General features: G+C 40.8%; 1 long non-coding RNA gene across 1 annotated transcript; it reads right to left on the bottom strand.

Annotated features, from left to right (window-relative positions):
• Positions 1–33,977: 33,977 nt before the first annotated feature.
• Positions 33,978–40,513, bottom strand: LOC117827034. Its single transcript, XR_004634134.1, has 2 exons — positions 40,132–40,513; positions 33,978–34,252 (listed from the first exon to the last, which is right to left on the bottom strand). It is a non-coding gene; the product is annotated as an uncharacterized LOC117827034 (long non-coding RNA).
• Between the last annotated feature and the right edge of the window lie 31,576 nt (positions 40,514–72,089).

A 72,089-nucleotide genomic window follows, 5' to 3' on the forward strand; every position in this document is an offset into this window, starting at 1 on the left:
CTGATTAATGTGCAAGTGTTGTTTCTTTAAGACGGGAAATGATGTCATGCCTCACTGCTGATATAAGTAGTTCCTGCAGCTGTGTGCACCAAATTAGAAGAGTAGAGGAGGAACAGCAAGAGGAAACATAACAAACACAACCAGAAAGTATCAGTGTATCAGTCTCAGTCATTTCACTACCAACCCGATTCTTCTTATTCTTATACTTTCTCAGACTTTGTAGAGGGTTCAGGTGTCTAACTATAAAATGCGATAATCATTTTAACTCATACCTAACATGGGACTTCCACCAGACCCATGTCTGGTCTGTCTCCGATCCGCTGCGGTCCGGCTCGGTGCTCTATCCATCAACACTCACCGGTTGTATTTTCAGAATGCAGCACAGAGCAGGACTGCCGGGCAGCTGGATTGATGTAATAATAATAATAATAATAATAATAATAATAATAATAATAATAATAATAATAATAATAACAGATATTTATATAGCGCCTTTCAAGAAACCCAAGGTTGCTTAGAAACCCAAGGTCGCGTAACCGAGGTTTTCCTGTGGTAATCACTGAATCAAGAATTCTCCTCCTCCTCTGCTCATCCATGTTGTCTTTATGGTCTCCTCTGACCTGTTGACTCCACGCCTGGCTCCATTCAAAATGACATTTTGTTGTCATAGTTTAGTTGAAAACGATCTAACGATAACACAGAGTGTTTTATTCTGAAAATTAACCGGATGCTTTCAATTTATTTTGGTGCCTGACTTCCTCTTTCACTTCATCTGCTCTGTTGAGATTGATGCGTCGTGCTCCGGCATCCGGCAAGAATAGAAGTCTTACATATTTGATTCGTTGCGTTCCGACCAGCCAGATCAGAGACGCAGCTGGAACGCAACGGAGTGGATCCAGTGGAAATTAACACAGTGACTAGAATAGAAACCTATCAGATCCGGTGCTGTGACGGATCAATGACGGACCTGACATGGATCTGGTGGAATTCGGCCGTAAGCAGGACATCTAGTTGAAAATTGCAGCTGATGCAGAAGTGCAAAAAAAAAAATTAAAAGCCCAAATTAAAAGGTAGATTGATAGCCTTGTACAAAAAAACCCCAACTGTCTCAAAGGTGACACCATGGACAACAGGGTCCTGCACATCATAACAAATCAATCTGCAAAACAGTCCAGCACATTTCACCTCTGCCTGTTGACACTGTTGCAAAAACTTTAGTTTCAGTTAGCATTAGCAGCCAAAAAACATGAAGGATACTTTTAGATTGGATCCCCTCCTACCAATATGGAGATTTACACAGTCTATGCTCATGCTGCTGCACCATGCTCTTGAGAGAACCAGCTGCATTAATCTGTCTCAAATTATTTGACACACATTTTTGGACGCAGCTTCTTACACTTGTGTGTCAGGATTTAATCGATCATTTGGGCCTCAGAAATCTTTTGTCTGACACTTTACTCAGGAGAAAATAAATGGTACATTTGGCACATCCCTGACACCTACTAAACAGTACCCAAACCTGAAATTAGAGGAAGCAACATGTTACTGTTGAGATGCAAGTGTTGAAAAAACAGTGTAATTATAGCATTTGGTGCCTAAAATGAGTCACACAGATGTGTTAAAAATATCCCTTTTTAAAAACGGGATCTGTTTCCTGTTTGGTTTGTTGAATAATAGCGCTGGTCAAATGGGAAAACGATTTTTTTTAGTCATTTCATACTTAAACTCACCCATATGCTGCGCCATCTGTGCTCCACATAGCTGTTCTGTTTTCTATTGGACCAGCACACATACTGGCATCCTTACAGACTGAAACTCAAATAATGGACTCTGTGTTTGCACAGGAAATCAACCAATTTCAAGTTCACATATGTCTTATTCCACGCCACCCTCACACCTAAATGGCGACAGTTGCTCTTGGCTGCACATGCTAAAGCTAAGCATGCTAGCGGGAGGGCAGCGAGCAAGCCAGAGCACAACCGCCTTCTGCTGCAGGGCCAATTTCCTCCAAGAAGGGTCCTGGAGGAAAGTGTCTGTGCTTATGTTGGCTCTGAACAGCACTCTAGTTCAACAGACTTGACCTTCTCCAGACCAGTCAACCAACAAACTGTGCGGACACCCAGGGAGAAGGCAAATAAGAGGAAAAAATGATTAGAGTGGAAGCAGTGATACTCAACGCTGCTCTGAGGAGGTTTGAGTGACTCATCGGTTTAAACACTTTGGTTTTGGATTGAATCTGGATTTAGGACATGAGGTAACAATATATAGAGCAAGCATGACAGTTATGTAACTGTGTTATAGTATGATATTGCATCAGTCCAGATGATTCATTGTGCACTTATGGGCTAAAATCTGGTACAAAAATGGACACCTGACATGATTAAAAACACTACTGAGAGACCATTTGTTGAACACAGTTAAGCTTCATGTTAATACTTACCAACATGGTTTCTCCTAGAATTTAATAAATCTACTTTATTATTGAAGAGTTAGTGTTTTTAGTTTCAATATGCTTTAATACTGAATCAAATTTAGTCAATATGTTGTCTATTATTGCTACAACTACCTAAGATTGTTTAATTCAAAGTGGTTCCTTAGGTGTGTGTGTAGAGGTTCGTTCTCTAATTTTCTTAACACTGAGGAGTTGCAACAGTTTCCAACAAAATGTCTTTCTGTAAATTAAGTTCTTCAATAGTTACAACCTGTTTGAATGTGGTGTGATGATGTGCTGTGTAACTTTTTTTCTGAATGCTGAATTTGGGGTTGACAGATATTAGTTTGTCAGGCAGATACAGATACAGATAATTGGTAGCACATGAGACTGATGTGTCACACTGAATAAAATACTTCTCTAAAAATGTAGAATTTGGGAAATTACAAACTCCAACACAAGACTTTGTTCAAATGCCTCTAGCACAGCATTTAGCATTTCATTTAACACTGAAACTTTGAACAAATCTTTCAGGAAGCTCCCAGGTCGAAACTCGACAGGTACTATGAACACAGGTTTGAAGTATCTGTGGTTGTTGACGGTGCTGCTTTCGTTTCAGTGTATAGCAGTGGCTCACAGGGTTCAGTGTTGATTGGCTATTACTCGTGTGACGTTTAGCCAATCAGATTGAGTTGTAGAGTGTTGTAGGTGAGAGTATGGTGAGTGAAAATAGACCCAGGCAGCACTTTTAAATTGATATATACTTTTATTGACATCTGGGAAATAAAAAGTCTATACAGATAATAAGCCAAAATGTGAATATTTGCCACCTAAAAATGGCTCATTGGTTGACCATATGACAAACACACTACAACCTTTTGAATCTATGCACAAGACTGTAGAGGCTTAGTAATTTTTTTTTTTTTTAAAGATTTTTCTCTGCCTTTTTTTTGCATTCTGGGACAGTAACCTTAGTTTTGTTAAAAGACGTCTCCATTTAATCCCCACCACATAAAACTCACATTTTATTTGTTTCTCACTATCTAGTTTCTCTACTTAACTTAACATTGGTATTACATTTTATAGTGATTTCTGGGAACATCCTCAAGAAAGTAAACGGTCAAATTCAAGTTCCTTTAGAAATCATAGACATCATTTAAAAACTTTGAAATACTATCCTGACAAACTAGAGTTTGAGACGATAACTATAAACCTTTGTTGTTCCTTTGTTATTACATTTTCTTTCACCTCAAACTGCTTTAAAGACATTTTTTAACAGTCAGAGCAACAAAGACAAAAATCTTGAAGTCTGTAGTACGAGAAAAAACATCTTCATCTATGGTGGTCCAAGCTGTTGAAACCTGATGTCTGGAGCACACAGCGGTACAATCTAAACTTCCTGCCTGTACCTGCATTCACACACAAACAAAGTCCGACCTGGCAGCTTTAGCCCGTCTCTGTGGTTTGGCAGAAGTCCTATCTGTCGGTGACTAATGCTCCTGTTATAGAAACTGAGCCTGTTTGTGTCTGTACAAACATCCACCGCTGCGTCGCTGTGGGCTGCACCCTGCGGAGAGGAAGTGGATGAGTGAATGATAGCTGTCACACTTCAGCTGACATTCAAGATGCTCAACATTTTTAAAGATTTCTTTAATCTCATTTCCTTTTTTGACTCACTTAAACTTCATGTGCATGATTTACTGCAGCATTATCTGATGAGGAAATACAACTGTGTTCTACAAACAGGCATAAAACCGGACATAAATCAGGCCCGTCCGGCTTTTTCCTACGTCAGTAACCACAGTTATTGTTGGTCAAGTTGTTGGTATGATAGCAATGTCAAATAATAATGTATTTCCTGGACTTAACAAGGTAGAGGCTGTGCCCTAACTTAACCTAGCACATTGTTTTACTTTTACCAGAGTTAGAAGAACACAGCTAAAACAATGATGGACTAAACTTAACATAACTTATCATAGACTCCTTAAGACGTCTTGGACATGAAAGAAGACCTTCAAAAACAGCAACTGCAGTATGTGATGGTGAAAATAACATACACAGAAGCTTGACACAGATGCATAATAGCATTCTAGCACATCAGCTAAAATAGCACCTCAAACTGTAGATTAAGGGCACCAGGAATCAGCTGTTCAAGGCTATTTTAAGCTGCTAATGGGTGCCTCTAAATATCTTACAAAGTGCCATTTTTAAACAACTGCTTAAAGGGCACCTGGAAACAACCACGAAATAGTGTTGTATAAGAGTAACTAAAGGGAATCTAGGGTATGTAAAATGTTTATTTTTATTTTTTCTGAAAACATCTGCGTATTGGCACCTGTAAACAACTGCTATAGGGTACCTGGAAACAACCACCAAAGGTTAATTTAAAAAATCAACCAAAGGGTAACTTGAAAAGCAGCTTAAGGGTATTTTGCTACAGTGGTGAAAGGGCAACTTGACATAGATACTTAAGGGCACCAAAAACTGCTACTAAATGGTTTTTCGTTAAAGAAACTAAAGGGTACCTTGAAAAGGCTATTACGTGGGAATTTGAAATGCCACTCAAAGAGAACCTGGAAACAATTTCCTAAGGATTTTTCAAATATGCATCTCCAGAAACCTGTTAAATAGCTGTTAAGGATAACTGCCAAACATGTAATTAAAGGTACCCTAAAACAGGCGCTAGATGGTACTTTACAACAGCCAGTACAAGGTACCCGGAAGCAGACTTTAAACATGGGCTACCTTGCTGTCTGATATAAACTGACAGCTCTTCTAATACAGTTGAGATTGGGTGATGTTTTAAGTTTTATTAACCTATGAAATGTGCAAAATAAAACCATAAAGTGGACATTAAATTAGTATGTTCACTCATTCAGGAACCAAAATGACAGAATTTCTCTAAGGCCAGTCAATTAGCCTTGAATTAAACCAAAATAAAGCGGCATGTCGTCGGTAAAGTGTGTCACATTAGGTTGAATTTGTAATATAACTCTCGTCTGCACTTCACCCAGTCTCGTGACATTGCATGAACTATTGACGTCAGCTGTGTGTGCTGTACATGAAATCCAGCCTACATTTTATTTAACCACAGATAAATGAAGTATGCTAATGCTGTCAAGCAGTGTCACTGTACTGTCACGGTCTGGTCCCGAATCGTCCTCATTCATCATCGCTGGAACGAGGAGCTTCACCGGAATTATTCACAGTGTCTGTCTGATGACATCTTTATGTGGTGCAGAGAATCTGCTGGGATGCTCGGCCGTGTTCACTTTCCTTATGGAGATGTCAGGGGGAAACACATGCAAGTATAAACACACACACACATGCACTGTACACAGAGGGGTTTCAGTGTACTGCTGACAGCTGCTCTGTGTGTTTGTGTGTGAGAGAGAGAGGGAAAGTGAAGCCCTCATGTCATGTTTTAAGCAAAATCTGTCATACGTACTGCACAGTAATTGTGCTGCTGTCGACACTCATTCCTGCAGGCATGTTTGTTTTTGCCAACATCACACAATTTGTGCATTTGTGTTCTGGTTCAGGAGTCAGATGTGTCACAGTTTGTTAGTCACAATATTCAGAATGTGTGTCCGAGTTGTGGTCACTTCACAGCTGTTTGGAATCTCAGACGTGTATTGTGAAATCTATCTGAGTCTCTAGAGGATTTTTCTTGCACCTCTTTTCTGAAAAAAACATTTTTGCAAAATGTTAAATCACACAAGAAATGAACATCAATCTGAATGACTTGAATTGTGGTTAGTGAGGAGTGAAACAGGGAGAGTACTACCAGTAACTACACACTGATTTTACACAGTTATTATTGATTAACATATTTTCCCGTTAAGGAGTCCCATGTGACTCTTCTGATGATTAACATCATTTTGTAACTTCTCTGCATACTGTACCAATCTTTTGATGGCTACATTCTGTGTAAATATGCTGAATATCAGATTACTTAAAAGCTTGGAAGATGTCTTTTTGCACTCGAGGTACGTGTTTGTCCAACCTATAGTTACAAGCTGAAAAATGTGTAAGTTGATGTTGAACATCAACAAAAAAAAGTTTTTTATGTCTGAAGAGGTGAATCAGGTAAGGCCCCAAAGATTATCTTGCCAGATCTTCTTGTGGTGTGAGGTATGTTAGGAGTGATCTCACTTCCCCCAATCTGCTTGGAAGATGATTAAATTTGACTTTTGCATTGATTTGAAATCATAAATATTACACGTTTATTGTTCACAAAATCCTGTTCTGTGGGGGGAACCCTGAGAACAGCCGAGAGCACATCAGATATTTCTATTCTAGTCAATGTTTTAACTTCCACTGGATCCACCCCGTTGGGTTCCAGCTCCGTCTCTGATCCGGTATGCCAGAGCCCTCTGGATCAGATACGCAAGACTTCTATTATTATTGGATGCCGGAGCATGACGCATCAATCTCAACAGAGCAGATGGAGCGGGACAGGAAGTCAGGCACCAAAACAAAATGAAAACATCCGGTTAATTTTCAGAATAAATCACTCTGTGTTATCACCAGATCGTATTTCACTACAACAACAAACCGTCATGATGAGCGGAGCCAGGCCTGGAGTCAACAGGTCAGAGGTTTTCAGAGGACCAGAAAGACAACATGGATGAGCAGAGGAGTTGGAGAATCCTTGATTCAGTAATTACCATGGGAAATCCTCGGTCACATGACTCCAGCTGTCCAGCGGTCCTGCTCCGTGCTGCATTCTGAAAACGCAACCGGTGGGTGTTGACGGGTGAAAGAGCACGGGGCCGGACCGGACATGGATCTGGTGGAAGTCCGATGTAACACAACCAAACTAAGAAGGAGTGGAGTTGAATAGAAATTTTTACTGCAATAGATGTACTGGATTACTAAGAAGCTAGCAAGTTTTAGCTTGAGAACTACCATCAGTAACACACTACGCCGAGAGGGACTCAAATCCTGCAGCGCCAGGCGTGTCCCCCTGCTTAAGCCAGTACATGTCCAGGCCCATCTGAAGTTTGCCAGAGAGCATATGGATGATCCAGAAGAGGATTGGGAGAATATCATGTGGTCAGATGAAACCAAAATAGAACTTTTTGGTAAAAACTCAACTCGTCGTGTTTGGAGGAAGAAGAATGCTGAGTTGCATCCCAAGAACACCATACCTACTGTGAAGCATGGGGGTGGAAACCTCATGCTTTGGGGCTGTTTTTCTGCAAAGGGGACAGGACGACTGATCCGTGTTAAAGGAAGAATGAACGGGCCATGTATCGTGAGATTTTAAGCCAAAACCTCCTTCCATCAGTGAGAGCATTGAAGATGGAACGTGGCTGGGTCTTCCAGCATGACAATGATCCCAAACACACCGCTCGGTCAACGAAGGAGTGGCTCCGTAGAAAGCATTTCAAGGTCCTGGAGTGGCCTAGCCAATCTCCAGACCTCAACCCCATAGAAAATTTGTGGAGGGAGTTGAATGTCAGTGTTGCCCAGCGACAGCCCAAAAACATCACTGCTCTAGAGGAGATCTGCATGGAGGAATGGGTCAAAATACCAGCTACAGTGTGTGCAAACCTGGAGAAGACTTACAGGAAACGTTTGACCTCTGTCATTGCCAACAAAGGTTATGTTACAAAGTATTGAGTTGAACTTTTGTTATTGATCAAATACTTATTTTCCAGCATCATTTACAAATACATTCTTTAAAAATCCTACAATGTGATTTCCTGGATTTTTTTTTCTCATTTTGTCTCTCATAGTTGAAGTGTACCTCTGATGAAAATTACAGACCTCTCTCATCTTTCTAAGTGTGAGAACTTGCAAAATCAGTGGCTGACTAAATACTTTTTTGCCCCACTGTATGTGTGTTTGTAAGTTTTTAAAGCAGCAGATTGTTCCCTGTGTTGTCATAGCTTTTAAACTTCATATCTGCGTATGGTTTTTATAGTAGAAGACAGTAACTTACTGATTGTGTCCCATGTCAGTGTTATGTATCTCCTTGGGACCCTGAATGCTGCTTGGCACACACTTGGTGCAACAAACGTGATGTAGTGGCGCTGATCAATACACAAACAAACCAAAAATGATGCGTCCTTCCACACAATTCTTTATTTAATGTTTTTGTGACTGATCCAATGTGTAAACTTTAATGATTTGTGTGAACACCAAGGTGTTTGTCAACTTCTGATGGTGTTGTTCAGTGTTTGTATTTATTCATTATGTGTATTCATGAGAGAACATCCAATCCCATCTGGCAGATCTATGTGAGAGCACTGTGACCTTTAGGGATCTGGAGTGTTTTCAAATGGCAGCGATGGTGAGGGGGTTCAGAGCCACAGGAGGAGGAGGAGGAGGGTAAAGGGGGACTGAGAGTGGAGTGGAGTGGGGTGGGATATGGGGATAGAGGGTGGGAGGAGGGGGCAGGATGTCAGGGAGGTCCACTTGGCCATGAAATTAAAAAGTAAATGCAACGCGATACAAGGAAAATAAACAGAGAAAAAGGCCTCCCTGCTTCGGTTTAAACAGCCGGGGTGATTATTGAATTGTGTTGATTGTTTCCTGGCTCCCCGTCTTTAAACAGAAGACTACCAGGAAACTCAGCCCGCTCACAACTTTGAATGCACAGTCAAAAAACACTTGGTTTAAAATAATATATTTGATTTGTGATGCTTGTAGAGGGTGAAAGTTCTTCAAATCAAACATGACCATCAAACTTTAACTTCTCTTGAGTTTATCAAACTAGTTTTGTCTCTTTCCCAGAAGATAGACATGAAATGTAAGACCAGGCTCCTTTAATTTCTTTCCTATTTATGAGCTTTTAAACAGAGACGAGGAGGAAGTCTTCCATCCCAAAGTAACTTAATTTCAACATATTTTAGTGACAACTTTCAGCCATCAAGTTGAAGGAAGCATGATTAATACAGCAGGTAGCCATGATAAACACTTTTGTAATTGACCAGAACAGGGTAATGATGTTCACCATATTGGGTATTTCCTGTTCAACTCATTTGTTGACCTCTGACCCCAGCTGTCGTTCCCATGCTCCCTGTGTGGTGTGAAGAGCCCGCTGCTTAAAGGTGCCTCAGCCATCATACGAGTCACAGTTATGTGCCTCACTATATATTTGTAAAATATAGCAGGAAACCAGCTTTTTAAATAAACAAAATGATGTTTGTGTTTTAAATTAAAGTGATTATAAAGCTGTGTGTTAGGACGTAATTTCACCTTATGGATGTTGATCATCTTTTTCCCTGTTTTCGTATGTACCATATTTGGAGTCCAGGTGCCTCAGCACATTTTTGTTTACATGGTATGAAAAAAATCTACTATTGCTAATGCTAAAACTACAACTACAACTACTACTGCTACTAATACAGGTGCTGCTACTACTGCTACTTCTACTACTACTTCAACTGCTACTACTACTGCTACTAATACAGGTGCTGCTACTACTGCTACTTCTACTACTACTACTGCTACTACTACTGCTACTACTACAACTGCTACTTCTACTACTACTACTACTGCTGCTGCAACTACTACTACTACTGCTACAACAACTGCTACTACTACTGCTGCTACTACTACTACTGCTACTACTGCTACAACTACTACTGCTGCTGCAACTACTACTACTACTACTGCTACTGCTACAACTACTACTGCTGCTGCAACTACTACTACTCCTGCTACTACTACTTCTGCTACTACTACAACTACTACTGCTAAAGCTACTGCTACTACTGCTACTACTACTACTACTTTTACTACTAAAAATACTACTGCTACTTCTACTGCTGCTGCTACTAATACAGGTGCTGCTACTACTGCTACTTCCACTACTACTACTGCTACTACTACTGCTACTACTACAACTGCTACTTCTACTACTACTACTACTACTACTACTACTGCTACAACTACTACTACTGCAACTACTACTGCTACTACTACTGCTACAACTACTACTACTACTGCTGCTGCAACTACTACTACTACTACTGCCACTGCTACTACTACAACTACTACAACTACTACTGCTACATCTACTGCTACTACTGCTACTACTGCTGCTTCTACTACTACTGCTACTACTACTACTACTACTACCACTATTATTACTGCTACTACTACTACTACTACTTTTACTACTAATACAACTACTACAACTACTTCTAATGCTGCTGCTACTACTGCCACTGTTACTACTACTACTGCTGCTACTACTGCTACAACTTCTACTACAACTACCACTGTTACTTCTACTACTGCTACTACCTTCACTACTACTACTACTACTACTACTACTGCTACATTTCAGGTTAATTAAAGAATATCAGTTTGTATAGCTTATAATGGAGGCACTATAAAACTGCTGTGACTACTTTTCTGTTTGTCCACAGGGGGCGCCAAACTCCACAAAAAGTGATAACTCATACTTCTCTGCTGATCTTGTAGAAGTGGAAGTTCTGTTTTCAGACAAATAAATCTCATTACACTTTATTTTGACAGTCGGTTAGGTTGAACCCCAGGGCCTTGTTTTTTAAAAGCAATCTGATTGGGTCAAAACTGTTGGATTAGTTGAAATCTTGAGACTTGGTTGATCAAAAGAGAGACGCAAAATCTCTAAAAAAGTTATGACCGACAGCAAATATGCCACCAGTCTTTAACATTACATCACCTGTACCAGTGACACCATTTGTTTCAACCATTTCCCAGTTAAAAAATATGTTATGTCATTTCTATTATGCTATTTTTTAATCTACAACTATCTGGCAACCTTCAGAAATTATCTTGGGACCAACCAGGGTGGAGAATCACTGGTCTGGTGTCCAGTTGGCAAAAAATCCCTGTAGGTGCTAATCAATCTTTGCATTTACAGACTAAAATGCTTTTACAAAGCGATAAGTCTGAATATCACAGTGCACGTTAACACTGCTCTAAACTGGAGAGCAGGATATTCTCCTACCATGCATGTATGAGCTCCCCCCTGAGGGTTAAACTCTTAATTAATACAGTTACAAGCTTGTTACATTACGCAGTGAGCCAAACTGTAAGTAAGAAACAGGTGGTTGTTGTATAATTACAGCCATCTTTACTACTGTCCAAGCAAAATGTTATAAAAACGGAAGATCTGTAGTGGAAAGGGTCCTAATTGAAAATGCTTCTCCTGCCCTTGTAGCTGTGTGAATATGAAACCATGCAGAGCCAAGATTGAAGCAGCTTTGACTCCTTTATTGGAAAACATTTGGAACATGAAAAATGAACTAACCGAAGCTGTTCGCTCTGCCCATACTGGCAACGTCAACATGAATTTATTCATTGCTGGCAAATATGAAGCAGTAGAGTTTAGCAGTATTAAACCCCCCACCCTCAACATGCCTGCGTGGCTCTGCTGTGGATTTCTCACTCTAAGAGGGAGTTGTTTATGTGCTGACCTGCTTACCGACTCTCCATAGTTCCTTGAGAGTTGGAGATTTGACAGCTCTTGTCTGTACCAGGGCAGTGATTGATTGTCATGTTTTACAGTCTGGCCCTTTGGGGGATGTGAAGCTCAACTGCAACCAGGGATTCAAAGAATCCAAGTTGGCATCCTGGTAGAGCTTGTATATACAGCATGAAAGTCTGGAAGCTGAAAAGTTACAATGTGGAAACTTTTGAGACCATTTTTGGTACTTTCTGACATTTACCTCAGGAAACAATGGGATCCAGGGAGTATGACTTAATGTAAGAACTGTTGATGATGACCAGGTTTTTAGAGGTTTGAAAGCCGTCACGGTGCTGCTGTCATCTTTTGTAAGCTGAGATATCTGAGATATTTTATAGACATATTCATCGTCCCCAGAGGTTGAACCCAAAGGTTGAGTGGTTCAAAAGCAATCCCCTTGGATTAAAACTATCAGATTGGGTGAAATCTTGAGGTGGGGTTTCTCAAAAGAAAACTAGATTATGAAATTATTTTGGATTGGGTAATCCAGTCTTGTTTTTTATCCACCTCTAGTTTGTGTTGTCGAAAACTTTTGTGAAGGATTATCTTGATCCCAGCAGAGGGGTGGATTCGGACTAGATTCCAGGAACAAAACATAATAAATCTTTAAAGTAGGTCAAACAACACATCATGCATTCTCCTTTTTTTCACTTGAATTTGAATTAAAGAAATGTATTAAAACATTCTATTTGTGTGGATTTTAGCGCTCCCTGTGGACACATTGAGTACCTTGACATCGCATTTCGAGCACTTGTAATCTGGATTTAGTAATCTTTTAAAGCCTGTATCTGGATTAGATTGATTCCAGCTTTCTTTGTACTATCCAGTAAAAATGAAACCCATCAATTTTGTTCTGATTGTTCAAATTTTGGATTTCCAAATCTGAATAATCCTGACCTGGAACTTTTTGAATAACTGGGTGAATCCAGCTGGGTTTGTGATCGCTCACTTTTCCAAGCATCATGTTTGGAGTGAATTTTCTCAACAATGGGTGGATTGTTATGAAATTTGGTAGGACTTTAGTGTTCTCCTCAGAATGAACCAAACAGAATGAAGCTATTTAGAAGTGGTCACAGCAGCATGATAAAAGTGCATTTAAACCTGTATTATTTCTATCAACCAGCAGTAGGCGACTCCACTGGTAGATAAATCTAGTCTGTCAGTTTATGACTTTAATTCTAACTCTGTTTTCAACCTCATAAATGTTTTTTTTTTTAAATGAGTCAATAACCCTGACCCCTAGTTATAGTCTAAATGCACCATAATTTACAGTGATCATAGCACAGTGAAGCAGACAATAAAGCATGATGTGTTTTAAACCCTGTTATTTATATAGCAGTGAATATAGCCCCTTCCATCCCAATATGTACATGAAATGTTGTAAGGATTACTACATTAAAGAAACACGAAACCCTTCATGCAAGGCCTGGTACACCTAAGTATACTGAAACCAGAAAGCAGAAGACTTCAACACTTGAACTCTGCACATGACTTCAGAATGTGCAGACAAGGGGCCCGTTTAAACAGATTTAATATAAATTGGACAAATCGTTTTTTAACAATCTCTTGAAAACCGTGAGCAATCATCGTCTGATGACAAGAAATATGCCTCAGAGAATAGATGCCAATTTTACATAATTCTGCTTTAGCCAGCATTTACAAAAAGGACTTCCAGCCAGGACTTCCTTTTCTGTGCTGCATTTACATCTGTAACGTAAACGCTGTAATTTCTTGGTCCATTACATCCTGCTGGATATCGCCTGTTCATCTGTATCAAGTACCAGCAGGTCTCAGTTCATATACTCAAAACAGTGCAGAAGTCAGTAGACGTTTCACTCTGGCTTACTTCAGTGGTGTGAACCCAGAAAAAGAAACATTTTTCTCTTGTGGTTTACTAACAACTCACAGGTCTTAAGTTAGCTAAAATAAAAATATGATAAAGTTAACCCTCAAAGATAGACAGCTGCCGGCCAGCTACTTATTCTTAGATGTTTGATAACTTTTGAACCGCTAAACCTATCAACAAGCTTTAAAAACTCAGTTACAGCGGACACTCTCAGCTTTCCATTGATACCAGATTTGTCTCATTCAGAATATTCAAAATAAATTCAGGAGAGTCTGGCGCCCCAAAAATGGTCTAGGTCTTTAAGTGCAAACTTTGTCAGGCCTGTCCACAAGAAGATAATAAAACAACTTTAAAATGTTGGATGGACAGAGGTAGGATTGATAATTTCTGATGCATTCCAGGTAGTCGGGAAATCTAACCACTGATTGGCTTTTACAGCACAGGGTCAAAAGTTCAATTTTTATGTAGAAAATGCATGAAAATATCTGTTGTAAGAGACAAATGAATGATGGGAGCCGGGGTGTCAAATCTGTCAAATCACAGTGGTGTGTTTTCTGCCTGCTTTTGCTCTCCGCATGGACAGTTTTTCCTTTAAACCTGCTGAAATGTGATTGTATGTACATGTGATAATCAGAAACCATAACACCTCCAATGCTGGAAATCCAGACACAAGATTTTATATATTTATGTATAATCTGCGAATAGATATCACCCCAGAAATAATTCACAACTAATGCACACCTAAAGAAAGTCTTAAAGCAACAAAAGTTATACATCTTATAATGTGGTCAGAATAAAGTGGGCATTATGATTTGAGTAATTATTAACTAGCGAAACAGTACATTTAATGAGTGAAACTAATCGCACAATGCATTTACTGTACGTCACATAACATGCCTCTTTTTTTTACTCGTGTGCGTGAGAAGTCTCCGCAGGGCTTTCTCTGCAGACTCTTTACTCAAACATACTGTACAGTCCGCTGCTGATGGCTGGCATATGTGGCCAGAGTTCCCCGCTTGCACCATGACACAAGAATTCACACTCCGCTTCCACCGAGCTTTGCCATCGACAGCTGCACTTTTAACAAGAGCTCAGAGATTCAATTACTGGCCCGCTTCTGCTCTGAAACTTCATCAGCTGAGCCACTCAGGAAATTGACTCTCGCAGTGTAAAGGTGGTAACTGGATTGGTGGACTCTGAGGGAAAATGTACACACATTGTTCCTGCGTGCATTTCATTATGATGTGAATTGTTGGCAGATTGCATAATGGTAAAAGTTTGAGCATAAGCTCCATAGGGTTTAGTTTCTACAAAAGGAAGTTTCTGATCGAGGTGGTGTGTTGGAGTTTTCATCAGGCAGAGAGGGGAGGTTTTCAGTCACTGGGGCAATGAGTAAGACTTTTTGGCAGTTTTTACAGTAAAAAAGTGAGCACAAGAGAGTTTAAATCATATTCTTACAGTTTCTGGCTCCTTCTTCTCTTTTTTCCCCCTCCTCTCTCTTTCCCTGCTTGGTTGTAAGTCAGGCTAGAGTGGACCAGCTCCCACTCCTGTCACTCCTTTACCCCTAACATAATAATTGTCTGACAGCTTGAATATTCTACCGCCACAGCTTTGGCAACTGACTGAGACGCTGAATCACAGTGAACATCCTGCAATAACATTTTCATGGAAATTAAGTTGTTAGGCTCTCTCTTTATCCTGAATAGATGGCCGTAAAAATATTTTTTTAAGCTGGCATTTCACTGGAATACACAATTGTTCCAATGACTCGGGAATGTTTCCTGCGCTGGCCTTATTTTTATTTGCCTATAATTTTTGAGATGGAGGAATGGCCTGCTTTGTTGAGTTCAGCCCAGTCTTTTGATTCAAGTCCAAGTCAAGTCTTAAGCCCCAGAGGTAGAGTTCAAGCTGAGTTAATGAGCCCTCATAATTAAATATCCAAGGTGTGAAGCTATCCAAGGACTTCCTGATACCGTGTCTTTATTGTTCTGGGCTTTAATCCACAGAAATGTAAGACTTGCTCACTTTTAGGTCTCATTCACGATTTGAAGGAAATAAAAGAAATAGGACCCAAATTGCAAACAAAAACCTACCAAATTCCAACTGAGACTCCACTGAACACACTGAAGAGACGCAGGTAAGACTTGCAAAGAACTGACCCAGGAAAGGGCAATCAGAGAAACTCAATGCACAGGGTAATCAACACAGGTGGGACACAAGACACAGGTGAAACTAATGAGTGCAATCAAACAGTAGGGAAACAATAGGACGGGAAGTTAAAGTAACAAAAGGAGACCCTGGAAACTGATCTAAAAGTACAAGTGAATATACACACAAGGAATACAAGCACACAAAAGATGTAACCCAAGGGAAAAGACTACAAATAACACAGGAGAACAATAAATACAGCTCTGATTGTCATGAGCTGCTTTGGTCGAGTTTTATTGAACATTGGCTGTTGTTACCTTTAGACTAGTCTGTAAATTGGAATATAATTTTCCCTTTAAACCACGAGGAAATGAGTCCCTTCAGAACATCCCTTTTCGCTTTTAGCAACACATCCTTGTTAAATACAGAACCTTGGTCAGCAGCCTCATGCTTCCAAACAAGGTGATCTAGGTTCATCCCAAGTGTCATTTTTGTTCATGCAAGGTTCTACAGTCATGTCAGCAATAAAAGTCCTGCCAGACTTTCAAAATAGAAGAAATGAAAAATATCAATTTTCTTTTTAGACTTTCACAAGACTTTACACTTTGGAACAGCCTGCCAGAGGATATCAGACTTGCAGAGTCAGTCCTTTGTTTTATTTCATTACTGAAGACACATTTTTAAAGGAAAGCTTTTATTCTGTGGTTTTATCTCATTTTAACTTTAATTCTATGGGTCTGTCTTATAATTTTGTATGCTTATACATTTTTTATCGCTTCATTTTGGCTTGCATTTCTACTTTTTTTAATTTCCCATTGTGAAGCACTTTGTTACTTGCATTAAAAAGTGCTATTTAAATAATGTATTATTATTATGATTATTATTTTATTTCTGTTAAAAGTAGTAGTAGTATGCTTTGTATTATTGTTGTTGATGTTGTTGTTGTTGCTGTTGTTATTGTTATTATTATAACTGGGCTATTAAGTTGGAGACAATAGACCATACTTAAATTGTCTTCAGGAAATTGTATTGGATAAGCTATAGGTGTAACCTCAGTAACATCAACCATTGGTTTACGAAAAGGTGTTATGAAGCCCAAATATGATGGAGAAGAGGTGGAGTTGAGACCACAACCTTGCTGCCTCTGGAATAAAGAAATGAGCTACAGATGCTAGAATAATTATTTGTACCAGGCTGTAAACATGTTAACTTCTGCTGTAAAACTGGACATCTTAATACAGGCTCCGATGGAGTCTTCTTTGCTTTCTAGCAAGGGAACTACAGTTGTTGCAGCTGCATTTGCTTCATTTAGCAACACTGGATGTTGCAACATGTTCAGGAACAGAGAGAGTTCTGGATGTGCAACATCAGTTTAGACATGTTAAACTGTATGAAAGAGCTGCTGTTTAAATAAGTACTAAAATACTTGTGAATCTAACACACAGTTATATAACTACTCTTAAAGGAAGTCAACATCTTCACTTTGGGTCTCGCATTGTTGAAACTTCTATATAACAAATTTTTATGCATGGAACTTCAGTTATTTGTGCCGTCACATGCAACCCTGGAGTCAGTCTGGCATTTGTATGCAACACAAGTCAGGAAATGCAGCATGCTGTGATTGGTCAGGATCCAAGCGTGGTCTGTGTCTCTCAGCACTGTCATGGCAAGACTGCACGTCTCTATCATCCCCTAATCCGACACATTTACAATCTCAAAGACTTATGCGAGGATCAGACTGCTACCCTGCAAAAGAAATCTGGTACCAGCTTTATATCTATCATTAAAAAGTAAAAGATCAGGGTTCAGGTTTCAGAGCAACATCAATCATACCTACACATGGTGTTGAAGAGCAGCGACCGCCCTGTACAAACACTCTGTAAAGTCATGTATCTCCTCTCAGGTTCCAGCTCTCGCTCTCTTATTGCTTTCTGGCTTTGTGTGGCAGCTCTCATTATAAATCACTCCGGATGAGGTTGTCATCTATAGTGCCTAAAATGTAAATATTAAAACGAGCTGGTAATTCATAGGTATAACATTTAGCCTGGGAAAGTGGAACAAGTTGGGAGCCCCACATGCAAGCGTCTGCATTTCAGCTACCTTTGACATTTTGTTGGCAGTCAGTGGCTGTGTGTGAGTGAATGAAACTCTGTAGGCACATGCCTCAGTTTTCCATGCGAGGGAAGTGCATCAAGTGATTGCCTTCCTTTTCCACTTTCACCTCACACACAGTTTGGCTGTGTCACTCAGTAGGAGAAGTGAAGAAATAGATGTTTTATTCATTCTTAATAGCTCTTACAAAATGTGTTTTGTACGGTCAGTTAAAGCGGTTAAAAAAATGGCACATCTGCAGATCAAATGTTCTTTCAGACCACAGAACATGGGAGAAAAATATGGTTATGTACCAATAATGAATGGTTTAAAGGTCGAACCACAAGTCACTCTCAGACCTTAAGAGTTTGAACCACTTCAGCCCTCAAAAGGAGCCATTTCAAAAATGTGTCACTACTTTTTTCAAGTCGTAAAAAACCCAACAGAGAACATGGGCTGTTCTCCCTGCAGACATGTCTGTAATATTCATCAGTGGCCACTGCTGGGAAGACGCTACCACAGTGCTGACAGTGGCTCCCAGATTTTCGCTGCAAGCACACATTTCATGGTGTCAACACACAGGGTCAGGAAAACCTTCCCGGAACCATCCAGAAAAACAGAAGTGCCTTCACCCGCTCTCCAGACCAAAGTAAATAATCAGAGAAGCTGGCCGAGGCACATTCCTTTCTCTGTAAACGCTCCTAATTTTCCCCTGGATGCTCGGCTGCTGCTGAGCATGTTCTGCCAGTTGGGAGCCATCGAGCAGTGTGATTGAGTGTTGGATGGGCTAATTGTGATTACTGAGGCTCTGACCTTCCTCTGGGATCAGGACGCTTCCCAGTCATCAATCTCCGTCTATCAGCACCCCCTCATCAGACTGTCTGCTTCCACTTCCTGATTTCTTGTTTGGTTGCACTGCAACATGAAAACATCAAGGTGACCTCAAAGAGTTTTTTTAGTTTGGAGTTTGTCTCCAAGGAAATTATTTGTCAAGTTGTTTTAACTGAATTGTTTGTAACTTCTTTCTTTGATTGTAGTTGAAGTAGAAAATCTCTGAGATTACAAAACACACAGCAGTCCTTCAAGATAAACCTGAAGACATATAGAGCAGAGAGACCATATGGTACAATTGGTAGAACCCCTCTTCCATAAAAATTTGGATGCTGAGTTGAGTGTTAATCAAACAGATATTGATGGTTTGAAAACCTATTTCAACCCAAATTTGAAATGAGCATAGTTATACGTTTTCAGGTTTAACATTGCGTATATTGCATATATATATATTGTCTTTTCTCTATTGTCAATTAAATATAGAGTTTAAATGATTTTCAAACCATTGTTTTTTGGGCTTTTTTGCCTTTATGACCGAACAGCTGAAGAGAGAGAGGAAACATGGAGAGTAGAGAGTGGGGTAAGACATGCGGTACATGGTGGCAGCCGTGAATCGAACCGGCGACCTCTGCAACGAGGGCTATAGCCTCTGTATGTTGGGCGCTTAGACTGCTAGGCCACCAGCGCCCCATCAAAACTATATTTTATGAACATTTTAGACAAGAAATCCAACTTTAATGGTTTGTGTTAAAAGCATGTAAGATGTAAAATTTTTTTTTATTTGGAACAAATTTGATCATCCTTATTCAATTATATAATAAACGGGAAAAAAGCATATTACACACGTTTATTCAACTGCACTCGATTTCTTGTTTCTCCCTGCCTTTTTCATACATACTCTGTACAGTGGAAACATTCCCCGTTGACAGCTCAGAATGTAAAACAAATTGCAGGTTGGGCTGTAGGAAATAGTTTTATTGTTTAAGAGGCTCGTCTGTGCAAACCTCAGGGCCATGCAATTTAGTGTATGACCTTGTAATGTACTTTAGACAGTCTACATAGCATTACAGAAATGTTTTGCAATGACCGTGCAGATGACATGTATTCTAAAAAGAACGTGTTTTTGGTGTGTTTATTGGAACTTTCATGCATTTATTTGCACACAAGGATCAATATTGTATTCATACTATGTTTTTATTAGACAGGAAATCTTTAAGTTTTGCACAATAGTTTTAAATTCTATCTGCATTTCCAATTTCAACCATTAACTCAAGTAAAAGGCCTCAGAGGACCACAGACATCTTATTTTGGGCACATTTTCAGACTAGCATACAGTGTTAAATGCCTTTAAATGATGCCTTTCAATGTCTTGATTTGAGACAAAGTGCTAGCAAATTTTGAGGAATAAAGTAAACAATGATTTTAAGCAAATAAGGGGTTTCCAGCTTGTTTATATTTGACTTTGTTCCTCTGTTGCTTCATATTGATCATCTGTTGTGTCCTTGAAGCCTTCAGAGATTGAAGGTCTTATTTGAGATCAATGTGCGTCAATGAGTCAAGATGAGAGTGTCCTCGTGGTGTTTTTGTGTCTTTTAGAATTTTCAAAACTTAGCTAACATTAGCCTCAGTCAGTGAAAGGACAAATCTCACCACTGTCACAAACAGAGTGAAAACAGGCCTCGTGTTTATACTCCTTACTGTTCTCAAAGTGCACTAAATGAATGCTCCAAACGCAGCTCTACTGAATGAATGAACATTGTGTGATTCCACGGGGTGTGCACAGCCTTCTGTCTGCATGTGTGAGGTCTAGAAGCCATGCATTATGGGTCTGCTATGTCTGCCCATTTGTCTTCTAACCTTGACAGCACCATATAGAAATGTTCCTGTACATTTATTGTTCTTGTGCTATGGTGAATCAAGGGTTTACAGAAATTTGAGACCTCCTTTAATAGACTTCGGTGTCAAAACAAGTCTCCTTTTCAGAACTTTAACCAATAAACCTGTCTGTATTCCCCTCGGGCTCTGGAGAGACTTTTTGCTCAACTAGTGGCAACAAATCAGTTTGAAAGCCTTAGTTTCTCTGAATGAAAACATCAGAATTTATCTCTTCCTTGTTTGATAGTTGAGACTGAAGAAGGTAAACAAACTCAGACATGTAGCCAGTTGTTTAAAGCTAACATATTCAACTCTTTATCTGAGTTTTCAGGTTTTATTGTTGACCTTTTGAAAAAATACAATGTGGAGGGCACAATTTGAAATTTGGCATATAGTGTAAGGCACTGTAAGGCATCTGAAAGATAGATTTCTTGGAACACAATCATCTACCAGTATGAGTAGCCTCACTGAGTGGCAAAGCCCCAAAAATTAATCTGAGAACATCCTTATTTTAGCTTGAAGAGAAGATCAATGAGGTACACCGAGTGAATAACACAAATGTAAAGGCCATGGCTGTGATTCATAAAGCTCAATGACTACTTTTGCATCATGTGTCTCTAACACATAACTAACAAGACACTTTTCAATGAGGTAGAAGGCAAAAGGGTATAAATAGTTATCTTAACCCAGTGAGCACTAAATGGGATTTAAAAGTTAATATCAAGTACAGATATGTAAAACAAATAGTCCCTCAGATTCAACAGTTGGTCACGCTTCCAATGATATTCTTATCAGCCCACTTGGGGGTTGAATTGACATTAATTGAACATTTTCTGTCAGGGAGAAGTTAAAACATTAGCATGTTTGCGTTAACATTTTCAACAGATGAATAAACAGTAGCCAATACAATGTTGCAGTTTGTGGTTGCTTCGTGTCTGTTTTCTTCAATTTGATAGACATCTCTTTCACTCGGCTCCTTGTGTCTTCTTTTTTTACATCCCTCTTTTTACATTTATGTAGTTTTTATCATTTCTTCCTTTCTCTTTTGTTGAATTTTTAGCCATGAACCACCAATCTAAAGTCTCCAAATAAATTGTGAGTAACATTATAACATCCTCCATGTTGATACCAATACTATCAGATTTTGCCACATTGCCAAAAGGCAGAGGTCACATTTCCATGAATTGATTTGATACAACACGTGATCAGAATCAAATCTTTATCAGAGCCGGAAAATTAGTTAGAGAGCAGGGTAATACATTTTCTTAACTGCCTCCTAATTTCCCCTCTGAGCCATCATACAGGAATATTACGGTTGCACTGACCCTTGACCTCACTAAAAAGTTTTTTCTCATGTTGATATAAGCATCCAACATGGTTTCAGTCACTCAGGATGATGGGATAAGCTGAATGTAGTTCTATTTTAAGTCTGAGGGAAATCAAGCCATCAAGAATTATACTTATCAAAGTCATGTGTTGTATTTGTAAAAATAGTATGCCCTAAATATACAGATTATCTGATGAATTAGAGACAAGTAGGCATTTATGCAACACCGTATTAGCAATTAGCCAGACCTTCAGCCAGCTCACAGCCAAGAGGTTGTCTGTGTTTGAAAAAAAGAAAATCCAATATATCAGCTCCTTCCTTTCTCTCCCAATAAATGTCAGAGCGGCGACGGGAGCCACGAGACGGATGGAGGCGAGACCAGTCCAGGCCTGTTAATTCAGAACGCAGCCTGTTTAATTTACAGAGTGCAATATCTGTGTTCTTTACACATCCAAAGTAAACAGGCTGTGGATTTTTTATTGGGGCATTACCTCAGGTTCTTTCGCACTGCAGGCTTTTTTAAGCATGGCTGCTGTGGCCTAAAGGGGGAAAAATATAAGCGGTCTTTTCCATTAAAACGACAACAGATTTCCTATTATTGGCTGGAAATGAATTGAGCACTATGGGCCGCGGGAATGAATGGAGCTTTGATTGGTTTAACTGAATACATGAGGTCCCGGTCAAGCCAACGATGAGCCCCTTGGAGCGGGACCAAGAATGAAGTTATGGGCTGCCAGTGTGAGAGGCTGCCAGTGTGAGAATGAGAAGTATGTGTGTGTGTGAGAGAGAGAGAGAGAGAGAGAGAGAGAGAGAGAGAGAGAGAGAGAGAGAGAGAGAGAGAGAGAGAGAGAGAGAGAGAGAGAGAGATAAAGCACAGAGAGTAAATAAATGCTTCTAGAGAATGTCTTTAAGGCCGTAAAGCATCCTTAAATCTGATTACAAAGAGTCCATTATTATCAGCTCTGTTGTTGTAAATGAAGGTTACCAGTTTAACCTGTTAAATGACAGTTTTTATTTGAACAGCATGACATCGAATCAAAGTTATTTTAAGACACCTCATAAAAAGAGCATAACTACACCTAACTCATTGTTGTATGATTCATTGAGATCTGCATTAATCACCAAGAAAAACACGTAGCTCTCTTACGATCAATCGAGTGTTTACGTCTAAGAGCAAGGTTTGGCTCCTCCTTCTCTTTCAGGTAAACAGGCTCAGCATAGATGCTCATTGTGATGGGAATTCAGGCTCCTTTAAATGATCCAGATCCAGAACCGGCTATTGTGGTTCCCAAACAGCTTTTCTTGGTATCATGTTGGCATACAGAAGCCAAATCGTTTGAGATCAACACGCTTTCCATGTCAGCTCAGAGATGTCTACTGCCACTGTGCTGTATTTGTCAGGTAATGTGAAAATAGCGATAGTAAAGTAAAACGCAGAGCCCCTCGACTTTGGAACGACCTCCCCGAGGAGATAAGGCTAGAAGAGTCAGTGACATCTTTTAAATCTCTTCTTAAAACCCACATTTTGCAGACTTGCTTTTATGTGACTTAATCCTTTTAACCACTTTTCATTTATATGTATTATTATTTTTGTTTTTAATCTAAGTAATTCATTGTTTTAATTTTATTTGATTGTTTAGTTTTAATTTATTTTTAATTAATTTTTTTATTTTGTGTAATTTATCCTTTTCCATTTTCTGCTTTCTTGGTTGTGATGTCGTCTTCTTCTTAAAACCTTTTTATTTTACTGTCTATTTTAATTTATTCATTTAATTTAAAAATGTCTTCAACAATGATTTATTGGTCTACTGTCTCACCACTTTATTCTGTTAAATTTGCGTTTATTCTTGTTAATCTTTTGCACTGTATTTTTCTTTTGTGTTGTTAGAATTTCTACACTCCTCTCTGTCTGTTAAAGGTTTCTTTTGTCTTCAAAATCATGCCATGCTTTACTTGTCAAAGCACCTTGTATACATTTGTTTTTAAAGGTGGTATACAAATTATCATTAATATTATTTAATGTATGTTAAAGGTTTTGCTAATCATTTTCAAACCAACGTCCACATTAAAAGTTAATAAAGACAGTAATGCCAATAAGTAATGATTTGTGGATTAACGGATGTGTAACCAATCTGCAGATACAAATCAAAACATGTCTTGTTGTTAAAATTGTTAAAAGCCCCTCTCTGTGACACCCCTTTATGACCGACAATACCACACAAGATCTTCAGAGACAAGACCGAGTGTTTCTATGACTTCATTTTAAATTCCTGAAACCACAGGAAGGGAGAGGTGTCAAAAGAAACGCTTTACAGCAAGCTAAAGAAACTTTTGTTTTACGTGTTTTACAGCAAAGATTCACAATGAGTGATACATTTGACAGTGAAAGGACAATAGGTGAGTTTTTTAATGAGGACACTACTTACAAAATACATTATAGTCAATATCAGCAAACAGACAAGACGTCCACCCCAAAGGGAGCACCACATTTGACACTAACCAAGAGTTTCTCCGGAACTTTAAAGGAGGTGAAATCATCTGACAAGTCACTTCTTCAGTCTTTTGTATTTTTTGGCTATTTTTGTAGATTTGCCTCTCACTTGCTATTACAAAGAATGCAGGTTGAAGACCTTCCCATCATCTTTGAAACCAACATGCTTTACCCATTTTTCATAAACAGACTCTAAATATAACCTTGGTGTTCAAACAGAGATGAAAAAACGTGGTTATATGGGTACACATGCTATGGTACTAAAATACAAGGAATGTAAAGATTACATATGTTTTTATAAGTTGAATGAGCGGTCAACAGTCTGCACAGCAAATTGTACACCAATTAAGGAAGAGTGCTAATGTTGGCCTGGTTAAATAAAAGGCATTGTTTGATTCCTCTACTTCCTCTGTGCTCAAGCCAAAACAAACGTCTGGTGAACGTTGGCCCATTGTGTCCTGTGGCTGAACCATACTCTGTGATTAAAGGCTGGTGTGGAAGCAGAAACCCCACGTGTGTGTTTTCAGCTTGTTTTGCTTTGAAATCCAGTCGTCTTCACTTCTTCACTGGTTCGACACAATGGTTTTGTGGAGTCCAGACATTACAGTAATTTTCACTTGAACTGATCTTGTTTTAATTTGTCTTCCTGTTCCTGGCAAATCCCAAAACCAATGCTTACTTGTTTGGAGTCTTGTTGGGCTTTGTTAAATCTGGACTTGGGATTGTTGTGGCTGAGGTCAGGGTACAGTCGTAGGAGCAGCGCTGTCTGTAACCTCTCCTCAACAAGCATATTTTATGCTGTGTAGAAACATAAACAGTGAGCTGCGTTTAAGAAATGCATCTTCCAAGTATTTAATGTGTACCACAGGAATGCTAAATAGTTTCCAGTCATGTTTTCATGGAGATCTGGGTTGATAATGTCTCTGTAGGTGTAGAGACAGGATAATCAAACCACCAGGCAGCTCTCATTCCTTGTCTTGGGCTGCAGAGCTATGCTGTAAGACAGACATTTAAGTCTTGCCACAGGCTATGAGAAAGGGCAGACCTAACCTCAGTGTCCATTGCAGGTCCACCCAGAATAAAGACATGTAATTAGCTGATGCTCCTGACAGCATGAGGTCAAATCAAGGGCCACCTGGGATGTCTCACAGGCTGGGAACAGCAGTCGCTGTAGCTCATCTTAATTTAGTCTCAGAGAACAGAGCAGACCATGAGGTAACTTTTACCGCAGACGTTTAGTTGCTTCATTTGGCTTCAGCTTTCAGTTCAGTTCAGACATTTGTATCCACAGTCACAGGTCGGTTTGCTTGCTAGCTCACTTCAGCAGTACGACCAGCTTTTTCTGTTGTTGTCACAACCTCTGACAAATAAAGGTCAGGGCTGGGTGACACGGACAACCACCCACACCCAAACACACCCTCACAGATGCAGCAGAAAATGTTGTATAAAAGTGCCAAACATGCGTCCGCCCAGAAATTAAACACTGTTCTTTTCCTCTGCAGAGTGGAGAACTTAAAGCAGAACTTAGTGCATGCAGCAAAACTGATGTCATTGATGGAGTGGAGACCACCGCTCCAGCCACTGCAGGCCCAGATGGTGTGTGACCTGACAAATAGAGGTCACAGGGAGTCAGGAGGGCAGCTGCAGGGTAGCTGGGCAGTGTGGGTGGTATCAGTAGCCAATGCATGCCGTTGTTCTAAGGAGATGCATCATTGTTACAATAATGAATGTCCAAAAGTGTGGTTTAGAAAATTTGCAAAACAAAGGTCATTTATTTGTCCATCGAATTTCGATTTGAGACATATTTTTCAGCATCATCAATTTGTCTATTTGTTGCGAAGGGAAAAAAATGTTGTAAGATTTTTTATGCCCACACTTGGTCACCGAGGTTAAGTTTCTTTAATAAATAAAAATTCCATCAACAGGGCCCAGAGGTGCTCGCTACACTCCTTATCGACTGCCTCTTTAGCAGTAGAGGTTCTTTGGTGCTCGTGAGATCTTGGTGATTTATTTACATTTAGAGTTTAGAGCTTTTCAAAGATTTTCCTTACTGTGAACATTAAATTGAGACAACACAAGTTTCAATTTAATTTGATTTTGGCTACACTTCCATCAGTGCTCTTTACCTTTAACCATTATGTTCGCAATGATATAACTTTTAATTGTTTTGACTTTTTCATTATTTGTTTATTTGTCGTCTTTCTATAAAGCTCCTGTGAGGAGTTTTTAGCTGGTGATGAAACAGACTGAAATCTCTTCTTAAGACCCGTTTTTACAGACTTGCTTTTATGTGACTTAATCCTTTCAACTGCTTTTTTTTTTAATGTATTATTTTTGGTTCTAATCTAAGTAATTTATTGTTTTAATTGTATTTAATTTATTGTTTTTATTTATTTTTTATTTCAATGTTCTTAATTTATCCTTTTCCATTTTCCGCTTTATTAGCTGTTATGTTGTCTTCTTTCTTCCTTCTTCCTACAAAGACACATGAGACCATCAGGGACAGGATTGACAATTTCTATGCTGTAATGTTTAATGCCTGTAACCACTGTCAGGGTGTAGGTGTCAGAAAAAATGACTGACACCAGGTTGAAGAAACAGCCATCTTTTTATTTTCCTCTCTGCAAAAAATTGTGATAAATGACACACTGCTTTGTCTACAGCAAGGTTTTTATAGTTTTGCATTTTTTATTATTTTTTAATTTGTTTTGACTTTTCGTTTTTAACTTCAGATTAGTTTTAATTAGTTTTTGAAGCAGGTTTGCTAGTTTTGTTTTGTTTTAATTTTTTGAAAATGCTTCGTATTAGTTGAGTTTTTAATAGTTTCAGTATAATTTTTAGTCTTTTTTGTAACATGGGTTAGTTTTCAGGAGCAAGATTCAAAAAGGTCAGAAAAGGCAATGTTTAAGCTTCCACCCGCTTGTGATGTTCCTGCGTATGTATTGACCAGCAGCTATCGGGTTGCCGGTGGAAGCGATGCATCAGTGTTTTCTGCCCTACTGGATAGGGCTCCATCACGCTGCCTGGCCGGGGCTTAACTTCTGTTTCAGGGGAAGGGGGCTGGGCGCTCTCCCTTGCCTTGACAAGGTAAGCTAGGTTAGCCTTCTTGTGTGAGCTTTTCAAATGAACTTTAAGATTAGTGGGATTTTTCCCCTTGAGAAATGCTCCGCACTTTCTCCTATCAGAGACACAGTCATAATCAAAGTAATCCCAAATGGGGCTCTGCTGCTTTCTCCAGACTTTCGCTGCCATTAACGCTCTACTTGCAGGCAAAGTGTGGACGCGTGCTTGCTTGTGCGCCTGCACCAACTGGAGTGAAACTGGCAGAAAACAAGCAAACAAAAAAATATTATATCCACTCAAAATACTGAGTTATGTATGAGATAGATTGGAAAAGACGAAAACTAAAGACATTTTCCCGATAATTAGGGCCCGAGCACCGACAAGGTCGGCGAAGGCCCTCTTGTAACCCTAAGGTTATATATACAATACCCGATCTCTTCCAAATTTGACATGTTTCATCATGGACCCAGCCTGAACTCATCTACATACACATGTTTGTCATATGAATAGCGCCACCTAATGGACACAATTAGTATTTACTCTCAGAACATGTTTTTAACATGCTTGTGATCCCAACTCTTTCTATAATGATCTGTGATGAACAATCCTTCAGAACATAATTAAAGTCACAGCAGCACCTACTGGTGACAGGCAGTACTGCAATGTACGCTATGCTGATAACTGCACGAGTATGCTCACAGTTTCATCCTAGGCAGCACAGCAACACCTGCAGCGCATCAGGTGGTGGCTTACATCAGGTGGTAGTGCACATCAGGCAGTCGCGCATATCAGGCGGTAGCTTACATCAGGTGGTAGCGCACATCAGGCGGTCGCGCATATCAGGCGGTGCTTGTAAGAGGGCCTGCACATATCCGCTTGCAGTTTTAATTTCAGTTTATTTTAGTTAGTCTTGTAAACTCACAATACAGTTGCAGTTAGTTTTAGGTTTGTTTTGTAAAGCCTTGTTTTTTGTTGTTTTTTTTCAGTTCATGAAAATGTTTTTCACCTCTTGTTTTCCTTATTTTGTTAGTTTTCGTTAAAGGTAATAACTGTCAGAAATAGGATTTTTATATTCTGTTTTGACCTGCCGGGGACTACGGATGAAAATTTGCCTTATGGTTATGGCATATTTACATTGATGCAACGCTGAAATGTTCAATAATATGCAGTTCCTTTAATTAAATAAATAAATAAATAACCTTGGTTCACAGTGGCCAAAATTGATACGAACAGACAGTCTCTCTGGTCAAGCAGATTCCATTCCCATTATCCACCTCAATTGTACTCTGAAATTGCCTCAGTTAAGATATCCACTTCAACCAATCTACATGCTAAAGTGTTCTGGGAACTCATAAAAGTATACAAAATTAAAATAATCAACTTCAAGCTGTTAATGAAACAATGGATTCATGAGGCAGCCTGTATGTTTGTGCGCTGAGTGCTGATTTCAAATCTTTCCAAACTCATCCAGATGAGTAACTCTGGGCGTTCCCCACACTGATGCTGTTCTCCTCATTGACCTTTCACCATTTTTCACACTTAATCCAAATAATCTGTGTTGTATTATCTGGCGGCCACTGTGCATTAGCTTAAGCTTTGAGTTTTGAGGTATTAATGCAGCCTTTTATCATCCTCTTCACGTGGGATTGACTTGGATGCTTTTAGGGACAGCTTTCAACTTCAGACGGCAGCACTTCTTTTCCATTTTCACTCCGTCTAAAGCATGTCCTGTTCTCCTCCGTTCACTTAACGCCCATTTAGGTTGACTCGTGCAAACAGACGCCATCCGCCATATGAAATGTTTTGTCTTGGTTCCATTAGCTGGCACATACAGCTGCTTCAAGACGCAACATGTCACAGGCTGAAGACACTGGAGCATGCTCAGTACGTCTATTTGATGTGACAACCAAACGATAACAGCGGAATCTGAATACAAACTGCAGCTTTAAGAGGAGTCCAGGTGCCTCAAACTTTGTAATTTAACTCACATGCAGGTAGTGCCACTTTGCAGTATTAGAAGTGTATTCCTGCAATATGATGTCATCATGATGGACTGCAGCTGTTACAGAGGAAGGGCATCATGGTTTAACTTAGTGCTACAACACCACACTGTTTAACAACCTCAAAACTCCACATCGTCTGTGTTAAGTCTGTATTAAGTCTGTCAAACAATTCATTTATTGAATCAGCATAAACTCAGGATTTCAACAGTTAATGCGATTAATTGCAATTTTGAAAAAGTTGTTTATCAAATTAAAAGACAACATTGTTACATGCTAAGAAAAATGGTGGCATGCATGTGCAAAATCTCTAATGAGTGTCAACATGGTGTGCAGTTATTGTGAGATCATTTTGATTACTCACTGACGTCCAGTGATTCCTGGTTAATGTGACAGCTTGTGAAATTTTTAGTAGTTCCAGTTTGGTTGCGTTCTTTGTTTCATACAGGTCCTGTAGGTGTGAAACTATTGTGTTTCTTAGTCTTGTATTTCCTGTTTTATTATGTAGTCCTTTATCCCTGCGTTCCAGTTTAGTTTTACTTCCTGCCCTTGTGTGTTTCCCTCCTTTTTTGATTACCCTCATTAGTTTCATCTGTGTCCTGTGTTCATACCTGTGTTATTACTCTGTGTATTCAGTTCATCTGTTTCCCCTGTCCTGTGTTGAATCATCGTACGTCTCTCTTGTGTTCTCTGTGTGTTTATTTTTCAATTTGTGTTCTTAGTGTTTCCAGATGGATTTAATTTTTGGACATTTTAAGTAAGTTTTGTTTGTACCTTTTGTTTATTAAAGACTTTATTTTTAATCTGCACTTGGGTCCTCCTTCCACCATCTTTCTCCCAAATCAAAATCACTCTCGAAGATTACTAACCATAAAATAAAAACTGAGAGGCGAAACCTGAACTACAATAAGGCAGGCTAAAGACAAGCTAACAACTCACTGGTTGCACAGACAACATAGCTGACGTTCTAGCAGCAGTGAACTAAGCAGGACAGAGCACATGGGTGTGCTGATCCTGTGGAAACTGAGAGGAGGGAGAAGACAAAAACAAAACACAACATGATTAATATATTCATTAGAAATAAAAACTAAATGAAATGAACAGAGTCTAACATTCACAGAGGAGGGATCGTGACACAACCTGAAGACCTCCCTTAGATCCCAGCCACAAGTCTGTGGCGATTCACACACTTATATGTAGTGCTGTGCTGGCTTTCGTGATGTGGTCGCCCGCTGACATCAGTCTGATTAGCTGCACCTGTATGCTTAGCTTGCTGTAGGTGGTAGATCCAACTCAAAGTACTTTGGTGATATTTTAATTCTGTTTGATACAAAGTGCAGATTACTTTGGACTTGTCCACTGAGCCGTCAACTGAGCCGTCTGAGTTTATCAAAGTGAAATGCGGCGTTCAGAGTGCAGTTGTTCCATTATTTTTGATCACGGCAGCAGCAGGAAGTTGAACTATGGTGTGCACATAATTGAGAAATGGAAGTAAAGATCAAAGTAGGCTTACATTTTAAAATGCACCATTTGCAACCAAACACTCAATAATGATTATATTTTTAGTTTGTTTATTTCTAAGAATTTAATTCAAACACCAAACTCAAGTTTAAAGTTGGGTAGAAACAGAGTGAAATCAATTCAGGTATTTTTCTTATTTTATTTGCATTTAAATATAACGTATGATAAAAGCTCATGTTGATTGGCCACATTAAAAAAAATGTAAAAACCCTTGGAACACTCTAGATCTCAGCTTTTAGACCTTGTTATTATCTTGCTACATTTGGTAACCACATTAGCAATAATTGAATACATTACTGTCACATTTAGCTCCATTTACCCACACCGCAGGAGTTATGTACCAGTGAGTATAATTTCTGGGCACTCTAAGAATGATGAAGCCCACAAATGTTCCTTCAGCTCCATCCATCTCCCTGAAATGCTTCGTTAATCCAAAACCTTCTGGCCAACAGGAGTGTTTGCTGGAATGTTTTCCCAGCTGTTGATGCTTTCCCTCATTTTTTTCATAACTGCACAAGTATAGGATTAATCTCATAAAGAAACAATTAACAATCTTCTCTTTGTCAGCAGTAAAACAGCTGGGGCGGCCCAGCCTGGTCGAGCAGTGGCCTCTGCTGTGGTATTTGTTAGTCATTTGCTGAGGATGGATTAACTGGGAAACGACATTTGACTCAAAGTGTAAACCACGACCTCCTTATTAGGTCAGAGTGGTTTCCGCTGCTGAGACATGATGAGGTGGAGTGTGCAGTGGAGGTTCGGGTAGAAGTGGAGTAGAAGGGTCAAGTGGGCCCAATAGCAGGTGGTCACCAGTGTTGTGAGGGAGCAATGATGGATTGCATCTGTTCTGCTGAGAGCTTATTGTATGAGTGATATTTACTGTACTGTAAATGCTTTAAATGTGGAACTGGTTGCAACCAGAGACAAGTTTCAAACCTTGGTGCTGGCTGATGCAGGAAGGACGCTGGAACTGATGCATTTAAAAGTCTTGTCGAGGACTCATCAGTGTACAAACTCAATGCAAATAACGCCATATCTTAACAAAAAGCTCCTTATTCAGAAAAAGTCTGGACACTGCTCGTTCTTTCTCAGCAGTTGATCCTCTGACTCAAAGTCTTGCACAATAACATTTGAAAAAAAATGATTTGCCAAAGAGGGAAAAGCATCCTGTTGCTTTCACCTTTTCTTTCCTTGTTTCTTTCTTTTCCCTCCCTCTGTACAGTCTTTCTCCTGTGATGAATGTCCCTGCCTGAATAACAGCAGCTCATGATAATGTGTTGCTCACACCAATATCAGGGACCCGAGATCCAGCTGAAACTGGATCCATCTGCAAGTTTTAAAACCCTTCCTCAACTGCTTCCCAAGCACTTTCCAAGTTCAAATGATACTGTGGTAAATATCTCACCCTAAATCCTGTAACAGCTACTCAGAACGTCCAACAAACTCCCTGCTGCCTCAGTACCAGTAGTTAGCAACGCAGTGTTTTCACTTTCCAGGATAGCAAACTGCCATGTGATGGCTCAGCAGTCTGGAGTCTTAACAAATAACTGGCTCCTTTGGTTGGTGGGATCAGTTAAACCCAGCTGTCCTCAGGGGATCAGAAGATAATTCACCCACTCAACACTTGCCCAATGTCTTGATGTGCATGCTACCATGGAAATGATATACACTCAATAAGCTCCTATAAAGAACTGTGCCCTTTGACCTACTGTAAGCACTGCCAGCAAACACTTTGGGCATTAACATGAAATTGACTTGCACAAAGTATCAAAAGTAGAGCTGACTGTATTTCAAGATTCCAAGATTCTATGATAGAGAGATTTTGTGATGGCATGCTTTCACAGTAATTATTCTCTGGTTGATGCTGCAAGTGGTAACAAAGGTTGCTTTGGTATCAAAATGAAATAATTGTCGATCCTTTGGACTGGATAAGGAACCATTTCTGTTTTACAGGTTAACCTGCAAGATCAAATCAACTTAACTTGGATGTGGCTGGATCCTTGTTCAAGGGTTGTTGATAAGAAGTTAACCACAGGGGGAATGAGTTTCATCTGTTGAATAAAAGTCTGACCTTCAAGAAATGTGGGTTTTTATTCCCAACATTTCCACTACAGGAACTGAACCAAAAAATGAGATCCAAATGTTAGACTCAACACTGCTGTGGTGTAGCTGCTATAGCGTAGTGCATTCAGCTTTTTGATATCATAATGTCATTGTGAGAGATATGTTCTTTATAGTGATAGTGCACTATTATGTAATTGTTTTTGTTGTGTAGTGCTTTTAGCTTTTAATAATGTATTGTTAATTTCACTGTCATGGTATCCAGATTTTAATATAGTGTTTATGTATTGTTGTGTTGCTGTTGATATGGTGTAATGTTTGTTTTTATTAGTAATAATAATTTTATTTGTAGAGCACTTTTCAAAAACCAAGTTACTAAGTATTTCACATGGGCAGCAAAATAAAACAGGCAGTTCATAAAATCAAGATAAAGAAGTTAAACCTATTTAAAAGACATCAAATTCACCCATAAAAGAGATCTACAGGAATAAAACTATTTTAAATATATTTCTTAAAATTTTTAAAATCAAATTAAAACAAATTAAAATAAAATTCTGATAAAATCAGGAAAGGCTCTTTACGATAAAAGAGCGTTTTCAGAAGAGATTTAAAAGAGATCACTGACTCAGCAGACCTGATCTTCTCTGGCAGATTGTTCTAAAGTTTAGGGCCTCTCACTGCGAACACCCCTGTCTCCTTTTGTTTTCATTGTCTCCTGCCCAGGGACTACAGATGAAAATTAGCAAACAGCTAATGCTGGTACAGCTAAATGGCTGGAAACTGTCCCTTTCAAAATAAACAGATACATAAATAAACATGTGAACAAAGTTGAAAGTCTGTTTAATGTAGGTTCCGTATATAGGTAGTCAAAAAATACAGGCAGAGGTATCCAAAAACTCAGTCTGAAAACACAACACTACAGGTCAGAAAAATGAGGAATGCCGGAACGCTGTTACAGGGAAAAAGACAAAACTGGCTTAGGAGGGAAGAGAAGCTGGGCTTAAATACACTAAGGGAGTGAGGATAACAAGACACAGGTGAGGCACTGTAGGGTAATCAGAGGAGCTGGAAACACTGGGGAACAGGAAGTCATCAGACCTGAAACAAACAATAGACCCGGGTAAGTAACACATTAAAACATAAAACATGAGGTAAGTAACTAAAATTAACTTATCACCCAGGAGATGTGACACAGGAATCAGACCTTTGGGAAAATTCTGTTTATTTCCAATGGGTGCACCTTAAAATTTGATGTCTGTGTCATTAATTCAACGTCCAAAAAGTTCTTGCATGGGGGCTGTATTTTCAGTTTGAGCTGGGTAACCAAACATTTCTGATTTTCCCAGAATTCACAGCATTTCTTGGGCAGCAAATGGTTTGATCATTTGACCTCAAAGCTATGCTTGACCATCAACTGTCCATTTATGGTGTTGTAGCAACCAAGGTATCTTCCCAGAGGCCTGTAGGACATTGTGATGGAAGACACAGAAACTCCATTGTTGAAAGAAATGGTGTGGGTGTTACCTTTGTAAATCTGTGTAAAAAAAAAAAAAAGGCCACTTATTTAATATGCCAGCAGATAAATTCACCTTGTCCCGATGGGTCTTTAGACCTCATGGAATAACCAATGATGAGCTCCATGACAAAAGGTTCTGGGTACTTTTGGTGGAACTGGGGGTTTTAGCACAGTTATTGTTGTGAGTCACTTCAATGTGGTCACATTTTAACATATTTAGAATTCTACAAATTGCCAGTGTCTTGGTATTTTTGCCGCCCCTACATCATCTGGTCTACACAGTGAGGTTATCAGGTTTGCGAGCCAGCCAAAGTTTTGGCTCACAGCAAACTGTTGAGTCAAAGTCATTACGAGCAGCCTGTGGTTTCGCGGGGAAGTGTTCCCAGGTGTAACTGGACTCATTTCTGTCTCTGTTTTTGTTGGACTCCTCAGTGGAACCCTACCTGAACCTGAGCCTCAGTCTGTGTTTGCTCTGAGACTTTTTACTACCGTGGATCGTTAGGAGACACAGCATAACGACAGGCAGGCAGACACTGGAAATCCACACATCGTTCAGGCACACACTGTGAGTTATGCATCGACACACAACTCACACTAAGAGACGGGCAAAACATGTCTGATTTATGTCTCTCACACTGGCCATAATCTCAGTGTTTTGGTCCAACAGTAGGAGCAATTAGAGCTGACATTTGTTTTTGCATCAACATTCCAAAGTTGACAAGTTGCTTCCCTCGAACTGAAAATGCAATGGCCATGTGTGATTGCGTAGCCGTTTCCCGGTTTCTCACGCTACCTTTGCTTTCACGATCACCTGCGACATTTAAAATCAACGCGTGCACCTTTCACACATATGTTCCACAGTTTGTCATCTCCAGAGGGATGCAAACTGACAAACACATGGTTGCTATGCACCGAGGTTGTAGCGTGGTGAAGCAGCAGCTTCATACTTTTATTCTGACTCTGCAACATGCATTGAAATGTTGCACACAACTGCAAACTGTCTGCACCCACAAGGTCCTCAAGTGTCAGGTTTTTGTGTGAATCTCACTCCTTACAAGAGTTAAGGCATGCTGAATATAAAGAATACCCATGAAATAAAGAATCTTTCAACCTTTTTTTCTTTTTATATTTGAAAGGCTGAGAGTTTGATGCACTAAGTCTGTGTTTTCAGAAAAATGGAAAATAAAAGAATAACAGTAAGTGAGAATCGCACAAATCAGCTCAAGTTCAGTTCCTATACGAGCTTGTTTTATCAGACTTGATTCATCATCTTTTCTCACCGATACTTGATATTTAGTATATCAACATTTTTAAATTAATTTTGTTTCAACAGATTCTTAAAAATTTGGCAAGACCGATGGTAACGAACCCTGCAAATAGCGTACAAGATTACAAAAGAAGACTGCAACCAGAGGAAAGCATTACAAGGCAAGAGTTGGTTGCCAGTGGCGGTTCTAGACCAATTTTACTGGGGGGGCCAGGCTGGGGCCAAGGGTGTGTCAGAGGGACACATTCAACCCTGACAAAAGAGACTGAGGGAAGCATGTTGAGCATATTGACTTTACCTTTGTGATGACTTAGAACCATAGACTGTAAAAAATATGGACGTAGTATCCCTTCTAAGAAAGCGGGAAATTCAACGTCTCATCTTGTGATCTGCCACAACCAATCATCATTCCTCATGAGTTATGGGTCAACCATAGACTGTATAAAATATGGACGTGGTATCCGTGATGTCACCCATCTGTTTCTGAGTGCTGTTTTGAAGCCAATCGTCGTCGACAGCCATATTGCTTCTGTCGAGCCAGTGTGACGTAAAGAGGCGGGCTTTGAGCCTCCTGGCCAACAGCTGCAGTGTTCCTGCAGGCAGCTGTGCCTCTCATTGGAAGACTAGTAATCTCAATAACTTCGAAATTGCCGAGTTAGAAAAAAATTCACCCCCCTCACAGTGAGAGGACATCGAGAAATGAGCTATTCAGACTACACTCATCTTTTGTACCAGGCTGTACATATATTTATTAATGCTGCAAAGATCGTCTTTTTCCCATTCATGTGTATGTGACTTCCGGTACTTCCGGAGCCAGCCTCAAGCGGATCCTTGATGAACTGCAGCTTTAAACACTTCCGCATTGACTCATATTTTTAGACCGGAGGTTGCCGCTTGCTTAGAACTAGGTAATGCTATGCAGACATAATTTAGCATTGTTTTATTAGCTATTAAAATGCATAATATTTTCTCAGCTTATAGTGCATATTCAATCTGTTAATTCTTACATGGATAGAGCTGTTGCAATAACAGAATCTCCGAAAATCTAACAATAACAACTCCTGCTCTGATATCACTTCATCAGAGATTTAACTCTTGCACACCCAAAATGAGTGCTTGCACAGAAGAAGTCATTGAATGTGTCAAAATGAGCATTCATCATCTAGTGGCAGAGTCGGTGCTCTCTGACTGTCTATTTTCATTTCCATACTTATTTTGTACTAATCATTGTGCGGTGTTGTAAAGCTCCCTGTCAGTAGTCTGCAGGCCAGGACGAATAAAAGTCATACATGGACCAGGTGACATATTTGTTTGGTGTGGAGGGGGGGCCAGATTCAGTTTTACAGGGGCACTGGCCCCTGTTGGCCCCTCCCCAGAATCGCCACAGTTGGTTGCATCTGACTTAAGTCCATCCAGGACTCAAATACTCTAATAACATATAGCAATTATAGCATGTCGATGCTACGGATTATAACGAACATAACGGACATCGCAGCTGCTGTGAGTTCATGAAGATGAAGACTTACTCTTCCACTAACTCCCTGAGCTCCATTGTCTCGTAGATTCCTCTGAGCTGTCGTAGACGTCCTCCTGCTGCAGACATTCTGGACTTCAGCGGCAACAGCTTCTACTACTCGTCTCATCACTATCACTTCTCTCTCTTACTCCCCTCTATCTGTCTTTCAAGACCCAACTCAGTCGAGGCATGATGGCTGTCTAACATGAGTCTGGTTCTGCCTGAGGTTTCTGCCTGTTAAAAGGAAGTTTTTCCTCACCACTGTAACTAGCTAAATACTGCGATGTGCAACGCTCATGATGGATTAAGGTGGGGTCAGACTGAGTCTTACCCTGTCTTGAAGTTGGGTCTCAGTTTATAATTTGACATAGAGTGGTCTAGACCTCCCATGTTAAAAAAAAAGCGTCCTGAGATAACGTTTGTTGTGATTTGGCGCTTTACAAATAAAGATTGATTGAGATTGATTCATTGATAACCTGATTCATAATAGGACTGAGTGGCTTTTGCACCTGGTTAACCTGCTCAAATGAGTCTGATAGAGTGTTTAAATCACTAAGCACGTGCACCACTTAATACACTATAAAGCAATAGTGTCTCTGTGCACCAGTGTTGCTTGCAAACATTTAAATGAGCCATTATGCATTAGTTTAGGGCAAAATAGGCCTCTTCCAAAAACACTTGCAGTTCACTAACACTGATGCTAGAACCCACATGCAGTTAGAGTAAAATATGAGTACTTGTAAGTGACTTAATTCTCAAACAATTCCACTTCTGGATGACCTTAAATAACATACATGTTCATTCAGTCTGAAAGTATTTGACACTACTACTATTATAATAATCAGGGGTTAAATCTGTCTGAGGCTCCATGGCTCAATCCTGCAAGCACAACCTGTGCCGTTATATTACACATGGCTAGTTGTTTCTTCGTTCTTCTGAATGAGCTGCTCTTTGCTGGTTCACTCCAGGAAGTAAAACAGATATGAACTGTAAAAATGTGTGTTACATCTGTCTTGTGACACTGGTGAGAAGAAGCAGAGTGCATCTCTGCGTAGCAATAGGAAGAGTTGCTAACAGCTTGTCTCTGCATTCAGACACAAAACAAGAGCAAACTGCTACATTTTGTGGGCATTTTTTAGGCTTAAGCATCATCAGGGGAATATACTTGTTTTTATATGCTAATGTGTGAATTGGACCTTGAGACAGAGCAGATAGAGGGGCAAGTGATGCGCAACCCTTGGTGCCATATGCCGCATGAATCCATTGTTGGTGAATTCCCTCCTTAGGTTTTAAAAACTACATAGAAGAAGCGAAACTGGAAGGAATGTGTGTTCTGAATGGTCTGCAGGTACCCTGGTCAGAAAACTAAAGGTTAAAGGGATATTTCAGGTTTTTTGAAGTGGGGTCGTATGAGTTACATTACACTATTGCTCCTGTTAGCCACAATGAGTGCCAGTGAGCTCTTCCCCTTTAATGAGAAAATTGACCGGCAAGCTAGGCTATTTTCTCTGCGGAAGGGGTCTCCTATTTGGCGTAATTTCGCCAAAGTTAAGAAAATATGGTCCAGGCACTCATCACGGTGCAAATGCATGCACCAGTAAAAAATATTGGAGCTATTCAGTTTGCTGTCAGAAACCCGTTTGGCACTACTTTCAGACACCCCTCGCAAACCGGTGTTCTTCCGCTGCATGAGCACGGATACACGCCATTAGCTGTTTGGATCTGTCTGCACTTTTAGTATCAAAAACTACAAACTGCAGAAATGAGTGATTCTGACAGCGAGGATGACATGCCGTTTACTGTGGACACAAGAAGATACCTCTATGAACCAGGGTTTACAGAGGAAGAACTCGAGATGCAGACCCAACGTAGCGAAGAAGAGAGGGGAGAAAGTTCTGTGCTAACGAGTGAGCAGGAGAGATCCCTCGTTACCTGGTGGTGCCAGTGTGTAAACTGTGAGCCCATGCCAATGAACCAAGAGAGCTTCTGCTGTCAGGAGAGGGACTTAGTGACAACAATACTTCAGGGCCTTTCTGAATCAGAGGAAACCAGCGGCTCACAGATGGCTCCAGTCTGCATCACTCATCATCCAGAGTTTCCTGCCTTACAGGAGGTTTGCGGTTGTGTGTACCATCTTTTAAATTTGCATAAAAATTGAGTTTAATTCACTCTAAAGACAGATACCGCTACTTGATCCTGCTTCGTGCTTGTTGATGCAAACAGCTGATCGGTGTGTATCCATGATCATGCTGCGGAAGAACACAGGTCTGCCAGGTGCGTCCGAAAATAGTGCCAAAACAAAGGGGGTTTCTGACGGCAAACGGAATTTCTCCAATTTTTTTTACTGGTTTATGTATTTACACCGTGATGAGTGCCTGGACCAAATTTTCTCAACTTTGGCGAAATTACACGATATAGGAGGCCCCGTCTGCAGAGAATTGTAGCCTAGCTTACCTGCCGGTCCTCTGGGAATTTTCTAATTAAAGGGAAAGAGCTCACCAGCACTCATTGTGGCTAACAGGAGCACTAGTGTACTGTAACTCATACGACCCCACTTCAAAAAAACTGAAATATCCCTTTAAGAAGGTAAACAGATTAATTCATTTGAGGAAAACTTCCTAAGGATTTTTCAGCTAATGCGTAGAGGCCACTTTGGTAACATAATTCTTGATTCTTACTGTAGCTGGCCTTTGTTTACACGTACACCCAGAGATCTGCTGAGAAGCAATGATCAGCTCATCATGGGGATTACTGGAGCTCATCATCATCGTCACTGTCGTCTCTGCAGCACGAGAAGAAGTTGACGATCCCCTGTGAGACATTCTTTGAGTCAAACTTCTTCCCCTGACAGTGTAGGTGTCTGTACAGTGCACACTTCTGCCACACTCACATGGTTCTCAGAGGCAACGCAACCAGGCAAAAGCGCCTCGGCGTCAATCATACAGGTGCGTGTTGTGTTTACCCAAGTCCCCCAGCGAGAGGTGTCAGTCTCCATATACAGGCTGTATCTGTGGCAGCTTTGTCTGCTGACAGGAGGAACAGCGTGACAAAACAGCAGGGAGATTGGCATCCATCTCGCCCCCCCAGGCGCTCTGCTTGACGCTGTACACATCGCTGGATGCTTTAAATTCCTCGCCATAGAAGAACTGTCTTGCGTGATCTTCCTCCTAAAGCTTGTTCTGTCTTCTGACTGGAATTCTGTCGGAGTGCTGAGTTTTTTGTCATTGGGGGGATGTTTTCAAGTAGGTGAGAGGAAGGGTGTGCGAGGATGCTGTTCAGAGAAATGTATGGTTTGTCTACAACTTGGACCATTTTTTGGTTTAAGGGGTAGAACAAAACGATGAGACCGTCAGATACTCTCACACAAGGAGAGTTTTTCCTTTCCTCCTGCAGGCAGGGTTTCCTGATATTTTCTTCTGCTGCAGACTATTTCCCTCTTTCTGTCCCTTGTTGTCAAATAACACACACACACACACAAATCTGAAAGCTGAGCAGAAGATTCCTTTCACGAACGACCAGACCTGCCTACAAAGTCAGATCAAGCAGATGGCAAGTGCTTCGCATAAAGGGCATGAAACTAAATCTGAGGGGCACCTGCACCAAAGAGGCCAGGCTTCAAGTGAAAACCAACACCACCTCTTCAAATGTGACCAGGACACCGGAGCACTAATAGCCCTCTGACAATGGAACAAACTGGGAGAGACCGGCCTGGCTTCTTTCTCGTTTGGACCCAGCATGAATGAGGTCATTATGGATTTTGTTGTGCGGCTGAAAGGATAACATCTGTAAGGACACGGACTGATGGCGCTTTTAAATATTCCACAGCTCTATGTCCTGCATTTCAACTTCCTCTGACACTGTGGAGATTTACAGTCTGGGAACAACTTTGGACCTCTGCATTGACACTTTGACTTTGTGAAGCTAAACAATACGCTCTGCAGAAAATAAATGTGTGCTTTATGACAGCAGAAAAACAAACGAGAGCAGCTTCACCGGAGTAAAGGCAGCAATTCCCTGCGCAGGAACAAATGATCTAAGATGTCTGTTTGATTTGGCTCTCCTAGAGTAAGCAAACCTCCTCCCTGCTGCAGCGACTGTTTAACAATGAGTGCTGTCCTTGCTGAATAAACCAGTAAATGAAGAGATTTACTACATTAATGATGAGGTTAAATTGTAATGATATTTAAAATACTAAATCTTTGTTTAAAACATTGTAGTGTTGTGAAAGTTGTGATCTCCTATTTTTATGGTACAAAATGCAAGGTATGGTTGAATTTTCACACATCATTAAGTAATTCTCTTTCTAATACATCAACTTAAAGTGTCAACATTAGGAATAATAACTCTCAGAGGGAGGATTTCCAGAACAAAATGTAAAGCTAACTAATTTTTCTAACCTCAACAACGGTCCATCTTTGCATCTCTCTCTCCACATCTGTCTGATACTCTGCTCTCTTTTTAACCAGCCCATGATTAATTCATCCGTGTTTTACACACTGGCTGGAAGGCAATGCGTCAATTATGCGTCCAGGCTCCCAGACCACTCCCAGCCATTCAGCGAAAGCCCCTTTAGAGAAGAGAACCTCAGGCTTTAGCCCTTATTCTGTCCACAGATTTGCAAAAGACACAGTCCCATATGCCTCATTGTGTGCTGGATTAGACCTGCCTCCATTCAGCCCAACCTTGAGAGTAACCCCTTGGCTGCCTCTCCACCATTGGAAGCAAACCAATTAGAATCAATTGGCTGTATTCTCTGGGGTGATTAGCATACATGCTCCTCTCGTGGAGCTTTGACAGTTATTGAAGCAGTCCGGTTTGAGTGCCGTCTGTATGGCTGCTCCAGCACCTCGCTAACCACGGTGATAATAATGAGGACTAATGAGCTGGATGGAAATGGGAAAGAAAACGCTGTGGATGTGTCATAAATGTTTGTGTTTTAGATTGCCTCTCGGTTGTGGGATTATGACTGCTTGGGATATGTTTCAGATGGAGTAGAAATAGTATAAAAGCTTTAAGAGTCCAGATTTGACCTGCTTTGTCTTAAAATATAATAAAATATCCACCTCTGGGGGGAGTGAAAAATACCTGATTAATTTCATCCCAAGCTTTCTTCAGTTTTGTGTCACTATGGAATATGAACGTTGAGATAAAAAAGTAAAGGGTGAAAACAAGGCAGATAAAACTCCCCTGGTTTTCCCATATTTCAGGACCATCCCCCTTCTCCTGTTTTGTTGTATCCCCTTGGAAAAACCTCAATTTGTCATGGCCCTACAGTCTTATTATAAGAAATCCACACATATACTTTTTTGTTTGAAAATACCAAAGTTGCCAGGTTGTCCATGACCCACGATACACATTCACAACCCACAGCCACACAAAATGTATACGCCTCACTCCCAGCCACCTGCCAACCCTCGGTGTGATTTAAGGAGTGTGAGTCCAGAAAGTGTAAGTAGAACAGAGCAGTCAGCATTATACTAGTTGTTGTTGAATGGGCTGTAAGCAAGGTTCAGATTTTTTCTCGTATCATATTCGAGTTGTATCTGATTTCACATTTATAAATATCAAAGTTATAAATTGAAATAGAGACATTTCATGGTCAAAAAGGAGGAGGCTCAGAGAAATTTACAAAAAATGATTTCCTATTTATTTTCTATTCAGTACATCAAAAAATAAAATCAGAAAGAGACAAATGGAAAATGGCCTTTACTGTCATGTCTTGAGACAAAATGACAGGCATGGCCACAGTCCGGTAAGAGTGTCCACCCTACAGGCACTCTCGCCAGGCAGATCTCTGCACTGGAGGTCTGGATCAGCAATTACCTGAGCCCTTCTGTCGTGGCAGTGGACTCACATCAAAGAGATGCTGAACCGTTACCTTCTAAGAAAGTGGGAAATTCAACGTCTCATCTTGTGATCTGCCACAACCAATCATCATTCCTCATGAGTTATGTGTCAAGCCAACAGCTACAGTGTTCCTGCAGGCAGCTGTGCCTCTCATTGGAAGACTAGTAATCTCAATATCTTCAAAATTGCAGCGTTAGAAAAAAATCACCCCCCTCACAGTGAGAGGACATCTAGAAATGAGCTATTTAGACTACATTCATCTTTTGATGCAGGCTGTAAACATGTTTATTTCTGCTGTAAATATCGTCTTTTTAACATTCATGTGTATGTGACTTCCGGTACTTCCGGAGCCAGCCTCAAGCGGATCCTCGATGAACTGCAGCTTTTAACACTTCTGCATTGACTCATATTTTTAGACCGGAGGTTGCTGCTTGGTGTCAACCTGACCCCCTAAGACCAATCCAATCAGAAGGAGTGTAGGGCGGACCCGGACTCCACGCATTCCTTTATGAGTCTTTTCAAAGTAAAAGTCCCATATTGGTCATTTTTTCAAACAAGACAGCAAAAATTGGTGCAGAAGTCCAGACCTAGGTGACCTCATAGGCTGTGTTTGCTGATGAATGTTGACGCTGTATTGACTTATTTGGTTAAAGCAACGTAACATTTTCAGAATAATAATCCTCAGCTTAAAGGCACTGCGAGGAGTTTTGAACTGGCTGAGAAACAGACTGAAACTGATACTGATGCCTCTTCATGACCTTTAAGAGTAAACAAGACCATCAGCAACAACACTGATGCCTGCTCTGTTGACGATTTAAATGCCTGAAACCGCTGTGAGGGGGTAGGTGTCAGACCGGATAATTGACATCTCACTTTAGAAACAGCATTTATTTGACTGTTCTCATGGAAAATAATCAAATTGTGTGATAAATTTGACTGTTGGAAGTCAACAGGATAATGTTTTTGTACAAAACACTACTTTTGCATGTACAGGACAAGAGATAAGAGGTATCACTTTGTCCCCAGGGGGCGCCAAAATCAATACAAGTCAAAAGTTCCTCACAGCAGCTTTAAATTTGCAAATATTTTTTGGGATCTCATCATCCAGAGTACAAAATATTATTAAAAGACTCAGTTAATATGGAAAATAAGTAAAAGGCACAAGGCTGATAACTGATATTGGATGGCCATAAACTTTGGAACTTAGAGAACAGCCATGACTCTGTAGTGGAAGTCACTGCATGGGCTCAAACTCACATCCAAATAATCATTGCAAAGTCAAGTTAACCTATTGCAAATTATCAGATTAGTGAAGAGATGCTCCTCTGTGTATTTCATTTTTTGGCATTTCTCAACTTTTTCAGTATTCTGTTGTCCCTGTCCCAACTTTTTTGAAACGTGTTAGTTGCACCAAATAAAAAATGAGCATATATTTGTGATAAAACAATACCATTTTCTAGTTTCAACATTTAATATGTTGGTTTTGCACAATTTTTCATAAAATATAGGGTTTAAATGATTGGAAAACCATCATATTTTACTCAGCTTCCCAACACTTGAAACTGGGGTTGTATAAATATGCATAAAATGAAGACTCCTGAAACCCTTTTTTCAATTCACAGAGATTTCTGTATGTTAGTAAAACGACCTACCTTATATTTGGGTGGTTTTAGTGAAGCATTTATTGAGAAACTTAATGCAAATTACAAAAAGAAATAAAAAATGGAGTGAGTTCGACTGCCTGTTAGAGCTGGTTAACATTTTGTCAAAGGCAGATCACGAAGAGTTCCCCCAGTCATGGTAGATAATCCATTTTAAGTGTTTCGCTGTAATTAACGAGTCGGGGAATAATATAGTAATTAAGAAAACTTGTTAGATTAGAACTTTTAGAAAACATTTTCTGTCAGCCATTATTTTCTGAAACAGTTTGCAGATGAAACATCTTTTATTTCCTCCAGCAATGGATGAATGTCATTAAATGCTAAACTGCCAAAGGGGTATTCACTGAAAAACCAATACCAACAATGGCTGTCTAATTAAAAGACAATATTGCTTCCACTGAGTACAAAATGTGTCAATAACACAGTAATCATCCAAATAAGGAGCCCTCCGCTCAGTGCGTGGCTAAGCCTATAAATTTTCTGGGATCTGTGCTGGCTGATAATGTGGATCCAGTGGCCTCTGGCATAAATGCAGGCATAATGAATCATGGGAGCCCTCCAGAGGATAGTCCAATGGATGTATTCCAGCTGATCTTCATTAGCAGGCATCCAGCTGAAACATCTGTCACTGGAGTGCTTGGCACCGTCCCATGGCAATTAGTGAGCTGCTCGCAACAGGTTCTGCTGGAAGATAAACAGGATGCAAGCAGAGCCGAAGGCATGCACACAGCATCTCCACACGGACGAGGAGAGGCAGATAGAAGATTCAGCTCACAGTGGGACCATGTGCACACACACAGACTCTTAATGGGAGGACTTTACCTGCTCTCTGTGTGCTTTATGACATCTTGAAGCATGCAAAATATAAACTGTGCACTTGTCTATACATGCACTAATATTTAAACTAATCTTTTAACATAACTCCCCATTTCAAATGATATATATATTACATTACATATATTGAAGAGGAGACCACACACAAACAGATAAAGTCTATATGATGACTTTAGGTGCATGCTGCTGCTGTTTAAACCATCATTACACCTCATCCCTTTAATAATCCCTCAGTGTAGAGTGATTTCTGTCAGCTGGCTGCCATCTGCAGGATCGTGAATAACAAATTAGCACAACATCATGAAACACACAAAGAATGTTGTTTGAAACTGAGTATTTTTAATGTTTCATACCACCATGTGTGAAAGTAAACACCTGTTTAATGACTGTTTATCCAGTACTGGGGCTGAAAAAATGAGTCACCAATGCATTGGGATATATTTTTTCCCAGTTCAACATCTATTCAGACAATCCTGTAATCTATTCTTTAAGTATATTTAAGTAAAGTCAGCACCTAAAACATTGAAGGCTGATTGAAGGCATTCTTGATTTGGATGCAAAATCGTGAACAAAACTTGTTAGAAGTTACAGACTCTAGCTGCTACAGCTACTACTATCCAACTCACTGCCATCTCTCTCTATCTCTTCATCTCTCTCTATCCCTCTCTCCAACTCGGTCTCAGCAGATGTGTGTCTAACATGAGTCTGGTCCTGTTGGAGGTTTCTGCCTGTTAAAGGAAGTTTGTCCTTGCCACTGTAACTTGCTAAATGCTGCAAAGTGCTCTGGTCATGGTGGATTAAGATGAGATCAGACTGAGTCCTGTCTGTAAGATGGGACTGGATCTTATCCTGTCTTGATGTTGGGTCTTTGTTAACTTAAATACTGCAACAATACGACAAACCTTCACAACCAGTGGAGCCGACACATGCAACTAGTTTGTCTGCGAACTGCACTCAAGCTTTGAATGCGCAAAGAAGAAACTGGACTGTTGCAATCTTTATCTGAAAGGTTCAGACTTTAACACCCAAATACACAGTGAAAATCTGCTTTGTAAAAAGATAATGTGGGCAAGCTTGTTTTAATGTCCCCTAGCAAACGAAACAACCTCACACAAACAGTGAATTATTCTCTGTGCTCTAATAGCTACTCATCTATAAAATCATAGAGGATCTTAGTCTGTTGGAATCAATCCTGCTTTGTGCACCGTCTACAGAATGAACTACTCTCACGTTCTTGTTCCTGAGTTGCAAATTTAACCATTTAGCTCACTGGTCACCAAAATATGAGCGTTCATTTCAATGCTTTCATGCAGAACACTGCCTACGTCCTATCAGAGTCGTGGAGAATGAGGGCTTCCATAAGATGGTACACAAACTTGAACCAAGCTAAGGGAACCAACCAAAGCTATGTGCAGGGGAGTAGAAGTAGTCTTCAGTCATTAAAGTAAGCAGACAGAGCCATGGTTGGACGTCTAGAGCTATGAACTCCTATGTAACTTTCACTTGCCATTTCACGTAGAATGAGGGAACAATAATGTCAAATGTTCTGAAGATTTGCAAATTTCTGAGTCTGTTTTTCTATACAAATACAAAGAATCCAGGAATTATTAACAAACTAACAAACATAAGAAGGTGCTGTAATAAATGCTTTGGGTATTTCTGTCATCCATGCATGTAATTGAATTACTATTGAAGCATACTGATCCAAATCAAATGATTTAGAATCAATTTTTGACTCAAATAATTTGAATGCAATTGAATTGTGAGATTCAATATCCAGCTTGCATAAGAGGTTTTAATAACATGTTTAGAAAGATGGGATATTATAGTTTCAATTAAACCAAAGTTTTGTGGGACAAGTGCAGTTACAAGAGTGAAAAATAATATAACATTTCACAGTCATTACATGTCCCCTCTCACTTTTTAGATTCTGCAAACAGACTCAGAAAAACGAGTCGTTTCTGTTTTCTTAGTGATTTATTTCTCTTTGTTTTGAGAAAAGGGTGTGTGTCGGGGCTTTTCGTGTGTGAGCAGCAGCAGTGAGAGCTTTCTGTTGATTTGTCCTCAAGTGGTTGAGAGCTGACCCCATCACCTCCTCCACCCCTCTTTCAGTTTTCCCTCCATCGCTGCTCCCCTCTCAGGCAGCGGCACACAAAGAAGCATCAGAGGGAGGCTGAAGACCAGAGATATCTGAACAACAGCACACACACACTCAAACACACACACACACACATACACACACACACACACACACACACACACACACACACACACACACACACACACACACACACACACACACATACACACGCACACACACTTAAAACCCTCTTTAACCACCCAACATGGAGTGGCACATACCTGAGCTGAAAGTAAAATGGATGTCAGGATCAAGCAGGAAGGTTTTCACTCTGAGCGTTCCTCTAATGGATGTCATCGACAGGTCAAAAACATGTTGGTTTAGAAAGTATGGAGTGTGTCAGTGTGTGTGTGTGTGTGTGTGTGTGTGTGTGTGTGTGTGTGTGTATAAGAGAGAGAGAGAGAGAGACACTTCATGAAAAATGGTTATTCCTAATGGTTGAGAGATATATGATGAAGAGGAGATATGATCATTTTTAAAGTCAATTTCAGCTTTTAGCCCACACGCTCAGCGTTATGTAAAGTCTTCATGACTTCATTTAGGAAGCAGTCTATAAGGGTTATGAAAATAAGAATAATTTCCTCAAGTGTCAATGTGAGGCCCAAATGTACGTTTGTATAAGCTTGATAACTTATGCACACAGCTAGGTGGGTACAGAACGACATTAAAAGCAACTTTAAGCCTTTTAACTGGACTCTAAATGAAAAAAGAAGAACATTAACTAAGAGCTTTTATTTCAGGATGAGTAGTGTCCATAAAATATTATTAATTCAAATACAATCTGTTAAGCTTGAATATAAAGCTGCTACAGACGTGCCAGACTCCAGCAGCTACAACTAGTACTATCCATCTCACCACTACCATCTCTCTCTCTCTTCATCTCCTCTATCCCTCTTTCCAACCCCAACACGGTCTCAGCAGATGTGTGTCTAACATGAGTCTGGTCCTGATCGAGGTTTCTGCCTGTTAAAGGAAGTTTGTCCTTGCCATTTCCAATATGGCGACGAACATCGTTGGGCTTCATAACACCTCTTCAGAAACCAACTGGTGACATCACTGGGACTACTTCTGCATTATGCCAGGGGAATTGGCACACTGCAGTACTATCTCTCCCTTCTCTCTGCATATCAATTACTTTAGCTCTCACTGTCCCTTTGAAGTTACTAACCATAGACCCTTCTGGAGTCCCTGAGTTCCCTTGTCTCGTAGGTTCCTCTGGGGACATGTGGACATCTCCCTCTATCCCTCTCTCCAACACGGTCTTAGCAGATGTGTGTCTAATATGAGTCTGGTCCTGCTGGAGGTTTCTGTCTGTTAAAGGAAGTTGCCACTGTAACTTGCTAAATGCTGCAAGGTGTTCTGCTCATGGTGGAATAAGATGAGATCAGACTGAGTCCTGTCTGTAAGATGGGACTGGATCTTATCCTGTCTTGATGTTGGGTCTTTGTTAATAATAGAACACAGAGTACGGTCTAGACCTGCTCTGTTTGGAAAGAGTCTTCAGATAGCGTTTGTTGTGATTTGGCACTATACAAATAAAGATTGATTGATTGATTGATATGAATATGTAAATTCTCTCATTTACAGTGTGACAGCTTCCAATAACCGTCCTCAAACTGTGATAATGTTATTAGTTTAACAAGTATGAAACAGCTTGCAGTTGGAAGGAACCGTCTCTCTGCACAGAGAAGAACCCAGTGCTCCCCACAAGCACAGGAAGCCTTCATCTCAAATAAACAAAGTGTGGAATGATGGGAGATCCTTATCAAGATACGCACACTCGTACACAAGGAAGAGACAAAAGCAAACAAAAAATGCCACACAGTTTAGCCAAGGCAGACAAGCAGACGCACGCCCTGACCTCCTCCTCCTCCTCCTCCTCCTCCTCCTCGCTAAATAATCAGCTGTAGAATCTGCAAGACAAATCTCAGCTCTTCCACAGGCCGGGATCAGGAGGAGCCATTATTTTTCAATCTGCTTGATATATCAGCGAAGGAGCGAACGAGTGGACAATGGTGGAAACTAAATTAAGATAGGCAGCCGTCCCTAAGATGCCGGATTGAGATTATCTTGATTTATTTCAGCATTTGAAGGTGCTGTTCACGGGGAGAAGAAGGCTGGTACTGCATTTGTCTACAAGTTTAGAAAGTGCATAAAACTTTGTCGCCGTCACTCAAACATCACTGCTCTGAAGAAATGTGAATGAAAGTAGAGAAGAGAGACATTTCTCCTGCGTGCAGTCATGTTTTCTCTCACTACAAACCGGATAATGAGCAGCTTGTTCGGCCCTTTGTATAATTTAGGATGGTAGTTTGTTATTGCACGACTGTGATTATGAATAACAGAGGCTCTCTTCTGCAGGAGTTTAGTCTATTCCTTCTTTCCAACACAGCGCCAGGCAGACACCCAGATCCCACTGATTAACTGGGACACAGGAAGCCAGCATGTAAACACGGAGGAAGACAAGCAGGCTACTGTTGGGGCTCCATATCTGTTTTCACGCCGTGCATTGTGCTTTGTGCGCTATTGTTGGACTTGAAACCTGTATCTGATTGAGCATGGACAGAGGAGAGCTGTTGGCAGTGGTGGATAAAACTTTGAGTCTTTGTGATGTCATGTTGATTTTTTCTTTGATTAACTGCCGAGGTAAATGATGGCTGCATGTACAAAACTGTAAATATTATAACCCCTAAATATCATCCCAAAGAACATCATCTTTTATGAATGAGGAGCTCATAAGGACCATAAAACCATAAAGATAACACTGCTTTGTTTTAAAAATCGTCCATATTTAAAGTAGTTTGGATCTGTGAAAGACATTTTTATGTCTGCCTAACTAGGCACATTCACACGTGGATCATTAAGAGACAATGCTCCAAAACAACCCTTGAATTGCATCGTTTGGACGTTTGTCAAGCTTTTCCATATATTGTTTTATCAATATCCTATGGAGACCAAGCAGATGAATTATGTGGTCAAGTCTTGTTTTAAACATTTGTGGCTTTTATCTAAGATCTTTTCATGGTTTTGAGAGTTGTACATGCTTTTATTTTTACCTGTCTGGACTACTGAAATGCACTTTATGTTGGCGTTAACCATGCCTCCCTTGCTTGTCTACAGTTACCTCCAATTTACACAGGATGCGCCGCACATGTTGCAGCCAATACGTTCCCATTCTGGTCAATGCTCATGGGTACACAGGGCGCGCCACAGTGCGTCTCAGCTCCGTCTCGGGAGCGTGCCCCCCGTGTTGCTCCACCAGAAATACACTTTGAGTCTATTTTCGACGGAGCCCATGCCCAGCACGCGTCAATCTTCACAGAAAAGAATAAACTGGATAGGAAGTCAGGCACGAGGATTCCTTGCAACATCCTCCAATTTCAAAATAAAAGACCATATACGGACTCCTGACTGTTTAAAGAGATCAGAAATACTCATCGATTATGGATGTAAGCTACAAACAGCCACATAACTGTGATCCAGGTCGACTACAACAGGACTTTAAGACGATCACTGTGTCAGAAGGTAGCAGGACAACAAAGTAGAGCAGGATTATTAATATTAAATCATCTAAACCTGCAAAGACCAAATGTTATAGTTATGCAGCATACTCAGCAATGATTAAAGCACAATAGTAATGGAATACTCTCCAAATGAGCAGACATTCAACCACAGAAAGGCTTTGTAACCTGTTTGTATGTAGTTCTCTCTCTGCTGGACCCAGCTGATCCTGGCTTGTCTGACCTGGCACTACGCTCCAAACATGTGTCTGGTGTTGCAGGGCGCAAGCCACCAAACAGAGCAAAAAAGCTGTATACATTTGGGGTAAGTCCAATCCACTGCTGCTCAGCTATTAACTAGTACGCGTATGTGGGAGCACATCACCCCAATCCTTGCCTCCCTCCGCTGGCTCCATGTTTATTACAGGTTCACTTTAAGATTTTATTGTTTGTTTTTAATTCTTAAAATGTTGTAGCTCCACAAAACACATCTGAACTCCTGCAAGAAGAAACCCCCTCAAGGTCTTTGAGGTCTGCTGATCAGCTGCTTCTTGTAGTTTCCCTAAGACCATGCTGAAACCAGGGGTGGCTGTACCTTCTCGGCAGTGGCCGCCAAACTGTGGAACGAGCTTCGACCATTTGCTGCATGTCTTTACCCACTCTCCACTCTCCACTTGTCCTGTTTATCTTCAGCTGTCTTATCAATAAAGGCGAAAATACCCTCCAAAATAAAGTATGAAATGCTTTCTGTTGTGACTTTGCTTCTTGCTAGTAAACTCTGCAACAAGCTGCAAAAAAAAACCTGAAGTTACCTCCTTTATAACAGGGCTCAAAACATTTATTTTGATGTGTAATCTTTGCTTAAAGCTGGGGTTGGTAGTCTCGGAAAACCAGCATGAATTTGAATGTAGCTTTTCCTCATGACTCCGTCTAACCCCTCCCCTCCTCCCTCAGAGCTCCTCCAAAACGACGCCCCCCCGCTCACATGCACGAGCGCCGCTGATTCGCGACCATATGATCGTGACTGATTCAAAACCGGTCCTCACCAAAACATTATCATAGTGAAAGTTAAAAACACAAACAAACATGGCTGCTGTTAGTACTCACAACTATCATGCTAGCATTATCCAGTTGTACTGGTGACACGATATCAGGAGAAAAGTTATAACACATATATAATACTGTAACAGCTCTACTGTTTGTTAAACGTGTTCAGTGTAGATGTTCTTAATTCCTACAGTGTTGACGGTCAGTGAAGGCATCAGGAGAGGTGTAGAGTGTGTGTGCTGGAGAGAGGAGAGACAAGAGGAGAAGTTTTTCATTCATTCAAACATTGATTGTTGTTTTGTTGGTTGGCGTGATCACGGCTGACAGTGACCGGTTATTAAAGCTCAACGTGTTCACCAATCGGCTCGTCATCACTACAGCGTCCGGACGGACGCTACAATAAATATATATTTTCTGTAGGACTTACTGAACGTCATTAATTATTCTGCTTGTTGGTGAGAGCTTTTTAGACTCTGATCCGGACTACAGTCCTGAGCAAAGCACCTCATCAGGTCAGAGGGGACAGGCCCGAGGACGAGCGAGAGGGGCAATAAATAGAGTCAGGGGAAGTAGAGGCAGGAGACGGGGACGAGGAGGAGTGAACGCTGGGGAAATGTACGCGCAGGAGGAGGGCAGAACGGCTGGACGGGATTTGATTGGTTTAAAATTTGGGGAGCCAAAAAACGGTGATTGGTTGGTGTTTTCCCAGGTTTACTCCGGCTGTAGATAGCAGTTTTTTTTCACTCTTTTTTAGGAACACATCATGTATTGATTGCCATCAGGACATAAAGATCATTTTAACCAGTATGACAAAAAGTGTATCTAAATCTGATTACCAACCCAGCTTTAATTCCTTATTTTTCTAATGTCATTCATTTTTTATTTCCTCACTCATGAGGCATGACGCATGGTTACCAATCAGAGGGCGGCTTCTCTTCAACCTTTGACTTCTTATAACATAAATAACCAAGCCAGAAAGCATGGTTGAAGAATCTATGAAGCTTTAAATGTTACCACTCTGTAAATCAGTTTGAGTGGATCAGTCCTTTAAAGGTGTTTGTTTAACGACTTTTTAAAGCTCTTTTTTCTTTTGGCTCAACATAGCACAGCGTCAGAGAGCAACAATAACAGGCATTAAATGAACAAGTCTCGGTGCAGCCTTGTGTTAATTACTCTCACTCACAGGAGAGCCGCTCTCCCTCCAAACCTCTATTTTGTTAAATTCCCCCGTGCTGAAAAATTCCAGGAGTCAGGCATTGAATGAATGCATCCCTATATGTCCCCCCTCCCTTTCCTGTCTGTGTTCCTCTTCCTGTGTGTGACCTCCGCATCGCTTAACGCCAACGAATCCCCTCTTCCACCCGAGGAGCATTTTATTTAGGTTCACTTAAACGCAGCCGGCAGATTTATGTGAGGAATCCAGAGACTGTTTGATTCAGGAAGCTGAGGGGATCAGCGGGGGAATTAGAGGCTAAAACACACACACACTCACACACACAAACGCGCACACACAGAGCTGTGTATACACGTGGGTGAGACACTTAACAACACGCATATTCACACGTACAGGAAACACTAATACCTACACAACCACAGATTTATATTTACACACACATCACAAACATGTGGAGGAAAGCCGTGTGCACAAGACCACCATTCACACATGCAGGAAACACTCAACCCTGATGGCTGCACACACACACACACACACACACATACACACACACACACACACACACACACACACACACACACCAGACACATCGGCACACACACAGTCAGAGTTCATGAGACCTGATGAAGACAAGTGTTCTATCAACAAGTCCAACTCCAGTATCGTTTCCTTCCTGAGGTTCACCGCAAACATTACAGCCCTGCTGGCTCATTCACAGCATGGCAGGGTTGCCAGGTTGGTGGGAGGTAAACTGAACACCCCCTAGTGTGGGACGGGTGGGAAAGTGCGCCCTACACACATACACACACACACACACACATCCGCAGACAAACACCAAAAGATTAAGCTAACTCTGAAACATGCAGGGAGACAGGACACGCTCGCAGAAACATACAAAGACTCAACATGCTGCCACAGGACCGTGAAACATGCTAAGATACAGCCCTCGCACACGCACACACACTCTTGTGCGCACACGCTTGGAGGGAAAACCCAGCAAGGAGGATGAAGAGATTAGTTTATCATCTGCAGCGCTGACAGATCCTGCTGATGTGTGACCACAAACCAAACAACCATTAATCTGAGAGCTGCAGGAGGAGCAGGATGGAGGAGAACACACTGAAGAGTTTTGCATGTGAAGCTCCAAACACTACAAGAGTATTTAGCTTGACTTAGAGTGAGCACACACACTGTACTCTGGAAAAACCTAAGTGGGGTTATTCATCAGAAAAAAGGCAGCTGTGGATATTACTCTGAGTCGAGCGTGTGTGTGTGGTAGTTTGCATGAAATCAAATGTAGAATTTACGTTGCCATTTAGCTTTGGCAGGATTTCCCAGATCTCCTTAAACACAGGCAAACACACACTTTAACCAGTCACTTAACTGCACACAGCCCACTCATGTTTACCCACCTGAAAGCAGCTAATGATGCTGAAATACCGAAATGGACGAGGAAAGAAAATAATGTAATCAGTCCAGCTGTGAGTGAGAGGAGCACTTGCTGCTGTTTAGGAAAGTTTGTACTCACTTCACCACCTGCTAACGGATGAGACGACACAGATGCTGCTACGTCATCTTTGAAAACTCAGAGGTTCAAAGTTTAAAAAGAGGGAAACAATATTCATTCTGGGTGTGTGAAGGTTGTTTGTTTTTTTTCTTTTTGGCAAATAGGAAAAAAACTAAACAAAGTGAAACGAGGAAATGTGTTTTTTTTAATGCTGCCAAAACTCAGATGTTGCATTATCTTGCATTCATGGACCCAAAATAACTGACCCAATAATAATAATAATAATAATAACAATAACAACAATAATAATAAAAATAATAATAATAATAATAATAATAAAAATAAATATAATAATACAATAATAGTTATAATAAAATAACAGTAATAATAATAATGATATAAATAAAACATCTGTTATAATACAATAATAGCAATAATAATAATAATAATAATAATAATAATAATAATAATAATAATAATAATAATACTACATGTTATTATAAAGCACCTCTCAAAACACAGTTACAAAGTGCTTTACACCAAGGATACAAATGCACACAGGCAGATTAGAATAACATTAAAGAGCATATAAAAACATTAGATGCAGGATCTGAGCTATTAAAAATGCAAGATAAAATACAATACAATTGATTGCACATTATGGATGGCATAACAGCTCCCTCGAGGTGAAGCCAAAACTTTTAGAGCTCCCCCTAGTGACTGGCTGCAGTATAAGCATTAAACCTGCCTCCTCCATTCTAGCGGATGGAGCATGGGTCAAACTATGAAATAAAAATACAGGTCAAATACATTTTTCTTAGACCAGCTTTCTACTATAGTTAGTTGTTGTCATCCTGATTTATTTCCAAGTGTTTTTGATGCTAAAAAGAGTGGATTCAACTTCACGATTAACAACCCTTGAAACAACTGCTTTTGCAGTGTTCTTTATCTGCAGGATTATCAGAGCAGAGGAGGAACAGTGAGAGAAAACGTAACAAACACCAACACAAGAGTCATTTAAGTCTCCTTATTCTGCTTAGTCAGACACAATAATCTGTTCTGCTGTGGACTGGACCCACCTGAGGGATCTTTGGTGTTTAATTGGTAACTTTAATGTGAGTTTTGATGGGTTAATGTGTTGGCTCCAAAATGCATCATTGGAGCAATATGTCAGATCACACTGAGGTGACATTTTGGCTTCACTTCCCCACAATTGAAGGATATGGATTCACGTTTTTCCAAGTCATTATGAAGCCAATGACCTGGACACTTATTGACTTAAATATATTTCAGGATCCTCCATTAATAAAAGATATATACATATTTAAAAATACAACATTTGAAGTATGAAGATAAGAACTGGTGCATGCCAAAGAGGAGGGAAAACCAGGATTTGTCATTTTCTTTGGGACCTTAGTTTTAAGGTTATGTCGTCCCGGGGGGAAGGTGGATCTCTGCAGAACAATGAAGACTGTGTTGGCATCTTTGTTATTTGCAATCTTGATTAAATCCTGTGGCTGTTTATGGACTTCCACGTTTCAGAGCGAGGGAATCAACATCACCTGAGTTGAAGTCAAAAAAGCTTTCTCTGCATCTTATTCATGAGTTTGGAGACAGACTGGAGTTTGATTTTAGCTTCAGAAACATAGCTCAGAGAATCTGATCTTTTAATCAATACATGCCAGTTTTTGCACGTTCCAAGTGTCAGCATGCGCCTGAATTCCTGCATGAGTACCTCCGTGAGCTTTCAGCCACCGCAACAGACGGCCTGATATTAGGAGAGCAGGCTGAGAGGAAGGAGTAGCCCCCCAACACGTCCGCGTGGTGAAAGCACCTCTTCAGCACACAGCAGCTGTTCACATTTCCTGCGTATTGGATGTCGAGTGCTGGCTATCTCTCATTTGCTGAGTGCATTATTAACAGATGGACTTCCCGCGCTGCGCTAACATTGGGAAATGGGAGAAATGTGGAGAGTACTGTGGACACACACACACACACAAACACACACACACACACACACACACACACACACACACACACACACACACACACATATATGGACACACACTACATCCCCAGCAGCTGCTACTGCTGCTCAAGAAATGTGTGTAGATATTTATTGCTGGATGTATGTCCCCTCTGTTTGTGTGCGTCTGTGTGGGTGCATGTTCATGTGTGTCAGGACACATGATGGACTTCTATGCATGAGGGTATGTATGCGGATTAGTGTGTGGTTATGTTTGTGTGTGTGTGTGTGTGTGTGTTTGTGTGTGTGTGCAGGGCCGCCTGTGTGGGCAGAAGAATTCCCCTTTGACCTCCGCCCTGCTTCATTGATTCACATGGAGTGATTTGATTAGCAGTGAATGTGTGACTGTCAGCGCTGTACATCAGCTGCACACACGCAGTGGGATGAAACTGTTTGTGTTGTGCTACAGTTCAGCAGGATAAAGGGCTGTTTCACCACTCTTTTATGAGCTGAATTTATTGAATTAGGATAATGCACATTAATCATTTCAGTATGTCAATGTGAACACGCCGGAATTAGCATGACACATAAGACTTTTTGTGGTCCATAACTTAAACCGTCATGATTTTGTGCGTGTGTCCCTTAGCTTGCTGAAGCTTACACTGGCACTCAGTCTCTGGCGAAGCAGCACTCATTAAACTCTCCTCAGCTCACTAACGTTCCTATGTATCTCCTCTCCTCCATTTATCAGCTGGGTATATAAACATAACTAAGTACTTCCTCTGTGTTGCCATTCCTGAACAGGGTGCTCATTGAGACAGACATAAACCAGGCTACTTCCTGTGTACCTCAACCCACCTACACTGGCACAGGAATGACACCGGGTCCAGGTTTATCTGAAGTGTCTCCTGTGATCCAGAGACACATTTGTTAACTCAGCCAACCATCAAGAGTCCTGGAGAGAGGAACCGAGCACTCGGACGAACACTTTCTGCTCCGGTCTTATAAACAGCAGAGGAGCAGGATGGAGACGAGTGTTTGATGATATCATGCTAGGTTCAGTTTGATTAGTTTGAAAATTGTAAGTTTACTCCTTCATTTTTATTAACAATGATATAATGGTGAGAACATTCAAACCTCTATGGCCTTGGTTTATTGTGACGGACAAAAAGAATTTTGTTTAAGTAATTTAAAGGGTTGAGATAGGGAGGAATGATAAGGGGTCAAGGTAATGAGGGATGAGTGGGGGTCAAGGTAAGGAGGGATGAGTGGGGGTCTAGGTAAGGAGGGATGAGAAGGGGTCAAGGTAAGGAGGAATGACTAAGGGTCAAGGTAAGGTGTATTGAGAAGGGGTCAAGGTAAGGAGGGATGAGAAGAGGTCAAGGTAAGAAGGGATGAGAAGGGGGTTGAGGTAAGGAGGGATGAGTAGGGGTAGAGGTAAGGAGGAATGAGTAGGGGTCGAGGTAAGGAGGAATGAGTGAGGGTAAGGTAAGGTGTGTTGAGAAGGGGTCAAGGCAAGGAGGGATGAGTAGGGGTTGAGGCAAGGAGGGATGAGTAGGGGTAGAGGTAAGGAGGAATGAGTAAGGTGGGTTGAGAAGGGGTCAAGGTGAGGAGGGATGAGTAGGGTACAAGGAATGAAGGGGTGACTAGGGGTTGTGGCGAGGAATGACTAGGGGTTGAGGGAAAAAAGGACGAGTAGGGGTCGAGGTAAGGAGGCTTTAGCATGGGTCTATGTAAGGAGGGATGAGAAGAGGTCAAGATAAGGAGGAATGAGTAGGGGTCGAGGTAAAGGAGGGATGAGTAGCAGTCAAAATAAAGGAGGGATGAGTAGGGGTCAAGGTAAGGAGGGATGAGTAGCAGTCAAAGTAAAGGAGGGATGAGTAGGGGTCTAGGTAAGGAGGAGTGAGTAAGGGTCAAGGTAAGGTGTGTTTAGAAGGGGTCAAGGTAAAGAGGAATGAGTAAGGGTCAAGGTAACGTGTGTTGAGAAGGGGTCATGGTAAGGTGTGTTGAGAAGGGGTCAAGGTAAGGAGGGATGAGTAGGGGTCGAGGTAAGGAGGGATGATTAGGGGTCGTGGCGTGGAATGAGTAGGGGTTGAGGGAAAAAAGGACGAGTAGGGGTCGAGGTAAGGAGGTTTTAGTATGGGTCTATTTAAGAAGCGATGAGAAGAGGTCAAGATAAGGAGGAATGAGTAGGGGTCGAGGTAAAGGAGGGATGAGCAGGGGTCGAGGTATGGGTCGAGGTAAGGAGGTTTTAGTAGGGTTCTAGTTAAGGAGGGATGAATAGAGGTTGAGGTAATAAGGAATGAGTAGAGGGGGATGTAAAGGAGGGATGAGTAGGGGTCAAGGAAAGGAGGGATGGGTAGGGGTCGAGGTAATGAGGAATGACTAAAGGTCGAGGTAAGGAGGGTTGAGTAGGGGCCAAGGTAAGGAGGGATGAGTAATGGTCGTGGTAAAGAGGTTGCAGTAGGGGTCTAGGTAAGGAGGGAACAGAAGGGGTCGAGGTAAAGAAGGGATGAGTAGGGGTCAAGGGAAGAAGGGATGAGTAGCAGTCGAGGTAAGGAGGGATGAGTAATGAGTAGCCGTGTGGCCTTGAGAGGATTTGTCATGCCTGGGTGTTACAGTGGATCCCCGAAGAGGCCTCCCTAAAACAACTGTAACAAACTTAAAGTTTGACATAATCATTGCAAAAGTGTATCAGTGAAAATATCTTCAAATTGCATCCTGTCAGTAAATAGTATGCTCCTTAGTGAATGATAAGGGAACTGGAGACCACACACCTGCTGCTCAGGTGCATTCTGAGAAGTTTTTCACTACACCTGATCTCCCTATCAACATATATCAAACACTTTGAAACAAGTCATAAAAGTTTATAGTGTATTCAGAGATACTAATCTGAACAGTAATAACAACAGAGAGCGCAGCCAAACACACTCCTTTCTAAAGATTGGTGCGCTGCATTTTTGGGGGAGCAACTACAACACGTCTGAGCAATTCAACATAAATGAACTTTGTAAATTCAGCATTCACTGTTTAACTCAGTGAACTCACTGTCTCATCAGCTCTGACTGCCAAACTCTATTTATGTATGTATGATTGCATATCATTATGCAGCTTTGATTGTCATACTGCCTACCACATATACACCAGAGCTTTTCTGGAGACCTAATACGTCTCCTGGCCTGTTGGCAGTGTGACAGCCGTGCTGGAGTATTAACTCACTAAATGAATGCCTGGGCCCGGCGCTGGCAGCGTTGTGGTCACAGAGCTCTGAGTCTGGTGCCAGCGGTCCTCTCGCTGTCCTGAGAGGCTGCCAAATCATAACCCTCCTTCAACAAATGCAGCGTGACGTGAGTATCCATCTCTGTGAGCGTGGTGGCGCCTTGACTCCATCATGCCGGGTCTGTCTCTGTCCCCACTTTGTGTTTATAGCTCATACAGGACCGTCAGCTGGACGCTGGGCCCGCAGCACATCAGAGCCAAACACAGCAACAGATGGAAGGGTGAGGACTGCCTGTGCTTTTTGACTTAGTGTCATGAAAGCATTTCTCTTTCTGTAGATTGAAGGTATGTGGTGTGTGCATTGACACAAACACCTAAAAGACCCTTTGCTACAGTGTTAGAAGGCTGTCTATGAGGTGAATGTGACCAAGTGAGCTGCAGCAGTGTAGCTCACACATGCTATGTAGACCAAGAAAAGGTCCTGTTAACCCTGAGAAAAAGACTGACACTTAATTTACACTTCACTTCAGAGCCTGAGCTTTAGTTGCGCTTAAAACATATGAACTTAAATGAAGACTACTCTTATTTATGAATTAATCTATGCATATTTTAACACCATCCATCCATTGTGTGTTTTTCATGTGAAGCCAAAGAGAAATTTCTACATTGTGGACACAAACAGAATATTCCATTCCATTCCGTTCTTTCATTCAGTTCTATTTCATTCCATTCCGTTCCATTCTATTATTTAATACCAATATGAATGTATCTCTTTTTCTCTATTCTTACTTTATTCTGAGTCTAAGCTTGTGACCTTTTTTTTGTAACATTTTGTTCTGGAGGTAGTAACATTTCTTCTGACAGCACTGGACATCAATCATTTCCCATCTATTGCTAAAAGAAAATGAATTATATGTTTTCAAATAAAATAGAAGTATTGTTTTTAAGGATTCAGCTGTTTAAATCAGTTTGATTATCTGTGTCGGTATCTCTTTTGCTAAAAAGAAAAAAGGAAAAAAGAAAAAGATTCATTTTTAGTGCAGAACATCAACGGAAGATTTTTTTGCAGTCAGATAAATTATAAATGTTTAGCATTTTTCAATACATGTACAAGAATAATATGGAAAATTGGATGAGTTCTTCTATTAAAAATGTTTATGCTGTTGTCTTGGCCAAGACTCATTGGTAAAAGAGACTTTGTATCTGAATGGGAATATTCCTGTTAAAATAGAGGTTAAATAAAATAATAAAATAAAAAATATATATTTATTCACCTTATTTTCGGCGGTTGAATGGACGCAGGCAGTTAACTGTTATTTTGTGAAGCACTTCCGGTTCCTTACATCCGGCCAATGGTAAATTCCTCTAGCTTGACTAATTCAAAGCCGATAGAGCAACAAATCTCTCAAAAGTGATGTCTTCGAGGAAAACGGGAATTATACGTGCCGTCCATAGACTGCATAAAATATGGACGTAGTATCCGTGACATCACCCATCTGTTCCTAAGAGCTGTTTTGAAGCAAATCGACGGCAGCAGCCATATTGGTAATGCGGAACTCAACCAGGCAGAGTGTGACGTAGTGTGAGCCTCTTAGCCAATGGCTGTGTGTTCCCGACCGGGAGTCACGTCAGTCATGTCCTTATTTGGGCAAAACTCATAATCTTAATATCTTCTTAATCGTCACATTAGAAAAAAATTCACCCCCCGTACAGTGTGTGCCATTAGAGAGATTAGCGTTGTAGGGCCAAGCCGTTTTTTGAACCAGGCTGTAAACATGTTTATTAATGCTGCAAATATCGTCTTTTTCCCATTCATATCTATGTGGTTTCCGGTGTTTCTGCAGCCAGCCTCAAGCGGATTTTCGATGTATTGCAGTTTATATCACTTCCACATTGGCTTCATCGTTTGAGACCGGAGTTTGCCGCTTGGTGCCGTCAGAGGATGTCACAACAACTGGTACAAACAGAAAAGGCCAAGCAACACAACAACGAATATTCTAAACTGGATGTCCGGCTAGAAACTCTGAAGTACGTCATAGCTTTACTTCCACATTTAAAAATACCGTGACTAATATAGAATATATGTTTGTTTTTTTAAAGATTAAAGGATTTTAAATATGTTACTGTTGCTCAAAGCAGGACTTCAGATTGTAGTGACGATACCGTTTAGCTCTGATTACAGAATCAAAAGCAGTCCTAGATTTTTTTATTTTCTCAGCACCAGTGGTAAGATTTATTTCTTTGTGTTTCATTTTAATCACCAAGTTAAAAAACAACAACGAGGATTTAAAAAAAAGGACAACCAAAATATATTTTGTCTGTGACTTTATATGATATAAATGATTAACATATTAAATGTACTTACCCAGAACCTTTTAAAAGATGCATCATCCTGAGCTCATGTAGCTTTCAAACAGCCCTGCTACCAACATGATACTGTTGGTAGCAGTTATTGCTAATTCTAAATCAACCCGTATTCCACTCATATTCAAGATTTGAATTACTATGATACTATACTATATCTGCTTTCAGTGTTGTCCTCTTCAACCTTTCTCAAGGACCGACACAACGCCCAACATGACGGGGCCCAGCAAGACCACAACCATCTGTAGACAGCCCTCATCCCATTTTAAAGCTCCCTGTACGCCCAGCAAGCAAAACCCAGAAACCCTTATTGATCTGCTGCGTTTCATACCAAGTCCTGCAGCTCTTGGCTGATTGGTTTGTCTCGCCTGGGCGATTCTTGAGGCAGGGGACTGTTCAGATCCTGCTATGCTCTCATACTGAACCTCAGAATAGAGGGATTGATTTTACAAACAGTACATTGGATCATGTCATGCCAAGTACAGAGGCTTAGCAGGCTGGTTGAAGAAGGTGGAATTGAAGTGGAAGACTTAGAGTAAATTGATGGTATCCAATAGCTAAGTATTGAGGGTGCATGCTGGATACATAGCCAGAGGGGGGAGATCAGTGAGTCTAGCAGAGTCACTTTTTAACCATTCGCTTCCTCATTAGGGTTACAATCATTGCATTTAAAGAAAACAGTGGTACACTGCTGAGTAAATAAACCTTGTTAGGTACTGGTTTGACTGAAAAGACTTCAATTTAGGACAGCAAGTGAATAGCAGAGGGGGCAGGAGTCTCTGCAAATTGGTCTTTCTGTACCTCACAGGTAGAGGCAGAGAGGCAATGACAGATGGTACGAGAACGAGCCACACAGCTGCATAGAAACTGCACATTGCTGAATGCAGTGGAAGCCTTCACACAAACCTTTTTCCTTTAAGAGCTCCCCAAAACAGACCACGCCTCTTATACCATTGAGACTTATATTACATATTTTACGGTAATTCATAAGGAAACCGTGCTTTTTTTCATTTCAGGTAGTCAAACAAGGATTCACGTCACAGCCTAGATTTGGAGTCTTAAAGAGACGCAAAAGGTAGCATCTGTTGTCTTCTTTTCACGTACATTGTTTTACAGTCTTCATCTGTCTCTGTAATTCGGTTTAGGGAATAAACTGCTTGATACGTTTAAGAAACACATCAAGGTATGAACTGAACTTTTAATCTGGTCTCAGAGGTTTGGTGCTTTATTGTTCAGCTGCTGTCACACCAATAGGAGTTTATTTGCGGTTCTATGACCTCACCTGACTTCCTCATGCTAGGTGGGGTAATTGCTCTAATGGCATCTTAAATTGCCTGGGCAAACCCTGCAGTGAAAAACAAACAGACATCTACCTCTGCTATAGGTAAACAACCATACAGGCCTGGGCGCTGGTTGGCCTAGTGTTTTAGGCATGAGTCTACAGCGGCTATAGTCCTCAATGCAGCATTTGTTGGTTTGACTTTCAGAGTCTCGACCATTTGCTGCATGTTATCCCCAAGTGGAAGTGTTAAAAACTGCAGTTCATCGAGTGTCCACTTGAAGCTGGCACAGGAAGTACCGGAAACCACATACACACACATTAAAAAAAGCCAATCTTTACAGCAGAAATAAACATGTTTACAGCCTGGAATAAATAATGAGTGTAGTCTGGATAGTGCATTTCTCAATCTGCACATACTGTACGGGGTTGAATTTTTTCAGAACACGGCAATTTTGAGGGTATTAAGATTAAAGATCTTCCAATGAGAGGCACAGCTGACTTGATTGACAGACGGGAACACTGTAGCTGTTGGCTAGGAGGCTCAAAGCCCGCCTCTTTACCTCACACTAGACACTCGACAGAAGTTATGTTGAGTTCAGCATTTCCAATATGGCTTCCGCCGCCGATTTGCTTTAAAACAGCGCTTCAGAAACAGATGGATGACGTCACTGATACTACGTCCATTATTTATACAGTCTATGGTTATGACCCACTCTCTACTCACAATTACAAACAGAGAGCTGGATGAGCTGCTCAAGGCATTGCAATCACAAAAAGTGATATGGGGGGCAAAAAAGAAACCTGCTCCATGTTTTGCAAAATACTACATTGCGCAGTGTTGTTGTTGTTGTGGCGTTGAAGTTGTGGTTGGCACTAGATTGCAAAAGGTTACTCTTCACCAAAGCTAACTTAAAGTTTTGATTTTAAGACACAATTTCAAAGGAAAAAAGGGTATTCAGATATACAACATTCAATGTCTGACCCTTCTTTCTGCACCATGTGTGTGTTTTCGTCTTATACAGATTCAGCAGTTTGGTCCCACATACAGCGTAGCTCTCCTCCCCACGTTTTCTCAGCAGCGAGCTGTTAATGGAAACGGAGGCTTCTGGCTGTGCCTGGCACAAAAATAAGCTCCAGGTAGGGAGCCGGGCTGATGGGGAGAACAAGAGGAGAGGTGTGGAGGTGGAGATGGAGGTGGTGTGTGTGTGTTTGTGGGAGCAGCAGCAGAGCTCAGAGGGAGGGGATATTATCTATTTCCATGCTAATACCCTCTGCCTTTCACATTTGGTGTCCCTCGTGGTGTTTTCCTGATTAAGGTGTTTCCCATCATAGGATCAGTGCCGTGTTACTGTGTCACTACATCACAGTACCACAGAGACCACAGACTAGAGACTGTGTATCACATAGTATTATGTATTCTCTATAAGCTGGTTAAAAAGCAGTGTGCCAAAATCCTCTGCATGTCCCCAACCTCATGTTTTTGGCATCTATGTCTGTACCAGTAAAATACTCTGAGCAACATTCATATTTTAATTATACATTTTATGAACACTTCAGGTTTTACATAAATGCAGAAGGCCCTATTTCATAAGAGCTAGATCTGTTTAAGTGTGAGCATGTGGCAGCAATGCAGCAACACAAGTATCTGGTCACTGTTCTTGATACAAAGCTTAATTTTGTAGCAAACACAGATGCTATTAGTGGAAAGGCAAACCACCTGTATTTCCTTTAAGACTGATTTAATGTGGATCACACTCTGATGTTTTGTTTTATTCTGCTTTTAGTGAGTCTGCTCTTACTTCTATGATTTGCTGGTTTGGCAGATCATCAAGCAGAACTCACAAGTGTTCCTCTTAATGACATTTAGTACCTGTATGAGGTGAGAGCCATCTCAAAGCAGAGTTCATTGTTTTGGATCATCTTTTAGGAGTTTCTGTTACTCTGCCATGGTTGAGGTTCAGTCTTCCCAGGAGCAGCACAAACAGATACAGACCATCTTTAGTCGATCAGCTTTTGGCTTTTTATACAAACTGTGATCTCTGGTGACAGTGTATGGATCTTGTGCTGTGTTATGGGTGTTGTATTGTTTTATTTGTGTGAACTACTGTCTGCGAAGAAAATTGCAACATGGGGACATTAACGTTTATGTGATCATCTTCAAGTCTGAAAAATGCTTGAAAATAGTTCCTGTCTTTAGAGCCTGGACACACTAGAGCTTAAAACAGCAACATTACTAACAATACACTGCCAGTCAAGAGTTTGGACACACCTTCTCATTCATCCATCCATCCATCCATTATCCCGTTAGGGGTCACGGGGGGCTGAAGCCTATCCCAGCTGGCTTCGGGCGGAAGGCAGGGTACACCCTGGACAGGTCAGCAGAAGCTGACCAAGGTGCTGTACAATACATACTAAAACAACAACAACAACACAATGTGAGACCAAACCAAACAATTATTTGAAAAAGAGACAAACAAAACAAAAAGGAAATCACAGCACTGGGAATTGAAACCTATTCAGGGCCAGAGGGCTCAAATGCTAAAATTTAAAAGTGTGTTTTGAGGCGAGTCTAAAAGAGTCAACAGAGGGGGCAGCTCTGATTGAGGAGGGGAGGCTGTTCCAAAGATGTGGGGCCTTTATACTAAAAGCGTGGTTGCCCTTCAGTTTATATATTATAGGTGGTTGCAACTAAACTTCAATGGTTGAAAGTAAAACTATCAAGGCAGTTTTGTATTTCATTAGTTGATAGTTTTAAACACCTTAAATACACTTCCACACACACTTATTTTGCGGTGCATCCATTTGAATTTGCTTAGTATTTTAACATGATATGAAAAAGCTCAAGTGCGGAGGATACCTGTACATTCATTTAAACAGTTCCTGCAGGACTTCCACCACTGATTTACCTCTGACTATGACCTTTGACCCCAACTCCAGCTGCTTATTGGTCAGCAGATCAGATTGAGTTGTAGTGAACAGATGTGGATTTGAGTAACTGTCAAAGTGCTCTGCTACCCACCATAAGAAAGAAGCAACATGGCGGTCAAATAAAGGTTTAAAACACTCAATAAAAAGTGATGGGGCAGTCTCTGAAAATAAACGGAGCTATTCTAAACACATCCCCATACATGCGCACACATTAAGAAGGGGAGCCCCTACTCTCCCCCAGGCTTCCACTGCTGTGACTCACTCATTCACTCTTCCCACTGCCCTGTGAAGGTCCACAGTTGGACAAAACAACCCGACTCTGTGCAGACTATGACCCTCGACGGCCCGGTGTGGAGAGAGAAAACAGATGCTGCTGTTGCTACAGGGACAGAGAACTGTCAACACTGAGGGCGGGCTGTTAGACGTCTATTATCTAGTGTAATTAGTCCCTTAAGGAGGCAGGTCAGAGGGGTCGACAGTAAGAGGGACATTTGCATCAGCTGCAGTCTGTGTCGGGCTGGTGACTGAAGCTAAAACAGAAGTTCATGCAACTACAGGATACAAAATAGTCAAATCTGTCCTTGTGTGATTGTTGAATTGAGCATTTTTTTGTCATACAGCACCCTCTAGTGGGAGACTCATGTATATAAAGTTCTATTTGGGGAATTTCATACAATTTAAAGACCATGTAATTGTCCAAAAGTGAGATAAGAGGATGAACATTACACTAGAAATGATAATTATTGCCTCACAATGCAAATTTACAGCAGGGTATAATCATTTTTTCCCATTACTCGCTCTGCAAAAGAAGACCTGTCATGGGGGGATCATTCTCCTGTCTCACTCCAAACTCCAGATTTACACCAAAATAAACACATGTGTGCGTGAGTTAATGAGAGACAGATCGCTCTGCTGAAGACATTAAACAGTTGGGGGAATTGATAGTATCCGTACCCATGAATTTTGTCGGCCCCGGAGGAAAGCACTTTATGGTGATTCCTTTCACAGACGCAGAGCTGGAGGCTCCATTATCACCTGCCTGGATTAAGCTGTGACTGCTGTGCTATGACAGGCACACGGGGTGCATAAATGTCAGAGCAGCCGAATGCTCCGTGGGTCAGGTTGACACTTTGCAAAACGCTGATTTAAAAAAAAGTGACAGATTTATGAGCAAGAGGCCCGAAAGCTAAACATGGATTGATGATCAAGTTTCCATAATGGGAGTTGTGGAGGTGATCAGCAGAAAGGACTTATTTTCTTGGTATTTTGAGAGTCCAGTTACCACCCTTACAAAACAGGTAGGCCTCAATTTCAATCAACACACATGGGAGGATTTGAGCCAGAGCCTATATCTGTAACTACCTTCATTTACGCATACATGTTTTAATGCTGAAACACTATCGCCAGTTGATTTTCACCCGAGCAAACACATTTACATGATTTTCATTATGTTGCGTTTGTCCGAGTGTCATGGGTCACTGGGTAGCTTCAGCATTGTCTTTGACGTCTTTGAAGGTGTGGGTGTTTCTCGACTCCAAAACCCGCTTTGTCCTACTGGCACGTGTTTTTCACCCGGCAATAGGGATTTTTTTTCCCACCAAGTTTCCAGTTTCATCATTTTTTACTTAAGGAACTTTTGGTCCCAAATTCCAAAATATTCTGTAATATTGGAACATTTTTATAGGGTCCCCCCATAATACATTTTTTTTCTTCTTTTTTTTAAACATGGCACAGTTAAAAATAAAACAACACTACTCTAATTTTTCATGTATCGTCATATTTTGATGACAAGTACACTTATTGGGTATATTATATCGGGTAAAAAACACCCGGCGTTAGTGATGGTGTTACTAATTTTAGCGATAGTGTACATACACACATCCCTAACTTTGGGATGGATGTTAAACAATGCATCCACTAGAGGGCGCAACTCAGAGTCAAAAGTTACACCAGAGAAGAAGAGTCCTGACAGGTATGTTTTATTATAACATTCAAAGGAAAGTAGGAGAAGTGAGGAGTATTTACAGAAACAGGAAGGAGGACTGAGATTTGGTAACACAGGTCTAAATAATATACTAACAATTATATATAAGCATGAAACAGGGAGATGTGAGCATTGTAGCTGTCAGGAAAATGTTGAACATGTTTTGGTGAGTTGTCCAAAGTATAGTCAGAAAAGGAAGATAGCGCTAGATGCTAGGGGAATTCTGCTGGGGAATTCAGGGGATAAAGGAACAGGGGCAGTATATAGATTTTGAGTAAATACAGGACTTGATAGGAGGCTGTGGCATAGTACAGCTGTAATGATCCACACTCCAGTCCAGAAGGTGGCGGTAATGCACCAAGAAGCTGTTTGCCAACCACCATTAAAAGTTGCTAGTAGAAGAAGAAGAAGAAGAAGAAGAAGAAGAAGAAGAAGAAGAAGACGAAGAAGAAGACAAAGACAAAGACGAAGGCAACTGTAGAGGAGGAATTAATCATCTTTAAGGTAAGAAGTTTACTCGCAGGCAGCATTGCAGATGGCATTAAATACTGCCCGGCATGTGGGCGGAGAGTTATTTTTCCTGGTAATACCAATAAGAGAAACAGACAATGAGTGTCTTCAGCTCTTATATTCTTCTTACATTATAATGTATTTTTCTTGGTTGTGTTTTGCTTGTCGCGCTTGAGCTGTTGGCTACTCTTCTCAACAAGGCCCCCTAAGATTCCCAGTGGTACTGCAAAGTTTGGTCTGTATGTGTAGGCTTCCAGAACACATGCAAACAAAACTTGACCAAATAAAACTCAGAGTTCAGGCTTACAGCTCCCCCTATCTGTGTGCATATAGATATAGAGCATAAATGAGCCTTGAGACAGCATTCAAACTTTCATGGTTTGTTATTAAATTTGTTAAATGAGAGCTTTAGCAAAGTTTGAAACAATTCTTGGTTCATTTGAGCATGCTTGCAAAACATGGGTTCTGACTACTTCCTGGAACTTCTTCAGAGGGATTTCTTGTAGTGTGCAATGAAACCATCTACTCTGCCACCTAGAGGCAAGTAAAACAATACATAAGTGAAAAAGGCAATGCGATACTTTAGTACATTATTTACCACAATGGTGAATAAAGATGACTGAACATGAGTTTGAAAAATATGATAGTGTGGACATGGCTGAAGCTACGACACTGTTGATTCCCTCTAGAAAGACTGAAGTAAAACTGAGACTTTATAGATATTTGTGTGGCATGGATGAAGTGTAAGTGCTTGACTTTTTTGAGTAAAAGCTGCGTTCATCTGTACCACTGTGAAGTGCCTCATTCCCCACGGTCAAGGCTAAATGTACAGCTCTTACATTGGTTTTGTTTTTAACCTCAGATGTACTCCAAACCCTAATCTTAGCCCCAGCCTCATCAATTATCGGATTGTCACTGTTGAAAGGAGCAATAAGTCAACGCCAAAGAAAAACTGCTCATGCGTGCACCACAGACTTTATCATGAACTCCTGACTGCAGGGTACAAACTGGGACATGACTTTTTTTCTTCTTCTGGACGCCACCGGCTAGACCAACGTCCTCCTCAGGTCAAGGTCAGCCCGTATCATACTCTGTAATTATTTTGTGCATAATTACTAAACAAGGGTTATACTTACATTGCTCATGGGGCAAAGGTCTCAGAATAGGGTGACCGTACGTCCCTGTTTGACCGGGCCTGTCCCGTTTTCAAACATCATGGATGCATAGCGAGTGAAAGTTCAGTGCTGATTTGTCTATACATGAGTCAATTTGTCTTGTCGCTTAGCTAGCCCAGCTTCTCTTATTTAGAGGAGCTGGGCTAGCTAAGTGTCAGGTAGGCTAGCTGTCAGCTGAACAGGAAGTCAGCATTTTCCAAAGAGCCCAAGGAGAGTGACAGCTTCCTTCCATTCCTTCCATTTTGTAAAGAATGTGCTGAGTTTTGCTCACAGTGGAACTGTCCATGGTGGGAATGCCAACATTCAAAGCCATATTAAAATGAGAAGACACAAACAGTGCAGGCTGGATGTAGCACTGATGCAACCTACTTCAAAGCAGCAAATGCCAGCGACAACCAGTTTCAATGGGCTGCTCAGGAGGGCAAGAATACAATGCTTGTGTTTGGTTTTTACTGGTGTTATAAGATTACACTTTTCTAATAACGTTCTGGTTGATTATGGTAGACATGATTATTGATGCTGAGTCACTTTGCATGATGTTGAAAGATGCAAAATCCAGGTGTACCATGAGCTCATGCATGCTGGTTGGCTGTAAAATTGAAGTGTCCCTATGTAGATGTTTGACAATATGGTCACTAGGAATGAGCCAGTTAATGCTATGGACGTGCCAGTGGCTACAACTACTGCTATCTGTCTCACCACTATCATCTCTCTCTCTTTTCATCCCCTTGATCCCTCTTTCAAACCCCAACACGGTCTCAGCAAATGTTTGTCTAACATGAGTCTGGTCCTGCTCTGGGTTTCTGCCTGTTAAGTTAGTCCTTGCTTCTGTGATATGCCAGGGGAATTGGCACACTGGGATACTATCTGTCCCTTCTTCCCCCATCACTTACTCTAACTCTCCCTGTCCCTCTGACGTTACTAACCGTAGACCTTTCTGGAGTCCTTGAGCTCCCTTGTCTTGTAAGTTCCTCTGGATCTCTGCAGTAGACGGCCTGCCGCTGTGGACGTACCAGACTCCTGCAGCGGCTACAACTACTTCTATCCGTCTCACCACTATCATCTCTATCTCTCTCTTTATCTTCAGTCTTCATCAAACTTCCTGCTTCTTAACTGACCAAAATGATGGTTGTCGGCCCTGCAAGACTGAATCATTTGTATGATCACTCTGTCACTTGATGATTGTGCCATTCATTGCAGGGACAGAGTTAAAAATCTTGGCGTTGTATTTGACCAAACTCTTTCTTTTGGTCTTCACATTAAAGAGGTGACAAGAGTGTCCTTTTTTCACCTAAGAAATATTGCTGAGATCAATCCTGTCTTTCAGGGATGCTGAAACTCTTATACATGCTTTTATTTCATCAAGGTTGGATTATTGTAATGTTCTTTTGTTGGGTCTGCCCAAGAAGAGTCTGCCGGGTCTGCAGATGGTGCAGAATGCAGCAGCTCGTCTTCTGACGGGGTCACACAGGTATGAGCACATAACTCCAGTGCTCTC

Source organism: Notolabrus celidotus, chromosome 15 (genome assembly GCF_009762535.1).
Source record: "Notolabrus celidotus isolate fNotCel1 chromosome 15, fNotCel1.pri, whole genome shotgun sequence".
NCBI lineage: Eukaryota > Metazoa > Chordata > Actinopteri > Labriformes > Labridae > Notolabrus > Notolabrus celidotus.